Source organism: Trifolium pratense, linkage group LG7 (genome assembly GCF_020283565.1).
Source record: "Trifolium pratense cultivar HEN17-A07 linkage group LG7, ARS_RC_1.1, whole genome shotgun sequence".
Classification (NCBI taxonomy): domain Eukaryota; kingdom Viridiplantae; phylum Streptophyta; class Magnoliopsida; order Fabales; family Fabaceae; genus Trifolium; species Trifolium pratense.
The window spans coordinates 27,119,608-27,191,696 of NC_060065.1; the positions used below are offsets into that span (position 1 = coordinate 27,119,608).

At 34.1% G+C, this 72,089-nt stretch overlaps 1 protein-coding gene, 4 long non-coding RNA genes and 1 pseudogene across 7 annotated transcripts; 3 read left to right on the forward strand and 3 right to left on the reverse strand.

The window, feature by feature from the left end:
• The first annotated feature begins 11,909 nt into the window (after positions 1-11,909).
• LOC123895382 lies at positions 11,910-15,321 on the forward strand. Its single transcript, XR_006804331.1, has 4 exons — positions 11,910-13,083; positions 13,201-14,473; positions 14,745-14,907; positions 15,010-15,321. It is a non-coding gene; the product is annotated as an uncharacterized LOC123895382 (long non-coding RNA).
• A 4,862-nt stretch (positions 15,322-20,183) lies between these two features.
• LOC123895383 lies at positions 20,184-28,057 on the forward strand. 2 transcript variants are annotated; one of them, XR_006804333.1, is made up of 7 exons: positions 20,184-20,627; positions 21,359-21,426; positions 21,867-22,005; positions 22,145-22,212; positions 26,275-26,330; positions 27,394-27,468; positions 27,606-27,987. It is a non-coding gene; the product is annotated as an uncharacterized LOC123895383 (long non-coding RNA). The 2 variants fall into 2 exon arrangements; XR_006804332.1 differs by having other exon boundaries at positions 26,275-28,057.
• A 2,413-nt stretch (positions 28,058-30,470) lies between these two features.
• Positions 30,471-32,222, reverse strand: LOC123900123. The gene is made up of 2 exons (XR_006805805.1): positions 31,837-32,222; positions 30,471-30,845 (listed from the first exon to the last, which is right to left on the reverse strand). It is a non-coding gene; the product is annotated as an uncharacterized LOC123900123 (long non-coding RNA).
• Positions 32,223-34,420: 2,198 nt separating this feature from the next.
• On the reverse strand, positions 34,421-46,078 carry LOC123895812 (annotated as a pseudogene).
• LOC123895813 lies at positions 36,555-44,526 on the forward strand. 2 transcript variants are annotated; one of them, XR_006804553.1, is made up of 2 exons: positions 36,555-37,243; positions 38,780-44,526. It is a non-coding gene; the product is annotated as an uncharacterized LOC123895813 (long non-coding RNA). The 2 variants fall into 2 exon arrangements; XR_006804554.1 differs by having other exon boundaries at positions 36,555-37,059.
• Positions 46,079-46,980: 902 nt separating the features above from the next.
• Positions 46,981-50,480, reverse strand: LOC123895811 (pentatricopeptide repeat-containing protein At1g05670, mitochondrial). Its single transcript, XM_045946296.1, has 2 exons — positions 47,834-50,480; positions 46,981-47,370 (listed from the first exon to the last, which is right to left on the reverse strand). The coding sequence occupies exon 1, from the start codon at positions 50,296-50,298 to the stop codon at positions 48,094-48,096; it is 2,205 nt and encodes a 734-aa protein (XP_045802252.1). The 5' UTR covers positions 50,299-50,480; the 3' UTR covers positions 46,981-47,370; positions 47,834-48,093.
• Positions 50,481-72,089: the final 21,609 nt, after the last annotated feature.

A 72,089-nucleotide genomic window follows, 5' to 3' on the forward strand; every position in this document is an offset into this window, starting at 1 on the left:
ATAAGAACATAAGAACACACGATGCTTTTAAACGAAATTTTTATTAATGATCTAACAATGTTGAGTACATTGGTAAAAAGAAAAAGAAAAAGACAACCTAATCCTAATCAGATGGATAAAACTCAGAAGAAATCTCTGATTTCTCCTCAGCATCATCTGATGAAATTTCTATGGGATCTGGGTTTTGCTCTTCTTCTTCTTCTTCTTGTTCTTCTTCTGGAACATAGCCAGCCAAGAACTCAACATAGTCAGCATCATCTTCATTCTCTTCAGCTTCAGAATCTGATGAGATAATTATAATCTCAGCATCTTGTGGTTTCTTGTTGTCTTCTTTATTTTTCTCATCGTTTTCGCGTTTCTCTTCGTCTTTCTTTCTCTTAAACTCTGCGATGCGTAAACTAAATCTTTTCATTATTCCTAATCTCTCTTGTTTCACTTGTTTATTCTTGTTTTTACGTGAAGAAGGCATGTTAACTCGTTCACATTTTATAAACCTTTGAGCGCGTTGATTTTTGTTTTTGAAATTAATTCACCTTTGTAACAACCACTCTTCTTCTTTGACTGTCTTGGTTATATAAATTTTTTTTACTTTTTGATAATGACAAAAGGGGGAGTAGTTACACATTAATTGATAAGTGATAAGTTCAAAAACTGAAACCACACTTTTATCTCGCTTTTATCCGTTAAGTTAAAAGTTGTTACTTTTAAGTTGTTTTACGTATTTCAATGCGGAGACTAAGTTAGTTGAAACTAAAATAAATTTCATAAGTAAGGATAAGTTAAGAGTGCAATTTTAACTTAGCCTTATGAGACTTAGGGGGAGAGCTTGCAAACCTCTCACTCTGAAGAAAGATATGAAACTTGTTTTATTTCAAATTATCTTAATCTTATACTAAATTAAAATATCATGGATATAACCTAAAGTTTTGGCTTTAAGGAATATCAATCTTAGGGGGAGCTTGCAAACCTCACAAACCTAAGAGAAACATGATAAGTTAATTTAACAACAATTGTCAATTAATACTTATGTTTGTCATCATCAAAAAGGGGGAGATTGTTGGAACAAAATTGATTTAAAATGTTAGCCCCTAAATCTATAAAGGTTTTGATGATAACAAAGTATTAATAAACAATTGGAAGGACTAAAAATTTATTTTAAGTGTGCAGATATAAGCATCAAATAAGCTCTGAGTGAAGCTCAGAGGATGTGAATTCAGAAGTTCACAAGCGCTCAGAAGATGTTGGACTTCAGAAGTTACAACCTTCAGAGGATGAAGTCTTCAGAACTTCTTGAGTGACTAAAGCGTCATCAACCTCTGAAGATCTTTTTGATATCTGTGAAGATTCCCTTTGCAAGTCAACTCTTCTACCAATGAAGAAAAGGACCTTTCAAGCCTGATCAGTTCAGCTACCCTCTGTTTGTCTGTCCTCACTTGAGAACGTGGGTCTTCAGAATTGTTAGCTGAATAAGGAAAGTCCACTCTGCAGTAGTCAAAGTATCTGAAACTCTTACTCAGTTTAAATACAAACAAACTGCATCAAGACAGACTGCTTGAAGACAAAAGATTATCAACTCCAACGGATCTTTTTGCAACGACTCTTTTCTAGTGGTATATATACTAGAAGGATCAGCTACAACTAATATACAATTATCAAGGATTGAACGTGCGCTGAACAAAGTCTGAATTCTGTGTATACAAGCTCTGAACCTCTCATCAAGTGTTTTTGCACTTTAGTCAAATACTCTGTACTATTTGTATTTGCTCTCTTTAGGTTCATCTAAGAGCATTTGTATATTTTTATATACTTTACTATTACTTGAGGAAACTTAAGCTTGTGTGCTTAAGTGTGAAGTCTTAAGCTTGTGTGCTTGAGCATTGTTGAGAAGTCTCTTGCTTGTGTGCTTGAGCAGGTGTAATCTTGTGTGATTATAGTGAAATCCCTTGGAAGTGCAAGGGGACTGGACTACTCTCGTTTTGTGAGAGGAACCAGTATAAATTGCTTGTGTGATCTCTCTCTCTCTATCTTGCTTTTATTTGTGTTATTTATCCGCTGCTAACGTAGTTGAGTTCAGAACTTGAAAAAGTTTTAACTTGGCTAAAACACAATTCAACCCCCCCCCCCTTCTTGTGTTTTCACACCTTCAGACTTATCCTATTTTATAAAGCCCTTTAAACACTTTTGGGAAGTCTTGATATATCCTTAATGAAGATTGAAAAAGTATCAGATCATCCTTTATGATTCTCAAGGAGCGTCTGAGCATTTGTGAAGAAAGAGGAGCGTGCCTAATCATTATATATACGAAGACCAAGCTCAAGACTAAGTATCTCATTGAAAAATATTAGTTACACATATTGAGTCTTTGTTGAGTCTTTTATTGTTTGATTGTAATTCTTGCTTGTGGATTCTATAACACGAGTTAAGAAGTAAGTTTATTATTTTAAGGTGACTCCTAAGCTTTGAAGTACGGAGTTTACCGTGTGTGATTCACTTGAAGCTTTTAAGCAAAAGTGAAGTGTTGTATTGGCAAGTTGTCGCCACATCATTCCTAACATTGTTTAAACAACACAGGTTGTGTTGTGTGAGTGGAAGTGAGATGGGATCTCATGTCTAGGAGTTCCTAGGCAGAAGTTGCATGAGTAGTGTCGAGGTTATAAGGCGTAAACCAGGGGTTTGCTGGAGGTCTTAGTTTAAGGCGTAAATCCTAGGGTTTGCTGGAGGTCTTAGTAACTAGAGCTATTAGTGGATTTCCTTCCTGGATTGGTATCCCCCAGAGTAGGCAGTTGGCTGAACTGGGTTAACAATTACTTGTGTCATTTATTTATTCTCTGTCAGTTTTTATATGTTATATAAGATGTGCCAACAATAGAAAACAACATTATTCACAAAGTAGTTGTTGGGACATCTTAGGCAACATCTTTCTAGTGATACCAGAATTTCAATTGGCATCAGAGCAGGCACCCTGTTCTGTTATTTTGGGTGAGCTCCAGGGAGAGTACTTTCTGGTACAATGGATAAAGAAGGAGGGTCAGTGTCTAAACCCCCTTTACTGACAGGTCCTGAGAACTATGATTATTAGAAATCTCGTATGGAGGCTTTCATAAAATCAATTGACAGCAGGACATGGAAGGCTGTGTTACGTGGATGGGAACCACCAATGGTTCTTGACAAAGATGGCAATAAAACTGATGTTAAGAAGCCACATGATGAATGGACAAAAGATGAGGATGATCTGGCACTTGGCAACTCCAAAGCCTTGTATGCAATTTTCAATGGTGTGGATGCTAACATGTTCAGGCTTGTAAAGAGATGTATTACTGCTAAGCATGCCTGGGAAATTCTGAGAAAGGCTCATGAAGGAACATCAAAAGTGAAGCTATCTAAGCTTCAGATGCTCAAAACTAATTTTGAGAATCTCAGAATGAAGGAGGAAGAAACCATTCATGACTTTCAAATGAATGTGCTTGATTTCGCAAATTCATTTGATGCGCTGGGAAAACCTATCTCAGATGAGGAGTTAGTTGGAAAAATACTCAGATCTTTGCCTAAAAGATTTGATATGAAGGTGACAGCCATTGAGGAGGCTCATGATCTCTCCAGCCTAAACTTAGATGAACTCATAGGATCACTTCAGACCTATGAAATTGGCTTGAACAGGAGGAATGAAAAGAAAGATAAGAATCTAGCTTTTTCCTCAAAAAGCACTGCTAATGACTTACAAGTTGAATCTGAAGGAGAAGAAAGCTTAGCTGAGTCTATGGCTATGCTAGGGAGACAATTCAACAAGTTGATGAAGAAAGTAGATCAAAGGTCCAAGCCAAATGGTCGATTCAACAACAACAAACAGTCCAGTTCTCAGAAAAAGGCAAATGAAGATGAAAGAGGAGTTAGATGTCATGAATGTGAAGGTTTTGGCCATATCAGACCTGAATGTCCAACCTTTCTAAAAAGACAAAAGAAAAGTCTTGTGGTTTCATGGTCTGATACAGATTCAGAGGAGGAAGAATCTGCCAAATTTGTTAATGCTTTAACAGGGGTTTGTGTATCTGACTCAGAATCATGTGATGAAGAGGTAACTTATGAGGAACTAGCTGTTACTTATAAAGATCTTCATAATAGAAGTATAGAAGTTTGCAAAGCATTAGAGAAACAAAAGAAGATCAATGGTAAACTACAAGCTGAGAAAAATGACTTACTCATGAACATTGATAATCTCAACACTAAGGTTGAAGATCAGAGTAGTCAAATTCAACAGTTGGAAATGGAGAAGTCTAACCTCCTGTGTAAAGTTGCTGAACAGAATGAAGAAGTAACCAAATTAAATGTTGATTTGGATCAAGTCACAAAAGTGGCTAAAATGATGACCAAAGGTACTGATGCCTTTGAGGAAATGTTACAGAGACAAAACTATGGGAAACCTAAGCCCATTGGTTTTGAACATGAAAGAGTAAAGCAGCAGATGAAGTTCAACAATGCTACTATACATACTCCAATCAGCAGCACGTTTGTGTCAGGAGGATTGTCGCAACATCTGATGGGACATCCTATGCCCAGGTTCTTTAACTGGACATGTCATCATTGTGGCAGGAAAGGACACATTAGGCCTTTCTGTTATAGGTTGCACGGATATCCAAGGAGGGTTCATCAAGAAAGCTATACACCTGCTTTCCCTAATGTTACAACCAGAATGGAATGGAGAGAAAAGAAGAAAATCACAGGTCTAATAGCTCATACATCCTTGAGAGCTTCATCAAGGGAAACCTGGTACTTTGATAGTGGCTGTTCTAGACACATGACAGGTGTTGAACACTATCTTGAAGACTTGAAGTCATATGCTACCAGCTTTGTGACCTTTGGAGATGGAGCCAAAGGAGAGATCAAGGGAGTTGGTAAACTTGCAAACCATGGCTTACCAAAGCTAGATAATGTGCTGCTTGTAAAAGGGCTTAAAGCTAATCTAATCAGCATAAGCCAACTTTGTGATCAAGGCATGAAAGTTAACTTCACAAAAGCTGAATGCCTAGTTACAAATGAGCAAGGAGAGCTGTTGATGAAAGGAGTAAGGTCAAGAGACAACTGCTATCTCTGGATCCCTAAAGAAGAAGATGTACCAACATGTCTTATTAGCAAAGAAGATGAGGTAAAGTTGTGGCACCAAAAACTTGGCCACCTGCACCTCAAAGGCATGAAGAAGGCAATAGCTAAAGAGGCTATCAGAGGACTTCCAAAGCTCAAAATAGAGGAAGGAAGTATATGTGGAGAATGTCAAATAGGGAAGCAGACAAAGATGTCGCATCCAAAGTTGCAACATCTTACCACAACAAGGGTACTAGAATTGCTGCACATAGACCTGATGGGGCCAATGCAAGTGGAGAGCCTTGGAGGAAAAAGATACGTGTTCGTCATGGTAGATGATTTTTCAAGGTTCACATGGATTGAATTCCTAAAAGATAAATCTTAAAGTTTTGATGCATTCAAAGAACTTTGTCTTCAACTCCAAAGAGAAAAGAACTCTGCTATTGTAAGGATACGAAGTGATCATGGTAAAGAGTTTGAGAATGCAAGCTTTCTTGAATTCTGCATCTCTGAAGGAATCAAGCATGAATTCTCAGCTCCAATCACACCTCAACAAAATGGTGTTGTTGAGAGGAAGAACAGGACAATACAAGAGTCAGCCAGAGTGATGTTGCATGCAAAACATCTTCCATATCAATTCTGGGCTGAGGCCATGCATACTGCTTGTTATATTCACAATCGTGTCACACTCAGAACTGGAACTTCTACTACACTATATGAACTGTGGAAAGGCAGAAAACCAACTGTCAAACACTTTCATGTGTTTGGAAGTAAGTGTTATATCCTATCTGATAGAGAGCACAGAAGAAAAATGGATCCTAAAAGTGAAGAAGGATTGTTTCTTGGATACTCAACAAACAGCAGGGCCTATAGAGTTTACAACCAGAGAACCAAGGTAATAGTAGAATCCATCAATATTGTGATAGATGATTTGACATCTGCTAAAACATCTGATACTGAAGATGATGTTGCAACAACTTTGCCAACATCTTAAGAAGCTGTAGCAGAGAAAGAATCCGATTCAGATGATGAATCAATAATCCCTACACCTGGTCCTGTGAGAAAAGTTCCTTCAATAAGAATACAGAAGAACCATCCCAAGGATCTCATCATAGGAAATCCTGACCAGGGAATTGCTACAAGAAGGACAAATGAAGTGGTTACTAATTCATGTTTTGTCTCAAAGGTTGAGCCTAAAAATGTAAAAGAGGCTCTCACTGATGAGTTTTGGATAGAAGCCATGCAAGATGAACTAACTCAGTTTAGAAGAAGTGATGTGTGGGATCTTGTTCCTAGACCCAATGGTGTTAATGTCATAGGCACAAAATGGGTGTTCAAGAACAAGTTAGATGAAAATGGTGTTGTAACAAGAAACAAGGCAAGATTAGTGGCTCAAGGGTATACTCAGGTTGAAGGACTTGATTTTGATGAAACATTTGCGCCAGTAGCAAGACTGGAATCTATTAGGCTACTTCTTGGTATAGCATGCATCTTCAAATTTAAGCTGTACCAAATGGATGTCAAGAGTGCCTTTCTTAATGGGTACTTACATGAAGAAGTTTATATGGAGCAGCCAAAAGGTTTTGTAGATCCTGCTAACCCTGATCATGTGTACAAGCTAAAGAAAGCTCTTTATGGACTGAAACAGGCTCCAAGGGCCTGGTATGAAAGGCTGACAAATTTTCTTGTTAGTCAAGGATACAGAAAAGGAGGTCATGACAAAACCTTGTTTGTTAAAGAACAAGAAGAGAAGCTGATGATTGCCCAGATTTATGTTGATGACATAGTATTTGGTGGAATGTCTGAAAAGATGGTGCAACATTTTGTACAACAAATGCAATCAGAGTTTTAAATGAGTTTGGTAGGTGAGCTAACATATTTCCTTGGTCTGCAAGTCAAACAAATGGAAGACACCATATTTGTTTCTCAAAGCAAGTATGCGAAGAATATAATCAAGAAGTTTGGAATGGACACTGCAGCACACAAGAGAACTCCAGCTGCTACACATCTGAAGCTAACCAAAGATGAGAATGGCATTGATGTTGACCAAAGCCTATACAGGAGCATGATTGGCAGTCTCTTGTATCTTACAGCTAGTAGACCAGACATCACCTTTGCTGTGGGTGTTTGTGCAAGATATCAAGCCAAGCCAAAGATGAGCCATCTTGTACAAGTCAAAAGGATTCTGAAGTATATAAAGGGCACCAGTGATTATGGGATTCTGTACTCCCAGACAAAGAATTCTACTTTGGTAGGGTATTGTGATGCAGATTGGGCTGGAAGTGCTGATGATAGAAAGAGTACCTCAGGAGGATGCTTCTTTTTGGGTGACAACTTGATCTCATGGTTCAGCAAAAAGCATAATTGTGTGTCTCTATCCACTGCAGAGGCTGAATACATAGCTGCAGGTAGCAGTTGTTCACAGTTGATGTGGATGAAACAGATGCTGAAAGAATATAATGTTGACCAAGATGTCATGACATTATATTGCGACAACTTGAGTGCAATCAATATATCAAAGAATCTAGTTCAACACTCAAGAACCAAACACATAGACATCAGGCATCATTTCATCAGAGACCTTGTTGAAGAAAATTGTGTGGAACTTAAGCACATTGGTACAAGTGAACAGCTAGCTGACATTTTTACAAAGGCGTTTGATGCTAATCAGTTTGAATTTTTAAGGGGCAAATTGGGAATTTGCCTGCATGAAGAAGCATAGCAGTTACAGCAGTTGAGGCGTGCAAAAGGAAACCGTTTTCTCTCCCATCAATCAATGCACGCTAATTTAGGGAAATTATTACAAACTTCCCTTAAATGTGTCTGTACACGCAATCAATACACTTCCTCCCAAATCCTAATTTTTTATTGTGAATCCTATTCTTCCACTTCTCACTACAACGTTCATCCATTCAACTTCCAAAACCTCAAAAATCATCATCCAAACATGTCTGAATCTTCACAAACTACAAAGTCTGGCCGCTCTACTCGATCAAAGGCAAAGATCGAATCCTCGAAGATCATCAAGGACGCAGTGCCTGTTACTACGGTTCTTGCTTCCAAACCCAAAGCTCAATCAAATATCGCTGAGAAGAAAGGAAAAGGAAAAACTGTTGAAAAGAAGGAAACTACAAAAGTAAGTGATGATATCTCTCTTTCTACTGTTAAATCTAGTAAAGGAGGTTCTAAAAAGAAGAAAAGAGATTACAAGTCTAGGATTCCTCTGAATATGTCTGATTTGGTTTTTGAATCAAATGTTAACACATCGGAGAAAGCAACTGAAGTAGAATCTCAGAACCCTAAATCTGTGTCTGAAGTTGTTGAAACACTTATTTCAATTGCTGGTAACCCTAGTCAAGAAATTTTGGGATCTGATGCTGAAAAGAGATATCTGAGTGATATGCCTGTTAAAACTGAGATGGAAGACACCCCTACAGAGGTTGACCCTGATATTGCTAATAAATCACCATCAATTGCTGAGATGATGGCTGAAAAATCAACCCCTGTCGTTACTGAAGAAGTTGTCATGCAAGATGTTGGGACATCCTTGAATGAGAATGAAGAAGTTGAAACTGCTGAGGAAGAACCTGTGAAGGAAGTTGCTGCTGAAAAAGATGTTGAGACAACTGACACAACATCTGAGTCCTCAGAAGAAGGAACTGGAACTGCTGATGAGGGTACCTCTGATGATGAAAAGGACACTCAGTCTGAAGAAAGCAACCGGTCAATACCCACAGAAGAGCAAGAGGTTGAAGCTGACAAGCCTGCAGAAGCTGAGGAGGAAAAAGAAAAGGATGTAGTAGATGTTGATGATTATGTCACCACCAAGACTGCTGTAAAATCAATTGGTGGTATAACAAAAAGGTTGAGAAGCTGTACAGGGAAGACTGTGGCCACTGCAAGCAAGACTCCTGCACCAAGAGTGAAAACAAAAGGTGTTGGACCTGTAAAAGGTTGGAGTAAAGTTCTCTCACCTCCTGGCAAGAAAAAGGATACACTGAAGAGGAAGAATGAGTCATCCAGTGACTCAGATTATGATGCTGCTGCAGATGTCACCATGATCTCATCTCCCAACCCTAAGAAGTCTATTGCAAAGAAGGCTCCTCAAGGTGTTGAAGAAGCCCCCTGTGATAACATCTCCTTCCATCGTGCTGCCTTTGCACTAAGATGGGACTACATCTACCAAAGGAGATTGGCTGTTGAAAGAGAATTAACCAAAGATGCTCTCAAATGTCAAGACATCTTTGACTACATCAAGGAAGTTGGTCTGATGAAGACAGTTTGTGATTTCAGTCCCTGCTATGAGCTGCTGGTGAAAGAATTTCTTGTGAACATCTCTGAAGAATGTGATAACCCACTGAGCAAGGACTACCACAAAGTTTTTGTCAGAGGTAAATGTATCAATTTCTCTCCTGTTGTCATCAATGAATACTTAGGTAGGTCTGTAGAACCTAAGGGTGAATTAGAAGTTGCCAATGATGTTGTAAGTGCTGAAATAACTGCTGGTAAGGTTAAAGTCTGGCCCAAGAAGAAACTGATACCCACTAGTAAGTTAAATGTCAAGTATGCCATCCTCAATAGGATAGGGTCAACAAATTGGGTGCCAACCAAGCATGCAACCAATGTTGCTACAAACCTGGGTAGATTTATATATGCTGTAGGAACCAAGGTTGACTATGACTATGGAACCTTTATTTTTGATCAAACCATTAAGCATATTAGATCAACTGCTGTGAAGATGCCAATAGCATTTCCATCTTTGCTATGTGGAATTATCTTGGCCCAATATCCAGACATCAAGGTTGTGACTGACACACCCAAGAAGAGGGAATCTGGTTTTACTTTTCACCACAAGCTGTTTGGTAATCATAATGTCACTGATCATGTTGGAACATCTGCTGCTGGAGCCGGTGTTATGACCAAAAAGGAGATTATTGCTGGTTTGAAAATTCAATGTCAGGACATTGATAAACAGCAGGCTGAGCTTGAGGAGAGGAAGAAAGTGTTCTTGTAGATGATTGAAGGATTGGAAGCTGATGAAATACTTGTCAAAACTGGTGCAAATGTGGCTGCTACAGGTGATCACAACAATGCAGATGAGGATGAAGGATATGAAACTGCTACAGATGAGGATGAAGCCTCTGATAGCAGTGATGATGAATGATTTTGTAATCTGTTTAATGTTTTACTGTACTTTGTTATTTGGTTTGTGGGTGTTTGTGCCCTGGATTTTAGCACCTTCTGAGTGCATGGTCTGTACTTTGTTTAAATTCTGCACTTTGGATACTTTACTTTCCTATTTTGGCACATTTTGTGGCTAAAAAGGGGGAGTAGTACTTTGGTGGTTTGTTTGTTTCTGCTACATGTTGTTTGTGTCTTTTGTTATGACATGTTTTTAAGTAGCAGTAAGCAAGCAAGTATTCAGGGGGAGTAAAGATTTTACCTTGAGATGATGCACAAGCTGATGAAGTCAGGGGGAGTTTGCTACTGAATGGATGCTGCCCTGATTGGACGAACAGGCGCTAGAAGATGTGCTCCCATATGTCACAACACCTTTGATGACATATGATATGATTAATCATTTGCTCTGATACCACGTTTTATTTTGCTCGAGGCTATTTGTTGATAACTCCGCTGCTGCTGCCTCTGATGCATATATTTTTCACCTATGTGAAATTTTGTTTAAATGATGCTCTAACATTCCTTCTTTTGTGTGATCATGGTGATTTGAAGGATTGCGCTTTTTATATCTCTCAAAGGTAATGGCCTGAAATTGTTTTAGCCAAAAATTGCCAAAGGGGGAGATTGTTGGATATTTGAATTGGCTTAATTTTGCTAAAACAAATATACTAACAAGATGTTGGAAAACATGTTACAACATCATATTTATTCAAGGAAATCTCGCGCATTTATGAGAGCATCTGCTATTTATGGAAATCCACTTAAAGAGCACGCTCAATGGAGATTTGATCTGATCAGGAGCTTTAAGGATAAGACAAACTTAATGGAATAGCTGGATGACTTATCCTATTTTATAAAGCCCTTTAAACACTTTTGGGAAGTCTTGATATATCCTTAATGAAGATTGAAAAAGTATCAGATCATCCTTTATGATTCTCAAGGAGCGTCTGAGCATTTGTGAAGAAAGAGGAGCGTGCCTAATCATTATATATACGAAGACCAAGCTCAAGACTAAGTATCTCATTGAAAAATATTAGTTACACATATTGAGTCTTTGTTGAGTCTTTTATTGTTTGATTGTAATTCTTGCTTGTGGATTCTATAACACGAGTTAAGAAGTAAGTTTATTATTTTAAGGTGACTCCTAAGCTTTGAAGTACGGAGTTTACCGTGTGTGATTCACTTGAAGCTTTTAAGCAAAAGTGAAGTGTTGTATTGGCAAGTTGTCGCCACATCATTCCTAACATTGTTTAAACAACACAGGTTGTGTTGTGTGAGTGGAAGTGAGATGGGATCTCATGTTTAGGAGTTCCTAGGCAGAAGTTGCATGAGTAGTGTCGAGGTTATAAGGCGTAAACCAGGGGTTTGCTGGAGGTCTTAGTTTAAGGCGTAAATCCTAGGGTTTGCTGGAGGTCTTAGTAACTAGAGCTATTAGTGGATTTCCTTCCTGGATTGGTATCCCCCAGAGTAGGCAGTTGGCTGAACTGGGTTAACAATTACTTGTGTCATTTATTTATTCTCTGTCAGTTTTTATATGTTATATAAGATGTGCCAACAATAGAAAACAACATTATTCACAAAGTAGTTGTTGGGACATCTTAGGCAACATCTTTCTAGTGATACCAGAATTTCAATATTATTTTTCTATAGAAACAACATATAACCTTTTTTTGTTTATCTTTCCCCCACATTTCACAAACCCTCCTCCGCCGAATCGCAAATCCTCCGCCGAATCGCATATATGGAACCACAAACCCCTCCGTCAAATCCCTAATCGAAGAACCTCAAACCCCTTCGTTGTTCTCCTTCGTTCAATCCATCAATATCTCTGTCGTTCTTCTTCAATTCCTCCGCCGTTCTCCTTTAATCCCCCGCCTTTCTCCGTCGTTCTCCGTGGTTCCAAGGTATCGAGTAACTCCATCTCTCTGTTGTTTATCTTTAGCTTGTTGTTTTGTTGTTATGTATCGAGTCAATTCTTCTCTCTGTGAATCAAAGAAGCCCCTTTGTGAGTTGTTTTATGGTATCAAGTTATGCTTTGTTTTTTGTTTCTTTTACTGCATTTTTTTTTATTTCCCCTTAGAAGCCCCTTTCACTACAAGAAAAATTGAAGGCAGCGACAGTCCATTTGAGGCACTAGGAAGTCAACCGCCACCGCTCAGCTCAACAACGACGTTTACTGCGGCATTCATTCAACCGCCGTTGGTGTGTGTCAATCTCGGCAGTTCTAGTGGTAAAGCGGCGGCAGTCTAATTGGGTACAGCGGCGGCTAGATTAGGAATGTGAAATGAAAATTTCACTCCCCTCTCTCTTATTCTCTGGCACGAAAATTTCACATCGCACGACCCCTTGTTTTCAAAATAGAATGGTTTTCAAGCTTCAGCACTTCCTTCTCTGCTTGCTCGACCCCTTTGTTTTCAATTTCAGGTGGTTGTTTTCAATTTCAGGTGATGAAACTTGCTCAACCTCTTGTTTTCAATTGTTTTCAATTTCAGGTGATGAAATTTTTATATGAATTGAGACGAATTTCTATGTTTTAGGTTTTTGGAAAATTTTGATTTGTTTCTTTGATTGATTGAATAAATATAGACAATAGGGCTGAAAGTCAACAATTTCATGTTAAAGTTTGGTTTTTTATGATGCTTGATCTTTTAATTCTTCATAAAGAGTATGAAAATGAGTATTTTTAATTTGGGGGTTATTTAGTTTTGATTCAAATTGGAACTATGTGATGTTCTTTATTGTTTGTTATTTAGTTTTGATTCATAGGTATACAACACTCTAGCAGATAGTTGTGGAATACCTCATCTAGCAAAGAAGTTAAACCAGGTAGAGCCTTTATGTCATTTAAACCTCAATTTTTTCCTTATCCCTCAAACTCGGGCCTCTATCACTTTCTCTTCTATATTTGACACACTAATATCTAGGTTTTTCCTTTATTTGCAGATTCTAGCAAAACATATCAAAGATTTGCTACCTGGGCTGAGAGCGGATATACACACTAACCTAGTTACTCTTTCAAAGGAGCATCAAAGCTATGGAGTAATCTCAGAGTCCAAGGCATGTGTTACTACTAGAATCTGTTTTGCATATGTCTCTATGACTTGTTAACTAATTATTAGTTAAAGTTACTGATAGTCATTCTCCTTATCTGATTAAATATCAAATTTTATGCTTCTGCTGGATTTTTTGCCTCAATTTATCTATAACTTCTAATTGTTAATCCTCAATAGGTTGGTCAGGGTGCTCTTCTCCTGGATATTCTTTCAAAATATTGTGAAGGAAGTTCATCACTCTTATAAGAAAGGGATGTCATACACGCCAATGAAAGTTACGTGCTTTGTTTGTGCTGGAGGTTCAGGTATGAGCTTCAAATTAATCTTAATTCGGTATGTCATGTTCGATGATGATGCTATTTTGTGCCCCCGCCGTTTTGGTTTCGAAAGTTTAAAGATGTTGGTTTGATTGAGTTTATAAGATGGTGAATAAACATTTTGGAGGTTCAAATGTGGCCAACTAGTTTCTCTGCAGGAAAATTGAGAAAACCAATTCTGTTTTAATTAATAATGCATTTTTCTATGATGATTTCTAAAAACTTGTAAACAGGAATATTTTCATATGTATGCTAGGATGATCCCTATTAAGGTTTGTTCATGTGTTGGTTGATTGGTGTTTGAGATAATATGGTTGCTAGCTCTCTTATATTCCTGTGACTGATACTTTGTTTGCCTTGTTTCAAATTGATGATAGCAGCTAGAACTCATTTAGGATATACAATTATTACTAATTAGTCTATAAGATGTAGAGTTCGAACCTTTGATTATTTAGCTAAGTGGTGCTTAGGCATAATTGAAAATAGATGATAGATATTGAAGCTTGTCATCATATATTGGCTTCAAGAAGTTGGTCCTTGAGGTGCTTATATATGTTCTCTCATGGTATGAAAGGTAGTATATAAACCTTTGATCATATATTGGCTTCATGAATCATCGTTTATGCCTTTGTAAGAAGAATTGATTGTGTTTTGTTGCATTATTATTTATTTAACTGATGGGCGATTGTGAATTATAGCTGCTGATGTGTTCTTATGGAAGTGTAGGAACCGTGGTTTGGGTTTTTTGAGCTGCTTGAATATCACTTTCTTACTCATGCGTGTCATTTCAATTCTGGTTATTGTCCTATTGGTTTTGTGGTCCAATGCTCATACCTTTCTTCATAGGTAAGATTCTCTGATACTTGTTGATCTATCTATTGAATTTAGGCACAATTGTGCATGTTAGAATATAAGTTTAATTTTGATTGATACTACTTGTGTGATGAATGGTCTTTGGTACATTATTGTAAACTTTTTGTCTAGTGCTTGAACCTTATATCCCGATTAAATATTGGTATGTTTGTTAGTGCATAATAGGATTTATTGATTGATCTAAGTTAGACCAACATTTTTGCGAATTATATAAATAAATCATAACATATAAATCATTTTACAGGGACCTTTGAAAGGTTAAAGATGTGAGAACTTGTAGCCAAAGTTAGGGTAAAAATTGAATTGTGGAAAATGGTGGTGATTGAAGAAAGTGGAATGGATGTGAAGTAAATCAGTGGAATGAATGTGAAATAAAGTTTCCAACATGCTACTAGATGGCAGATCAGGTGTGGGGCATGAACTATGCAATTTTATGCCATGAACTAAGTCAATTTGTACATCTCAATTCGTTTTTTTAAGTATGCTAATATATACTTATGTTTTTTCAGGTAACCGAATAAGAAGAGTCAAGCGATGATAGGCGTTTCTGAGTCTAGTTAACACTAATTAAGGATTATGAAGCAACATCACATACTAGGGATATTTAGATATTTTTTGAACTTATTTTGACGTAATGTTATATTTAACCACTCTACTAACATTTATGTTATAGTTTTTGAATGTTTGAACTACATTAGTTTCTTTCCTTTGGAACTTCATGTACTTGAATTAAATTTTTGATTTATATGGATCTTGTCACTATTGAATGAATTATATAAATGAGATTAAGTTATTTATATTTATATATTTGTGCGTTTTAATTTCTTTACTCCTGTAAGGATATTGTGATTGTTCTTTAATAAGTCATCAAAATGAATAAAAAATGTTTTCTTTACAATGAATAAAAAATGTTTTAAATAAATATTTTTTTTAAAAAAAAAAAAAAAACAAGTTTGCGATGGTTTTGTAACTGTTGCAACATTAATTTAGTGTTATGTGGGGAAAAACATAGCGACAGTTTGAAACTGTTGTAACGACGGTTTTCAGAACTGTCGCAAAGTTATCTTGTGACACACAAATCAGCAACGGTTTGCCAACTGTCGCAAATGTACAATTACAACAGTTTCAACCGTTGCAAACTACAATTTTAACCGTCGCAAAATGCTTATTTTCTTGTAGTGATAGTCTTAGTTTATTCCATAAACAATAATTTGAATGTATTTAAAATACATTGTTAAAAGTAAGATTTTTCATTAATTTGACACAAATTAGGATTTGAAGTTCATAAATTTTATTTTTTGTTCAGAAAATTTGAACAAACATCGTTGAAAACATCTGATGCGACTTCCGATGCGGTTGTGATGCGGTTACGATGCGGTCGTACACGTGAATTAAGATCACACTGCAATTGCAGTACGATGTGGTTGTGGTGGCTATCGCATCAGCAATACTGCGGCCGCAATTGCGGATGCGAATAGCAATTTGAAACCTTGGTTCAAACCTTTCTTCAAAAACAATAAAAACTCATTTCACCCATTAAACTATACTTCACTAATCAGTAATCACTACTCAACTTCCCTTGAGTCAACTCGCTCATAATTGAAAAATATGTGTTTCCTTACTTTCTTCAACTTTCCATGAGACTGCAATTGCTAAGCAAGGAATTGAACAATACCCAATTAAATTTAATGAAATTATTAAAAGATTTTCTTCCTTTCGTATTTTAATCCTCGTTTTAAATTACTTATATTTTGTAGAGATTCTCTTCAATGAAGTCTTTTGCAAAAATGCTTATTTGTCTCTTGTTCAGATGATATCAATTAAGTGCTTATTGTTGATGTATAGCTTTGCACGTGAGAAAAAGTGCAGATTGAAGAATGTTTTCTGATCATTCTCATAAACTTGCAGTTTTCAATCAATTTAAGTGTGGTGATATATAATGAATGAGCTTTTATTCATGTCTATATTAATCACTCAATAGCACTTATTAGATCACAAAAAGATCATAATTCACTTAAAATATAATTAAGATGTTTGGTATCTTTAAAACATCAAATTAGAATTTTGCCTCAATATTTTCTATCTCAATATAATAACAAACTTATATATCAAATAAAAATCAATAGACCCGTGCGAATACACGGGTCTTCAAACTAGTAAACACTATAAAACCATAAACGCGGAACCCTATAATAGCACTTTTGAAAAGCGCCATTAAACCTGATACCCAATAATAGCGAATTTTGCATAAGCGCTATAGTAAGTAAAATTAATAAATTAATTTAGGTGTAGAAGCTTTTTAATAATAGCTTTAAAACAAAAAATGAAATTGTTTGGTAATTTTTTTTTTTTTTATAAAAAAAAAGTTTTAAAAGTTGTTTTTTATTTTATTATAATAAGATTAAAAGATATATTTAATAATATATTATAATTTTTCTTAAAATATAGAACCCATTTTTTTCTTATTAGACATTTTAAAAAGGCTTAAATGCAGTTTTATCCCCCCTGTTTTGATTAAATCGGAATTTTACCCCCCCTATTTTAAAACGCGGACTTTTACCCCCCCTATTTTATAATTTTTTGGATTTTGCCCCCCCTAAAATTCGAGTCACGACTTCAAAGCTTTGCACACAACTCAATTTGGATCAATAATTCCCCAAACGTATACCAAAATGACCGTAATCGAGTTATCTTTCCACAGAATCAAACCCCACTAAATTTGGAGTTACAAAGAGAAATTAATTACCGTTTTAGTGAAGGTATGACTCCCAAAATTCTGCACAAAATCTGCTTTCGAGTCACAACTTCAAAACTTCGCACATAATTCTATTTGGATCCATAATTCACCAAACTGGTACCGAAATTACCGCAATCGAGTTAGTTTTCCACAGAATCAAACTCCACTAAATTTGAAGTTACAAAGAGAGATTAATTATCATTTTAGTGAAGGTCTGTCCAATTAATAATTTTGCAGAAATCTACTTTTGACCTTCAAATTCAACGACGTCTACCAAACACATCGTAACTCCAAATTTGAGGAAATTTAAATGACAACAAGGGTAATTTCGTTAGCTTTCCGGACATGTAAATAATATTAAAAATTGAGCTACAGGGAGAGAGGCATGACGAAAATACCAGTAGAAGTTTCATACGATAATTAATTTAAACAGACCTTCACTAAAACGATAATTAATCTCTCTCTGTAACTCCAAATTTAGTGGAGTTTGATTCTGTGGAAAACTAACTCGATTGCGGTCATTTCGGTACCAATTTGGTGAATTATTGATCCAAATTGAGTTATGTGCAAAGCTTTGAACTTGAGGCTCAGAAGCAGATTTTGTGCAGAATTTTGGTGGGGGAGGCAAAATCCAACAAATTATAAAATAGGGGGTGTAAAATTCCGCATTTTAAAATATGAGGGGTAAAATTCCGCATTTTTCAAAACAGAGGGGGTAAAACTGCATTTAAGCCATTTAAAAATTGTTGTTTGGTCTAACTTCTTACTTTTAAAAAGAAAAAAAAATTAGGCCAAACAGTACCTAAAAGATGAATTCTAGGATGATGACTCTATTAAGTCACTCACCGGTGAGACATATAAGCATATAAGATTCACCATTAGATCTAATCAATGGTCCAAATTAATTATAAATTAAAACAGGAACATATATGAAGTTGGATCCTCTCATTCCCTCCTTCTCCCTCCTTCAACAATATGTATAATAGGAGCGAGAAAATCAATAAAATAATAATAAAAAAGAAGATGAGTGAGAAAATGAAAGAGAGAGATAGAGACAAATGAGTAAAGGAGAGAATGGGAGAAAAATAAGTGAAGTAAAGGATACAAACCCGAACATATATACGTTTTTGCACATAATAATCCTGCCACTCCTTCTTCATCCAATTCTCTCTATTCAATTGCATCTCCAACTGACGACTTGGTTTACTTGATTTCATACAAAAAAAAAACCCTTCATTTCTCCAATTTTCTTTATAGTTTCTTAAAACTTCCTTCAAACATTGTTGTGATAAAAATAATTTTATGCTCTTTGTTGTTTCCGATTAATGTTCCAGGGAAGAAATCATTGAAGTAACAAAAGACCTATGTATGCTTCCATGGTGTAAAGAGAATGAGTTTGAGTAGAATGACATTTAATTCCAACAAAGTCTCAACACTGCTAGTCATCAAAGGCCGAATGTTCCACTTTTCTTTTCATTTCTTCATTTCTCCATGTTTCTTTCATTGAATCTGTTTTGTTTAAATTGCAAGAGGGGAATGTTGAATCAAAGTCTCTTTCACGACGGATTTGAAAGAGTTTTGGTTCACTTCTGGTAATTAGGTTCACAAGAGTGAGTGATTACTTCTAGGTTGACACAATACATACACGCCCGTTGGATATTACTGGTGTACCACCCTTCATTCTACACTGTGCTCTGATCTTATAATTTCATCATCTGTATTAATGTACCCATTAGGTTTACTACAATTATCCGAGTATCATACTTCAATACTTGGCCTCGGTTCCACTCTGGTCAAATCTTACTTTGATACTGGGTTTTCCATTCTCAGAATTCTCCACATTCTTATACATGCTACCATCAGTTGAACGCGTTCAGTTCGTGCATCTCCTAACATGCCCCCTTACTACTGGTATTACGCCACATATTATTCTCAAACTCTTCACACCACTTGTTGGTGTTACGTTACTTACTCTCATGGCATCGACTGTTGCAGTTCCAACAACTGCTTCTAACGATCTTCACTCTTCTACTGCGTTCTTATTACTCGACTTACTTGGTCCACTTCGGTTCTCAACCGTAATACCCTGCCTACCATACACGATACTAAGTTGATCAGGCTCAGCACGCGATGATTTCAGCGTAAACAGTCTAGACTCCAAAGGGTCCGTACTACTTCGGATTAAATTTTAATGATCCACGGGAAGATCCGATACTGAATCGACCTGCTCTGATACCAATTATAACACCCCATATCAATTTATCTAGAATATCGACAAGAGTGTACATAACTGAATCGGGAAACATTAAATTTTCATTACATATCGTCCGAATACATAAATAGGATTACAAAATCCAAGAGATTAATACTAAACTGAGCTAACAACTAAAAACATAAAGAAACTAAATCTTATACAAAATATAAGATAACATGACGTCAGCTCAATTAGCATAATCCAAGTATCTGAACTCCATGCTTGCAAACCATTATATCTCGATCAACCTATTTATCTGAAATCAAATAAGTGGGGGATGAGAACAGTCACTTCGTCTCAGTGGATTCCTACTACCCAGTTACTATTGGTATCTACATCGAGGGCAACTGATGAACTAATAGTTATCTGATCCTGATAGTCAATCTCTAAACATGATTTACATAACAAGAGACTATAATTTTTTCTTAAGATGGTGATAAATAGAAAACTAATGGTTGAAGGCTGTAATAACATGACTCCTGCGATTACACAATCACAGAGAAGGAAGATGAGGGCAAAATTGTGTGCGAAAATATTCAGTTGTTCATGTTATAATTTTTAACAATTCTGGACCATTGATTAGATCTAATGATGAATCTTATATGCCTCACCGGTGAGGGCTCACCCTAGAATTCACCATAATAAATAACAGAGATCCAATTTATTTATTTTTTCAAAAAAAACAACTTATCTCCTACTACTCTCAAACCTGCAAATCGTTCCTTTTTTTTATGCACTGCATCGTTCCTCTACTCACAGTTTCTTTGTTCCAATTCTCCTCATCTCTCCATTATTCCTCTACTCTCACAACTCCATCTCGTCAATCCTCATCCTTATCAAGGTCCTTCGTCGAACCCTAGATCCTTACACCCTCGTTCTCCGTCGAATCCTAAATCTTGGATTTTCAGTATACCTGGAACGAAAATTCTCAGCGAACAACCCTTATATCTCCACATCTTTTAATTTGACTAGTATTTTACAAAAAATTGTAGGCCCAGTCATGAACTCCATAGATTATTTTAATGTTGGCGTAGTCGACAACCTGCTAAGAAGGAAACAATTGAAAACACTCCCTAAGCTTGATTCCATCGTAGGTAGGGGAACGTCTTTCAATTTGAAGCTTGAACATGAACAAGGTGAACAACCACCATTTTGATTGTGTTTATTTTTATCTTAATTTCGTTGATTCATATTATATGGGATTGTTAATTGTTGATTTAATTGATGGTGCCTGTTAATTTCAAGTTGTGTTTGTTTTTCTGTCATTCGAACTTTGTCTGATGTGTTTTGCTGTTGTTACTGCGGTGTGAGCGGAGGTGTTTGCTGTTTGAGGATATTGTTGGTTTGTGCGTTAGTTGGTTCGTATAGCTGTGTGTTTTTGTTAGGCTTGGCGGCGTTGGCAGAGGGATTGTGTCTTTTTCCCTTGCATCACAATGGAATATAGCTTATCAAAACTTTGCAGTTTGCTTTTAGTAGGTGCTGGTTCAGTTTGTTGGTTTGTGCTGGGTATTGCTCGGCTTTGTGTGTTTGGTGTGTTCCTGTCAGTCTGTCACTTAACGGGTCTAGTGCGGAGTGAGTGCTCCCTTTTGGTTTTCTTCCCTTTGGTTAGTTGGTTTATGTGTTTCTTTTTTTAAAAGTTTTTGTTTTAGTTCAAGGTGCTCCTGGTTTGCTTTGCCACCTAGTGTTGTGATGTGTAGTGGAGGGAGATTATTAGGTGTTGTTTGTTTTTGGGTGTAGCTCCTGTTGGAGTGTGTTACTTGGTGTTCTTGCTGTAATGCTTATTGGAAATGCTTGATTGCTTTTCCCTTTTCTTCATTTTTCTCTCTAAATGCTTACATCTCTTTGGTTTTCCCATTTTTTCATGCAGAGTTGTGTACATTGCAAGAAGATGTTTCCACACAAAGAGGTTGCTCGCGCCCTCGTGGACGACATCAAGTAAGTTCACATACTCAAAATCTGTACAATATTAAGTTTGTGAATTTCCTATTCGTAATATTCATATGATTTCATATAGAATGGCTATTGTCTCTTGACTAAGTAATAAAACACTTCATTGGAAATGTTCATTAAGTTCACTGGAAATGCTAAATTAGAGACAGAGAATTCAAGAGATGATAAGTGAGATAATTTGCATTAAGTTCATTGGAGAGACTATTTTGTAGCACAAGATACTACAACAAATGTTCAAGTGATGGATATTTGTTTTTGTTGAAAATGCTATTGTGGTGCATAATTGTATGCCTATGTGTAAGTTGTTTGAGTTCTGTTTAGTGTAGGTTCAAGTGTGTGTACTAGTGTACAAGAATTGTGAAACTAGTAGTGTATGCTTCATTCAGTCTGAACACTAAGTGATGAATTTTTTGGTTCTTTGGCAGAATTTTTTTGAAAAGAATTACAAGCTTGTCTTATAGCTTTCAAAGAATTGGCTTGATCTGGTGAAGGTCAAATGACATTTGGTGAAATTCTTTATGATATCCACTATTTGATAAAGCTTTCTATATCTAATTTTATTGGGTGAGTTACCATTTCTTTGATTTTCTATTTGATAAAGTATAGTACTTTGCCTTTTAATTTTGATATGATAAGCTTTAGTTTTAGGCTAAGATCATCGTTAGGTCCAAACTACTGAGAATTTTGAATTTCTGTCAATAAGTTTTTAGGTTTCAAGTGAAGAAAGTTGACACTGCTTATATAAAACACCTCGCTGACAGGCTTCCTGAGGTTAAACATCTATTATCTATATCTTTCATTGAACTTAATGATTTTATTTTAATTTACTGGCTATGCTCTATGATGAATCCATCAGATTGTGACCAATTTTTTTCTCACTAAACTTTAGTGCAATGAATTGGACAATATACCTATATTCATAACCTATCTTCAAGAAGTTGAGTTAATAATTTCTAATACTTTTTCAATGGGATATAATCATTGCGTTAATAATTACATCTCGGTGTTTTGATTATCTCCTAGTTTTCCTTTTATCGCTTCTTAGTCCTAATTGAAATTGAAGCACACTTTCATTACTTTCTAATCTTTTACAAGTAAAAGGAATGTTGAGTTGCTCACAATCAAGTATTTTGATGATGTGGCACTCTATAAGAAAAGTTTACAATCTCTATTAAAAAACATTTTCATCATTTCCTTTAATTAAATCATTTTAATTTTAATTATCTTTAATTAAATCATTTTAATTTTAATTATCAATATATCAAATTATCACTATATAACCTTTTCATCATCTCCTTTAATTAAATCATTTTAATTTTAATTATCTTTAATTAAATCATTTTTATTTTAATTATCAATATATCAAATTATCACTATATAACTTCTTACAAGGGACCAACTAACTAAAATGAAAAATTATTAAATTAAAATGGACCAACTAATATATAAGATTTATATAACCACAAAATATTCATGACTATTGGAATTCTTTCAATACTAATAAAAAAAGGAATCATTATATTTCAAGCAAGTGACTCACTTTGATATTCCAAACCTCTTTGATCAATCCCTTAAAGAATTGAATTTAATAATAAAAAAAATGTGTGTCTCTCTTGCTTGAAATATATTCTTTCAATACTAAATAAATTAAAAAGGGATCATTCTTCATTACTTATATTGTTTAGAAGGGATTGCTTGAAACCAAATGGATCATACTTCTACTTAGCCTAATGAATTAAAAGGGATCATACTTCTAATTTTATAACTCTACTTAGACATATAAGTTATTGTGATGATGTGACACTCTATAAGAAAAGTCTACAATCTTTATTAAAACCTTTTCATATTTCATATAATAGAGTTACTCTAATAATAAATAATAAACAATAATAATATATTAAAAAAAAACTAACACGATTTATTGTTGTTGAATTGAGACAAAAATGAATTGCAAGTAATGAAAGGTGGAATGATGCATCATGTTATTGTTTTAATTGCATTGCAATATCTTATTAAAATATATATTGTATGTTACAATTTCCTATTAATGCAATTGAAAACAAAGAATTCTTGGAGACACTAATATTGAATATGTAAATTTAGCTAATTATCAAACACAAGCTCTATATAAAGTTAACCCAAAAGCTAATTATCACCACCACCATACCAGGAAGTCTACCTTCTATGTTTTAACAAAATTTTAATTTATCTATCTCATGGCAAAAACTCTATGGTTTCTTTGTCTAACATCTCCATGAGAAAAAGTTATGCATCTTCACCTTCCATATCTTAAAGTTACACATTATAGTGTCTTGAATTGATTTAAAAGCTATTGTGTGCATATATATAGTTACATCATAAGTATATTGGTTTTTGTCCTTGGTATGTGATGGTGTCTAACCTCTTAGAATATCAAGTATTTCTACATGTGATTGATTAATAAATTGATATACATATATGTGATAGTTGCCTATTAATATGTTTGTAAATTGAAATTTTTCTATTACTCTGAGTTTAGAACATCTCTAATCATTTTTTTATTTCTTTTTTAGGTTGGATATTTTTTTAAATATCAACCGGTGTTTTGTTCGATGATTAATTAAACTTTGAGTTGAATCGATTAATATGAATATGACTATTTTTTCATGTGAAGGAGGAGAACAGGATAAAACATACTTATATTTTTGCTTACGTTGCATCTTTGCTCCTTATAAAGCCTATGAAATGACACCTCATGTAAGGATGTGTATTTAACTCTAATGGCAGTTTGTAAACCATCATTTTTTTTATTGATATAATGTTTGTAATTAGACAACTTTTCTTTTTCATTTATTATTTTATTAATCTAATGTTTTAGCTTATTTGTTTCTTATTTTCTTTTTCATTTATTATTTTATATAAGGTAAAAGATTTGTATAAAAAATTGTTGATTAATGGAAATATAATTAATTATTTTTATGTGAATAAGTTGAAGAGGATAAAAGAGACTTCTATTTATTGATTTTGAAGTGCCTTAAAATTTATATAGATCGAGGGTATATTGATGTTGGAGGAATTCAATTAAAAGAGGACAATCCAAATAATTTAGAAATATAAATATGTGTCTCATTTTTAAATACTATATTGTCTACAATGTGTATGTGATCTACTTGATCTCGATCAAGAGAAATATAGAAACAAAAACAAAGTAGAAATTAAATTTATTTATTTTTTTGTAGTTGACACTCAAGTCTTGCGGTTTTTATAATTGTAATACATGCAAGAAGTTATATTGATTCAAATTGACTTAGAGGTTGTCCAAATATATAATCTTCATGCATTTATCGTATAACACTTGCCTAAATCTGGATGGTTCAATATGAGTATATATGAATTTTAATGGACGGTCCTATTTTAATCTACGCATGCCATCTTATTCTTACAACCATAAAATGAATCGATGAAAAGAATTGTGCTAAAAACATGTTAGTTTAGAAATTGTGCTAAATACTTTTTCCTCCCACTTAGAATTGTACTAAAAACTTTCTAAATTAAATTAAAAAAAGACAAAAATTATTAAATAAAAATTGTTGATGCTCATTTGTCAAAATAAATTTTAGAAATTATTAAAACCGTAGATGTTAAAATATATTTACATATATTTAGAAAATATAATCACACATATATTTAAACATATTTACACACAACTAAAATTCACCAACAATTCAAAAATTATTAATTTAATTTACATAATAATATAACTTTTTGGATAAATTAAGTACATATTCTAAAAGAATGTTTACGTTACGGCTGAAAATAAAATAGTGGAATATTTATAAGAATAAGATGACGTTTTTTTAAGCAAATAAGAAGATGACAACAATATATAAAATCTTTCTTTACCTTAACCAAAATTCAAATATATAAAATCTTCGTCCAAACTTATATATTGACAACAATAAATATTCAAGTTTATATAATATAATAAGAAAATAAATGTTCAAGAAAATATTAAATAAGAGGGACAAAAACTAATAATAATTTTGAAGAGACACAAACCTCACCAAGAAAAAGAAAAACAAACCAAAAACAAAAGGACCAAGTAAAAAAAAAAAAGTGAACCAAACAATAGACTAAAAAATTGGGACTAATAAAGTTGGAATAAAATTTCACCAAGTGAATAAGTGAGAATAAACTCCAAGAAAACGAGAGATGAGTAAGTAGATAAGCTATTTGGAACCTTAAATTGCATAGAACGTAGTAAGCAAAATATGCTATTTGATACATAATTTTCAAAAAATGAGAACACGTGGAATAAATAGTCAAAGCCACCATATATGAATCATATTCTATAATCAAAACTTTTTTTAACATTTCTCATGAGCAATATTGTCTACAAGTATAATTAGGTATGCCTCCAACTCTTATTGAAAATAATAAAATAAGGGATACATCAAAAATAAAAAAACAAAGTGACATTTGACTATAAAATTGCAACTCATATAAAGAAAACTAAAATCTTATATTATTACACTAATAAAATAAAAAATGATACATCCTTTCAAACTTATTAAATATTATAAGAGATCTATTACATTAAAATATAAACAAACTACGATATAAATTAATAAAAAATCTAATATTTCTAAACAACTTTTTTTTTACTCATATACTAATATTAAATATAATCATATTTTAAAATAATATCTATTATTTAACTATATGTGATTATAGTTATCGCAATTATTATTTTTTATTTATAAAAATATTTTAATTTTATATTTTAATCAAACCCGTGCAACGCACGGGTTTATCCTAGTATCAAATAATTGATGTCTAAACTATTTGGTGCAGGTTGGACTCCGTTTACTCCTCTTTCCTCTTAGTTCGGATGTAATTCTAACCGCATGGTACCATTCAAAGTATTAATGTTTTTTTTATGGTTTAAATTGTTTTAAACCGTAGACGCTTCTTAACAAAGTTTTAGGATGTTTTCTCTCCCGACCCCCCACATTTCTTTTCTACCTCCTGAATTTCCGTTTTTGCCTTTGGGAGGTACTTCGGTTTGTACGAACCGATTTTTTTTGTCATGCTAACAAATTTCAGTTAATAAAAACCGAAATTTTGTGTTCCAAATTTTGCGTTTCGTCTGCGTTCCAGATTTCCTGCATAAATTCAGCATCAGACCCTCAACTTCCACAATTTATTTGAAATACTAAACGATGTCCGATTTGAGTAAACGAGCACTCGTTGGAAAGCTTATGGTGTCAAGATTACAAATATAATTTTTGTTGAGGTTTAACTATCCAATTGGTCAAGTTTAACCAAATAATGGGTACTGGTACAGAAATAGAGCAAAAACTTTTTTCAAACTTGTAGGTGGATTTTCTCATACTATACTTAATGAAATTTAACAATTCCGGTGTCAATCATTTAGTAAATTTTGTCTTCTTTACACTAGATTAAAAATCATTAGCATACGACTTATATTCAGAGAGATATGTTAAATTTACCACAGGTAGCTCTGCACGAATTTTACATAAATCTTTCTTCTTTTCTTAACACTTATGATATTTTGGTTTATATAAACCATTTTTTTCCATGCTAAATTTCGGTTTGTAAAAACCGAAATAAGTTGGCCAAAATTTTTCAAAATAGGAGGGGCAAAATGGAATTTTATGGGGTATAAAAAAAAAACTGAGGGTTGGGAGACGTCAAGTTTTAGTAGTTTGGTTTAGGGATGTCAAATGGCAATTTTGAAATATAGTGTATATCAATTTAAATTTTGATCATTTGACACATTTCTTTGTTTTATATTTCAAAATTTATATTTTGATCATTTGACATATTTCTTTTAAGGCGACGTTCTGTTTTTTCTTTTTTTTCATGTTGTGAGTTTTTATTTTTTATGGTAGTTCAATGGCAATTTTTTAGAGGTATGTCAACTTTGTTTTACATTTTGTGCTTTGGCAGATTATGAGCCAATGATTGTAACCCCTAGGGAGTCATTGAATTTAAATTCATTCTTCTATCCTTCTAATTGACTAGGTATCTCTTTCTCTCTTTCACTTGATTAGTTCCCTTCTTAACAAGATCTGGTTTTTAAAAAAATTAAACATTTTATTTGTAGTTTTTTCTATACATTTACACATTCCGCTATATACCGTGAATTGAATAACTTTCAGGTAAAGAAGCTCTAACACCCAAAAGGAAGATTAAATCAAATAGTATATAAAGATCTAAAGGGAAAGTGACATAGTTAAATTGGAAGAGATGATCTACGTTGCACTCATGTTTAGACATTTTAGGTGACCATTAATTTTCTGTGGAATTGAATTTGCCACTAAACATTAGTAGTAAGGCACCACATGAAATTATGAATCTTGTGACATAAGTATTAGGGTTTTTTTCTTGTACTAAAGATCAGTTATTTTGAAACCAGTGGTGTCATACATACATACTTATTAAGCAAAAAGGATTGATTAAGATTGTCATTTTCATACCTCTAGTTATATTTAAGTTGTATTTTGTTGGATTATTTTATAACCGATACTTAGTTATGTTGTATTGCACGTCACTTATTTCTAATGTATTGTTTGATTTTATGATTAATAAAAAATTGTTTACTTTTTTTTTATTTAAGTTTATAATAATTAAAAAAGATTTAGATAAAAAAAAGGATTATTTTTTTTATTTGGAAAAGGACCTATAATAGCGCTTTTGCAAAGACCGCTATTAAATATGACCTATAATAGCGTTTTTAGGGCACGGGCGCTATTAAACGTTGTATGCTTGAAGAACTATAATAACGCTTTCAAAATAAATACAGCGCTGCTGAACGTTGTTTCAAAAGGCCTCTCCGGTGGTGCTATTAAAAGTCAAAACAAGCACTATTAAAGGCGCTTAAGTAAGCCAATTTATGGAGCAACAATACAAAATATTAGATTGATATACAACCTTATAATCATTCGTGTCAAAATCTGGACCAAGAATTCCAGTCCATGCTCGTCGTTACCTTTTCCGTAGGCATATAGTGCTTCTGCAAGCTATGCTAAAATAGATAACCGATGGGATGAAGACAACTATACAAAATAATATCACAGCTCAACCACTTCATTTCTCAAAAGACAAAATATGTTAAAAGCTCTAGTACACACGCAAGATGCGTAAAGATTAAAGCAGGTTCTTACAAAGCCACGGCAAAAAAACGCAAGAAACACCAAGACTAATAACATTAAAATCAACAAAACACAATTTAAAACATCACCATTGCACCAAAACAAATGACCAATTGCTCAGCACCCGCATCAGACAGCAGCACACCAACAATGCTGTAGAAACACCCGAGCTTAAAGCCTCAAGATAGCCACAACAAATACTTGCAGCTACACACACAACAAAACTACATTGCTTCAGCACCGGAATTTGTGCTTCATTTCCACCTCATTTTTAAAATGCTCTTCGAAATGATTGAGAATGCCATTTTTCACTTCCTCTACCCTCGCTCACACTACCTCCCTCTAATTCTAAGCTTAAGACTCGTTCATGAAAGATTGTCAAATAAAAGACTAATTCATAAAAGAGATTTATCATAGTAAGATGAAAAGATGCATACTAGAACACGGAAACAGATATCCTGCAGTTTATTTTGACACAGTTTCCACGTAGTTTTGCATTACAGCCATCCGATCAAAAATCTGTGGTAGAGATTGTTTCATGTGATTTTTTAACTGTGTTGATCTGGACCGTCCGATCTATGATCAACGGTCCAAATTTAAAACTGTGTGAAAATTTTGTGAAAAACTACTGCAGGAAATCTGCATCCCTAGAACACCACCTAATATTGAGAGGGTGAGCCTTAGTGCAACGGTAAGGTTGTTGTCTTGTGACATGAAGGTCATAGGTTCGAATCCTAAAAATAGTCTATTTGTTTGCAAGAGTAAGGCTACATAGATATACCTTCCCCAGACCCCACTTAGTTGGGAGCCTCGACCACTCAACCGCCATTTTTAATTAAATGGTCAATGGACACAGTGGTGGAACCAGAAAAAATAGTTTAGGGGGGCCATAACTTTTTTTTAATATACAAATTAAATACAAAAAATATATTACATATAATAATATATGGTGTAAAAATATATGTTGGTAAAATTGTGTTCAAATAAGATTTTTTTTTAAAGCAAATAAGATGTTCGGTTTATATTTATTTATGTTAGTTCAGTTAATTTTACTCAATATTATAAATTCAATTATGCGTTATTTTTGGACGAACAAAGTCAAAGTTCATTATTATAAAATTAAACTATATAACTTAAAATAATACTCTACATACATATACAGAGTGAAATGAAATCATCAATAATATAATATAAACTAATATTTGCATTAATACTTGAACTAATATATATCTCGAGTTTCTTATAGTCGTTAAAAATAAACTCTAAACAAATATTTACATTAATATTTGTACAAATACATGTACAGAATTTCTTAAAATCATCAATAATATATTTGAATTAAAACTATACCTATAAAAAAATTATTTTTTTGGGGTGGGGAGGGTCGTGGCCACCCTCAGCCCCACCCTAGTACCGCCACTGAATGGACATTATATCTGTCAAAATTGGCTTTCATTTCACACATATGTTTTAAATACTCCTTCGGTATCATTTTATAAGAGCTATTTTGACTAAATGATACTATTCACTTATCTTGCTTTAACCATATTTTTTAATAATATATATATATATATATATATAAATATTAGCATATAAGATCTTGTTTGATTTGTTTTTATGAGTATTTTCAAAATATCAAGTTTTTATAATTTTTACTAATAGACAATTAAAAATATTAATGATCAAAATTGTGCGTTGGCATACGTACAATAGTCAAACTAGTTCTTATATTTTGGGACGGAGGGTGTAACAACCCGATTTTCAAAGCCTAAAAGTAGGCATTTTTCTTTAAAACGACAAAGACTTTGAAATAAAACATTCGCAATCGTCTTTAAATTAAATCAGAGTAAACCTTTTTCAAAATGGCGATCGGAATGCAATGCATCTTTTATAAATTGTTTTCTCGATAAAAGTTTACAAGCATAACAAAAAAGCTATGTCGAAAGAAACATAGTGACGACATTTATTCAAATCAATATAAATACAATTAATTCACATAATCAAATCAGAGAACAATAAAAAAGAGTAAACGAGACTCTTAAACTACTACCCCTAAGCTGATCTTTGAACTCTAACTAAAGATAATTGGGTGACAAAGACCCGCAGACAGCTTCAAGCCTCGCCGCTTCTCAACGCGGAACCAGTATCAATCTAAAAATGTTGTTGTAGAGGGTCACGATCTAAAAACCACATATAAGTATATAACCAAAAATACGCAGCGCAAGAAACGTGGAACCAGCTATCAATCTAAAAATGTTGTTGTAGAGGGTCACGATCTAAAAACCACATATAACCAAAAATACGCAGCGCAAGATACACAATACATGACAACAATTACACATTTAATCATATGAATCACACATCATAGAACTTAAGTGCACAATTAATCTATCAATCACATAGAGCAGTATTCCAATGCACAAATAGCTTACAATGCAGACTCTAAATGGTTCAAATCATTTTAAAACACAATTTTCGACAAAAGAATTTTCATTCCGATTTACAAATAGGTTTTCAACGGAGTCTCCTTTGTGTTTACGTCGTTTACCCGAACTTCATGTTCAGACAGTTTACACAATATCATCGACAAAACAAGTTCAAATTAAAACGGCCACAACTCATTCAATCTTTGTCCGATCACCGCAAACCATATGTCCATTTCATCGTTTCAAAAAGGAGGATCTAATGGTTTACTTGTTAGGAAAAGATATCAAGTTTAAAATGACGAAAATGCCCTTTATATTTTCGGCCAGTACCAAAAATAACCTCAAAACTATTTTTCAAAAATCTCACTCAACAAAAATATTTATCAACTTATCAATTTCACATAACCGAACTCAATTTAGTTTAAGTTTAATACTTTAGAAATATTTCTTCAAACCCTAGATTCAAAACTCAAAATTGGGGCTTTTGTTTTCCTATCTTTTCTTTCAAATATTGAACTCATAAAACAAGTAGTGCTAGCTTCAATTGCAAGAAAATCATAACATAAACTCATTTCAAACATTTCACAATTTTCTTCAAAGTCTCTAAAATTTTAAAGTGCTCAAAACAAATAAATTTCTTTTGGATATACAATCACATAAACTCACGTAACAATATTCTCAAAGGAAAAGAGCAAGAAAACCAAAACTTAAACTTAACAAAGGACAATAAGCTAGAAAAATGAAATAAACCATCATCAAACCTCCTAGGGGTTCGGCCAGCTAGAGAGAAAGAGGGAGGGAGATTTTCTTACCTCAAATTTAGTATCAAAAGAACCACAAGATAACAAGGATCAACTTTTCTTAAGGCCTCTTCTCCAAATTCTTCCTAGATTTCTCACAAAGCTAAAAGAAAGAAAAATTGGGAATGGAGCAAATGAGAGAAGAGAGAGTTCGGGAATTGGATTCAGAGCAGTCAGCTATGGTGCAGTCAGGATGCAGTCAGCTGCTCTGAACCGTTTGATGAAAATCGGACAGCTCAGATCTTAGTGCAGTTTTAATTTTATAAAATATAAATATTTTAACTTTAAACTCTGAACCGTCCGATTGTAATCGAATGGCTGTGATCTACCGACTGCATGCAGTCACAGTCATTGACTGCACCCAATCCATATCCGAGAGTTCGGTGATGAGGGAGGAAGAGAGAGGAAATTTTGTGATTCTTTTCCTATTCACTCACTTAAATAGATTGCTTGAATTAATCTAAGCCTTTGGATCAAATAGTGTAAAGTTCTAAGATCAAATCCTAGCCACTCATTTGCTCTCTCACATCAATATAATAAGAATAAACCAAATAAATATCTAGATATTTCATGACCATAGTAGTCCCACTAGCTTGCCCGGTCCCCGCGTTTGCTCTCAGACGAGTCGCAATTTACTCACAGAAAACTTTTACGAAAACAAAAAAATTATACCGTAAACCTCTAAATTAAAACAATTCGCAAAACTTCGAATAAATATTACTCCGAATAAATATTTGCTCCTTAGCTTGCAAAAATAGTTAGATCAAATTCTCATTACAATCGATATATAAAACTTCTATTTAAATTTTGACGCCAATCGGATTCCGTAAAAATTTAAACAGCGGTTATCTCTTGCTCGTTTTTCTCATAAAATCATTGTGCTAATATTTCAGATATTAAAATAACGCGCATGCACAATTTCAGCAAAAACTCTAATTTTACCGACGACAAATACACAAATATTAATATTAAAGACACAAAAAAGATATTGACTCTCGTTCTAGCTCTATCTAAGAATACAGGTCTTACAGAGGGAGTAACTCAAAACTAGTCAGTTGCCTAATGGCTAGGTGATCACTTGGATTCTTCCCTTCATTGCCTTGCCTAAGGCTGACAATTCTTTAACTGAAGTCTGACAGTCCAGCTACAAATAAATAAAAAATACTATAAACCCTCTATTCAAATACGATACTCCCTCCGATCCTTAATATAAGAAAAATTTTACTTTTTAGATTCATGGAATGATTGATGTATTTGGTCAATCATTCTATGAATCTAGAAAACAAAAGTTTTCTTATATGTGTGTGTTTGGTTTGACGGTAACTAGAATTGAGTTTGACAGAATTGATTTTGGTTAAAAGTGAGTTTAATTAACGTGATTTATGTTTGGATATGTTTATGGCGAAAGCAATTTACAACAAAAATGTTGTTTGGATAATTTAAACCAAAATTGATTTTAAAGGGTAAATTACCAAAAGGGTCTTATAGTTATGGAATTGTCAAACTCAATAGTTTTGTTTTTCTTATTTGCCATAAAAAAACACCCAACCCAATAGTAAAAAAAAAAAATCAATCCAAGAGTTGAAAATTCAATCGTTCACGTGTCCCCCTCTCTAAATGACACCCACACCACCACCACCACTAGCTCTTCATTTCTCTAAAAAATCCCATAAGCATCTCTGATTCTACCATTTTTCTTGACCATCTTTAATGTCTTCTCAATTTTTCATAAGCATTTTCTATCAATATCTCATCTCCCTTTTCCCTCGGATCATCATCGACGTTTGTACGTACAGATCTGTGTGGCTGTGAATTGATCAATGAGTCTAAAGATAAGGTTACTGTAATTGTATTGCAGGGAAAAAAACGCAGGAGAAATAAATGAAAAAAGAGAAGAAAAAAAATTGCTACAAGAAGAAGAGTACTGAAGCAGAAAGAAGAGTGATAAATATAGAGGTTATTGAAGGACAATAAAGGAATATTATATCTGTCATCAAATATTAAATGACTCACCACCAAGAATCAATTTTCCATCAACGCAGAAGCTAGGAAAATCAGCTTCACTTTGAATCGTGTCTCAGTCCTTGGAATTGATTTTACATCAACCACCCAAACACCATTCTAAAAGAAAAAACTCACGTTTTGTCTTTGAAACGCACGTTTACTGGTTTTCGACGCATAACCAAACATATACTATAAGGGAATCAAATGAGTATTTGATATCATCCTGCAATCATTATTTGACTGTAGAGAATTCATTCGCTCAATATTTGTAGTCACTGCAGTTAGTCATCTCGGTTGTCAGATACAAATTATATGATTCAGACATTTAAAACTCGGACATCTAAACTATGTGATCCTCATCAAACAACCAAGATCATTGATTACAGTGCCTGTTGATTACAGAGAATCCATTTTCACAATGTTAAAATATCAAACAAAACAGTAACTTAATGTGAAACCAAGGACAACCCATAAGGACTATAGAGAGAAGAAAATTAAAGAGAAACTTCAAGAAGAAACCAATTCCAAATATTTTATTTTACTTTTCAACAAGTTCATCAAACACCAAGATCATTTGGACAAGCATGTCCATTCTCCCACTCCCAAATTCTATGTCTTACCAATTGCAGCTCTCCATTTGATCTGAAGAGCTTTCGAAAGCTTAACAAGTCTCTCAGTCTCAGGTATAAGTCCCTTGACAGCTAGGGGTGTGCATGGTTTAAAAACCACACCACACCAAACCATATTTATGGTTTTGGTTTATATCCAAAACCATTTTAATGAAAAATTGGTTATTTTGCAAAACTAATTTGGATATGGTTTATAATTGGTTCGGAACCAATTTATAACCGGTTTATAATAAAAAATAGGTTACTTATTTATAACCGATTCATCTTAATTTTTTTTTTTTTTTAAAAAATGCATTATTATAACTTTTAATTCCTATATATTTAAACTTTTTTTTTTACAATAATTAAGCCAATATTTTTTTTTGTTTAATTGATTAAAAGAACATATTTAATAATTATTATTTATAGAAAAAACATAATTTTTCTTTAATTTTATGAATTATTGGTTTATAATGAATTCATAAGAGTTTTTTTTCTAAGCCCAACATATTTCAAACTAAGCCCAAAAAAACAGATTTTTTTAAGCCCAAAATAATTAAAATATAGATTTTTTTTAAAAAAAAAATCATCAAAAATCTGTTTTTTATAATTATTTTTAAAATAAATAAATTTTGTTAAATAAAAAATAATTAAATATTAAAGGGTGGTTGGCGGTGGCCGGCCGCCGGAGCGCCGCCGCCAACCACCGTACCGGCCGCCGGAGCGCCGCCGCCAACCACCGCGCCGGTCGCCGGAAAATCGCCGCCCGCCGCCGTCCGCCGCCGGAGCTCCGCCGTGCCGGCCGCCGGTGGTCCGGCGTTGACCGCCGCGTTGACCAATTCCTCCACCACCTTATTAATTATTTATTTATTAAATTATATAATTAATTGAATTTGGAATTTTTTTTTTTTTTTAAAAAAAACTATTGGGCTTTTTCGTTATTGGGCCTCAATTTAAAAACCAATTTTAAACCAATTTTAAAAAATTGGATAGGGTTTAGAATTGGTTTTTTTGTATTGGATTGGTTTGGTTTTTTTTTAAAATGGATTTGGTTATTAATTTTGGATATGGTTTGGTTAATGATTTGGTTAAGGTTACTTGGATTTTTTGCACACCCCTATTGACAGCAGGACCAACAACAAATCTCTCAGCCCATTTTACCAAATTAGGAGCTTTTTCTTCAACCAACACTTTCCTTTCATAATCATGCTCTATCACACTAAGTCATCCCAAAAACTTCCAAATGCAATATCAAGATAACCAATCTTATCTCCACCAAAATATGGCTTTCCTTTGCTGTATCGCAAATGCTAACATGTGTCCCAAGGGCACATTTTAAGTGCATTTAATTAACTAATATTTCATTTAATTTACTTTAAAAATAGTAATAATCAACTTTATTACTTAAAAGATATGGTCCACTATATTTATTACCTATTTAAAAGAATTGGAAAGACAAAAATATTATATGCTGCCAAATTTGATTTATGATGATGTGCCTGATTATACGACCATAATTATATGATTCCAATTTTTGTTTTTGTTTGTTAACAATCAGGCTTATATGTACTCCTGGAAATACTTGATTTATGCTAACTTGTGTTTTTTGTTTTTTCTCGGTGAACAAGACCGAATATTATAGTATTATGTTGTAATGGTAACGATTGTTAGTACAATTTTAGGTTTTAAATTGCTAATATGTTTTAGAATTTTATAATACTTACTAGTATAATTTAATTTTGTTTTCAACTTAAAAAAAAGTTTGAAAAAAAAAAAGCTTTGTAGCAAAAAAAATATAGTTAATTATCATATTTGGCAAGTATCATATTTTGCCTATGCAATTTTTTTAAATGGATAATAAATATAATGAACTATATCTTTTAATTATTAAAGTTGGTTATTGCTATTTTTGAAGTATATTAAATGAGATATTAGTTAATTTAATACACTTTAAAATATGCCCTTAGGACACATGTTAGCAGAACCCTTGCGGATTTAGACACCCACTTTCCTACTGAGTTTATTAGTTCTGGAAATTCCGCAGGTAACTTTTAAAATTTTTTATATATTTAAAAATTATTATTAAGATTTTTCAAACAAAAATATCACATCACATAATTAAAAAAAATAAAAAATTAAAACAAAATCAATGTCTGCAACTCTTTGAACACAAACACACCTAAACCCTAAAATCACTCTGCGACGAAATCACATCATCGCCGTTTCAATTTCTATCGAGATCCTTCACAAACCCTAAAATCACTCTCTATGGACGAAACCAGAGATTACAACAATTTCTTGCTTCGTTCATGTTGCAATTCTCGCCACCAATCGCAGAGCTGTGAACGTGTTCATTCTTCAGATCGCGTCACTTCCTTAACCGGAAACTCATCGATCTCACCGTGAAACCTATCTATCTCACTGTGAAAATCGATTTCATTACGAAACTCATCGATCTCATTCACGAACTTTTACGGATCAGAGAAGATCTGAAGGAAGCTCAAGGTAAAATCCTTCATCTGGTAAAGATGTCTTTCCTTCATTATTTCGTTTTTTGATTCTCAGGCAAAGCAAAGGAATCAAGAGATTTTACGGCTCAGAGAAGATCTGAAGGAAGCTCAAGGTTCATGTCGATCCTCTCTCTTTTAAATGCTTATTCACATGATTCTGAGTTTTGATTGTATAACTTAGATATTATTCAAGCTCAATTTGCTTAGTTTTGGTTAACTATAACCGATTTATGGCAATTGTTGCATACAAAAAATATCAGAAGAAATTGCGAGACTTCAATTTTGTATATTCTTCAGGTATATCCCTAATTTTGATGTTAGCACTTAGCATGTCAATTTCTTTTACTGGAAAATTGAAAATAATATGAAGATAGTGTCATAATACTTTGTCAAAAAGCTTACAATATATATGATTGAATAAATCTAGTTAGGGTTGAATAAATGTTGCTTAAATTGATGTCAATCTTTGATTCATAATGGTCAATTTGCAAGACCTCGCTTCTCAGATTGCTTATGTGTGAGTTTATGACTGCTCTGCTGATATATTTCATTTATCCCTTTCTTTTGATATATTTCCCCAATTTTTTGAGCTTGGTATATTGAAAAGTGTAGTGCAAATTATGTTTGATTCAATTCCCCATAACACTTGAATTATTTTTTGTAACATCTCAGAATTTTGGAAACCAATCAGTACCTAATTGAGAGAATCCTTAAAAATATTAAGGAGTAATGGTGGGTTAAAAATATAAATAAGTATATGTGTTATAGTGTATAGGTTATAGCAAGTGTATTAGGCTTGCACGGGCTGGATATATGATGAGTTACTGTTAGCCTGTGCGCCGGTCATGATCTGAGACTGGGTCGTGACAAAGTTGGTATCAGAGCCTGGTTTGTTCATCAAGCCTATGTGTTATGTATCTACTATGCTATTGATGTGTGCTTGTTAGTGAATTTTTGTTTTTTTCAATTTCATATCAATGACGTTTAGCCAACTCTAAATTCAGTTTTGGGATTGTAAATATTTTGGTATGGAAATTCCCAAGATATCTATAATCAACATGGGCATGTTTTTCTTCTATGAAAAAAATAAAAATAAAAATAAAAAAATAAATAAATGGTGATTCCTTCCTGTGCCTAACACTATTTTCTAGTCCATGTGAATTATTTTAGAGATTAGTTGTTATCTTATAGATGTTGATTTTCTAAGTGATGGTTGGTCCGAAACTTGATTTTTTTCTTACTGTACCCCCACTTTTTTTATTTATTTCCGTAATACCCCTATTTTCAAAAATAATTTCGTAATATCCCTGTTTTGGGACAAAAACTGACGCATGCAGGTCCCCATCAATGGCATAACCCACAACTGCGCCATCAAGGAGGCATGGCGGAACTGTCACTTCCGCCATTGGGCCCACCTGCTTTTTTCTTTTCTTTTCTTTCTTGTTTTCTGTTTATTTTGGGGGAAGGAAACTTTACTTTCCCTTTTCTCTCTCTTCCATCAATCCGCCATTTTTCTTTCACCACAAAACAACCACCCCCTATCACTACATAACCACCTCCACGTTCATCACCATCTCCCATCACAACCATCATCATCTCAAAAACCAAAAACAAAAAGAAACATAACCAAATAAAAGAACTGAGAAGAAGAGAAAATTGTTTTTCAAAATTGATTTTTTTTTAGATCTGAGATTGATGGTATTATTGAAAAGTGCTTAATTTGAAGTTTTGGGTTTGGTTTTTATTGAAAGTTGTGTTTTTTTTTTTGAAAACTTGGTATCCGGCCTTAGGACCGACTAACTTTTATTGTGATTTCTGGATTTTGTTTTTAAGATGAAGATTGAAGTGAGTTTAGGAGGAAGTGGGTTATGGAATGAAGATGAAAAAGCTATGGTGATTGAAGTTTTAGAGGAAATTAGCGATGGTTTCGGGGAAGAAAGATGGTCTTAAATCTATACTCAGTTCTGCAGGAACAACACAACTCATTGGATTGGATCTTGTTCTTTGTGGATCTGGATTGAAAACGGAAAAGAAAAAAAAAAGAAAAAAAAAGTCAATGGCACAACAGCAGTAAGTTGCTGCGTGTTTTTTTTTTTTTTTTTTTGTAGTAATATTTTAGAGATTTTAATTCAGGCACGCAAAACAATGCTGGTCAATGGCGGAAGTGACAGTTCCGCCATGCCTCCTTGATGGCACAGTTGTGGGTTCCGCCATTGATGGGGACCTGCATACGTCAGTTTTTGTCCCAAAACAGGGGTATTACGAAATTATTTTTGAAAATAGGGGTATTACGGAAATAAATAAAAAAAGTGGGGGTATAGTAAGAAAAAAATCCCGAAATTTTTAGGATGGGAAAGGTAATATTGATGAGTGAAAATCTATACATGGTTTTGAATTGGAAAAATTGTTGTACTAGACCTGATAAATATTTTGAAGGAAACAAGCTAAGAATGAATAGGTGAGTAGCTTAATGGAGGTAATATTTGATGTCCCTACAAAGAGATTGAATAGAATTTTGTTTTTTTTTTTTATAAAAAAAAATTGAATGAGTATCAACAAGAAAACCATTCAACAAAACTTACGTGCAGGCATTAATTATGCAAAGAAATATGCAAGACAAGGAATAAAGAGCTCCTTCTAATGCTAACCATTGTATCTGTATACTGATGCTCAATAGTTTCAAAGTATCAAGTCATAAAAAACAATTCTGAAATAAATATAGGAAAATGTTAAATAGTGACTACATTTTCAAGGATGCAAAAACCAATCAAAGTTACAACTCTTAATCATACCCACAAAATTATCATGTCTACAACTATAGTTTGGAATTTACCATCAATCGTAAAGTTTCCAATATTAACATTCATAAACAGAGATAATATTAATTCTCACCAGTCACCAATCTATTGCACATAGCAAGAACATAGCACAAGTGAAAACAATGCTTAAACCCAATTACAGGATCCTTTGGGTAGAAACAAGTTCTTTTCACATGGGATTCCCTATTTTATTGTAACACTAATATCTAATGGTTACATGTTTTGCTTTAATTTAGGGAATTAAGCATATAATTAATCGTGCTTTTATTTTGATAACGGTCGGAACAATCCTAATTAATAGGCTTGATTGTTTTACCTATAGAAAGGTTTTTACGGGACAATATATATATGGTCATGAGTTTTGGTAAAAGATGAAAATGGAAGAAACTTTATGTATACATAACATTCACTTCCATGATTGTTTCATAACAAGATAAAATATATTTTCTATACAATGTCTGAGTTACCTACCTTGTTAATATTCTCGTGTCTTGATAGCCTCGGTATGTTTATCACCGAGAAGAACCGGTTGTATTTTGGGGGAGTTGCGCAATATATGCGGATAATTCCTTAGTTCAGTGATTACACGCCTCCGGTTATTTGTTTTTTAGCCATCCGCAACAACAATCTAAGGAATTATGGCTGAAGATGGTTACGGCAATGGCAACAAGGTTGAGGTTGATGGCTTCGCTTCTCCCACAGTTATTTGGCACTCCAATTGATGGTCATCTACACTACCGATGTGATTCTGTATTTTTCTCCAATTATTTTATGGCGCAAAAATGTGGGGGTTAGTCTACTAAAGGGACCATCATGGTGATCAAATTCTTTGTAAGTTTACATTTCCCCTTGAAACCATCTACGAGGGAGTCAGGTGCATATTCTAACCTTTAATCTCCGCAAGTTCTGAATTTTATGTTGAGTTTGTGATTGTATTGAATTTGTCTAGCTAAAAATATTTGTTGTGAATAAAAAATTTGTGCTGAGGAACTAGGACTCTTTAGCTTAATTCCTAAAAGGTTTCATATATATCGTTTTGCATGTGCCGTGTTATTGAAAAATTATTATTGTTAATTTTAAAATTAAATGTGTGTTTGTTTCTTTAAGTATGTGCCTATAGCTATTTGGTAAATTTTATTATTTAGTTTGATCGGCTGAACTTGGATATATGAGCGATTGCTGATATAGAAGGATTGATCGTAATATAAAAACCTTTGCATTTCAATTGATAAAATTAGAATTTTCTCATAAAAGTGGACAGCTTAATTTGATAATTAATGGAATGTTTTTGGCAATATGTTGGTCTTTATATTAAAGAGAATACTTATGACTATTAGGAGAATTGTCATTTGTCAAACTTGAGTGTTTTTGAGAATCTGTTTGAAAAGTTTAATCCTTCCTCCGTAGACTTTCATGTGGATTTCTAGTCATGTGATAGTGTCATTGGTGCTTGCATATATGTGTTAATAGTTTGTGATATAATATAGTCATTTTCTAATAGTTTTTTGTGGTGTGCTATGTTAACTTGTCCTACCATATTTTTAAGTAATATGAGTAATTTGATAACGACATAAATCTTGTGGAGTTTATAACCTTGTATGATTTGAGTTCATAAGAATGTGTGATTAATTACTAAGTATCCCTTATGAGTCTAATATGTACTACCTGATCGAAAGAATAAATAAATTGAAGTAAATCCCAATTTATTGGAGGATTAATGTATTATTCATTTAATAATTTTATTGTAGAAATATTTTTGTGATGATCTTAACCTCGTAAAATATTTAAAGAGCTATCGCTCATAAATTGATGAAAATTATTGGTGATAGAATCATCAAATATTTGATAGATGATATGATATATTGTGAAGTACCCATTGTATCAAAGTTATACAATGATGTTTGATAATAAATCTATAATTGGATCTAATTTTCTTCTTTGTGAAGATGTTGTCGTTTATAATTTATCTAAGCAGATTTTATGAGGTATAGTGTGGATTAGCCATTGTATTAGAACAATACAATGATGTATCATGAGATTTGTTTATGTAAAATATATATTTAAGATTTATTTCTCTATTGTGAGAGTGTTATCACTTGAAAACTATTCAAGTAAGTTTGTGTGATAAATTCACAAATGAAGTCACATTTATCTAATGCGGGGTGTCGCTTAGAAAGTATTCTAAGTAGACTTGTATAATAAATTTATGATGATTGGATATGTGCCAATGAGATAAATCTATAAGTAGATTTATTTTATTGATGAATAAGTTGTCGCTTAGTAGCCATCTAAGTAGACTTGTTTAAACTTATTGTGAAAATCGAGTTTACTTTATAGACTCAAGAAATTGTGAGATAAATTGACTTTGAGACGTCTTAGTCAATATTAGTGAATTGATCGGATCCGTTGACTTAACTCCTGGGAAGAAAATTGATAGGAATGGACTATGCCACTGAAAACCGACAAGTAATGGGAACCCAACCTTTGTGTTTGGAGATCCCATGAAGAAGGTTCATATGGGTAAAAACAAGTTATTTGTTAGTTATCTTAGCACTAAAATTTTGTTCATTTCCTATGTGTTATGATAATGGCTATGAGAAGTGCTAAATTAAAATTAAATTTGAGGGGTAAGCTTTAAAGGCTTTTAATGATTACCATAAGCCCTTATGGGTGGTGTATGGTTGTAGCATACATTAGATGGAATCACCTATATGAGTGTCAAGTGGGGCCGCTTGCATGAGACCGTGGCGGGTCTCTAGAGCACTCATGAAAACCAGACACGCGCACGGCCTAAATGCGCAACACCGCGTAACACGAGAATTGTGGGGGTGTGATGTGGATGTTATACCGCTAACATACGCCAAGTGTCTTTGGTTCATATAGCTTGCTACACCAAATTCACTGTGTGTTAAGTATATCATTCTAGCACTGGTTCATATAGCTTGCTACACCAGTTTGATGCATCGCACTCAAAAGTGACTCAGACATTATTTTCAAAACAAGTTAATATTTTTATTTTGGTTGAAAACTTTTGAAATATGTGGGGGATTGTTGGAAATTTGAGAATATTTCAAAAGTTTAAATTAATATGTGTCTCATAATTTAAGTGAGAAATCGAGAAATATATTTTATTAAAAAATATTTATATTCTATTATATTTATTTAAATTTTTTATCTAAATTGACTTAGTCTTTTCACATAGGATTCCCTATTTTATTGTAACACTAATATCTAATGGTTACATGTTTTGCTTTAATTTAGGGAATTAAGCATATAATTAATCGTGCTTTTATTTTGATAACGGTTGGAACAATCCTAATTAATAGGCTTGATTGTTTTACCTATAGAAAGGTTTTTACGGGACAATATATATATGGTCATGAGTTTTGGTAAAAGATGAAAGTGGAAGAAACTTTATGTATACATAACATTCACTTCCATGATTGTTTCATAACAAGATAAAATATATTTTCTATACAATGTCTTTGTTACCTACCTTGTTAATATTCTCGTGTCTTGATAGCCTCGGTATGTTTATCACCGAGAAGAACCGGTTGTATTCTGGGGGAGTTGCGCAATATATGCGGATAATTCCTTAGTTCAGTGATTACACGCCTCTGGTTATATGTTTTTTCAGCCATCCGCGACAACATTAAGTTATTGGTTTGTGTTTGTGGTTGTTACTTGATTATTGTATATTTGGAGTAATGAACTGATTATGCCTATCAAAATTTCCATGTTACTTGATTAAGAGCCTTATTATTGGGCATGGGCACATTGGAGATGATTAAGAGCTTTAACATTGGTGTTTATTTCTGCTATCATGCAACAATCCTCACCTTACATAACTTGATTGCTTTTTTAACATTGGTGTTTATTTCTGCTATCATGCAACAATCCTCACCTTACATAACTTGATTGCTTTTTTGCAGCTTTGTTGGGATCGGAATTCTAGTTTGAGTAGTAAGTTATTGGATGTCTTAGATGATACGTTTAGGTGTGTTGAAAAGTTTTGCATATTTGTATAGCAAACTGAGATCACATTGAAACTATGTTTAGTTAAGAAATCATGGTCATGATGATGAGTTTTGTGTTAAATTTTTAATGCATGATGTTGTCTTGTCTTTTTCTACCGTTTGTTTCAGAAACTCATTGACTTTTTTTAATTTGCTCTAACAACATATCTTCTCGTGAGGGTATATAGATTATCCAAAAGCATTTAATTGAGTGTGAAAGGGTGAGTTATCTATGTGAGGATCTTATTGCTTATATGTTGAACTAGGAGTCTGAATGTGTTAGTTTGCTTATCTTTAATTCTGTTTTACAGAAAACATTTACATGGGCTCGAGAACACAAAGACAAAGTGTGACACAATTTTGAAAAGAGTAGCGTTATTTGGACAATAATTTTTTGGACAACTTTTGGGACAACATTTTTTCCCTTTATCTTTTGGGACAAAAACATTAAAAAAAGTGATTAGGAGAGAGGGTAAGATTCACAATGAGAGTGTGAGAGAGAAAGTTGTCTCAAATGTTGTCTAAAATTGAATGTACAAATATAATTTCTCTTTTGAAAAAAAGGGTGCAGTTAAGATGTGTCGGATATTGCAAGAAGTTTGGATGGGAGAGGGAGTGTGGAATGACTCGCCGAAATATTGGATGACTTGATGAAGAATTTTATTCCTAACTTAATGATTAGGACATTTTGGGATTTATGTTTTTTGACTTACATTTATGAAATTTATGAATATTGGTTTTGATATGATTTAATGTTATTATACTCATAGATTGTAGAGTAATTCAATTTCAATTAAGTGTTTTTAAATATTCATTATAAAAAAAATTATTTTAAAAATGAGTTTAATTATTGTGCACCGTCGGTGTAAAAATATTTTACACATACATTCAATGACACGTTGCCACATCATTTAACGAATGTGACACATCATGTGTTTTTAATTACCATACATAATGTGTCGGTATATTATTCGAGGTATGTGCAAAATAAATTTACACCAACGGTGCATATAAATTAAATTCTTTAAAAATATACAGAGGAAGTTCCTGCGGATTTTCCTGTGACTAAATGTTTTCGGCGGAAGTTCCTGCGGATTTATCTACGGAAGCATATTTCCTGAGGAATTTCCTGCGGAATGTTCGCAGGAAAGTTTCTGCGGATTTGTTCTCATTTTTGGCATAAAATTCAAATCGCAGGAAACAATTACCCACGAAGGTTTAGCTAGGAACATTCCGCAGGAAATTCTGCAGAAAACGTGTTTCCTGCGGATGTTTTGCCCAAATCCGCAGGAAAATAGAAAATTTCTAGTAGTGTTTCCTCCTCGCCTTCAACAGTAATTATGGATTGCATTGGAGGAAACCACTGTTCCATTTTCACACAAAATGATAAAATTAAATCAACTAAACTTCATATTAGTTCAAATTTGATCATAAGAAATGAAAAGCAATGGTTCTGTCCTCAAAAATCTCAAATGTTCGGTCATTTTTAAGAAAATTTTTAGAAACATTTGTGTGTGTATAAACTATTTCTATAATAAAAGAGAAAATAAAGTCAAATTGTTTTCACATGTATAAGCTATGATTGTTCACAAGTCATTCTAGAGGCTTTTGAACAAGTCATAATTTTTTTCCATAAGCTCTCTAAGTCTAATGAGTGTTTATGTCACTAGACAAACTCAAATAAATCAATCCAAGAAAAACCAATTTTGACTAACATTTGATATTTTTAATAATTTTTTTTGAACAAGAATATTTTTAATAATTAATCAAATTCATACTTTCAATTTCTCATGATCATTAACTCCCTATATGTTAAGGATCAGTTTAGGCCTTTACTTTTTTATATATAATAAGCTCTAAACATAAAATTTAACTGTAGAAGAGAAAATCAAAAAAAGAACTTCAAAAGTAAATCCAATGAATTAATAAGAAAAAGGAAAACAAAAAGAAGCTACCTTTTGATCTAAGCAGCCCAGAATCGAGCAACTGATCTATCATAAGAATCAGAGGAAAGTATAGAAGGAGAACTTGACCAAGTTTCATCTATGTATTCAACAATGATAAGAGACTCACAAATGGGTTTATTTTGATGAATGAGAACTGGTACTTTGCCATAAACAGGGTTGGATTGAACTAGAAGATCACTTTTGGGCCATTCTCTTCAAAATTTTCATATTCAAGTAATTTGATGTTAAGGGCTTATCTTCACCCTTGCCACATAAGGACTTGACCATTTGCCAATAAGCTTCACCTCACTCTTTGCCATGGAGATTATTGGATATCTATGAGGAATAGTGGTGCTGATCAAAGTTTAAGGAATGAAAATTATATTACATTGTTTATATTCCTTATTTTTTATTGGTTGACCCAAATATCCAACGGTTGGCAACTTTTTGCAGTGACGTTATACCAGCAGACAAGACAAAGAAAGAGAAACACTCGATGACAGTAACAATGCTTGAAAACTTTTTATTTCTTCACTCTCTCCCTTCTTTTGAAAAAATAGATTGATGTTTTTTTACACTCCCTTAGTCCTAAAAATTTGCAATAAATGTATATCAGAGTATAAAAATTGAGTTTAATATATACGAACCGTCCGTGTAAATTAATTTTACACTAAAGTTCAATAAAAATGATTTAATCTTTCATGTCATATAAAAAAAATGGGTTGACTTGACGGAATACCAAGTTGTTATTGGTTGGTAATGTAAAATTTATTTACACCGTCGGTGCATATTCCTTTTTCTTATAATAACATGAGTGATACATTATTGATTTTAAGGAAAATTAGAATAAAATAAGTAATGTTAGATTGATAAATAACAATTCTTTTAAACTTTTTTTATTTTTTGGTTAAGTAGCCTAGTGACTTGAAATTCCACCCTTAAAGTGGATAAGTGGAATAATCGGGTTTGAACCCCGACCCCTGCATATATAATGTAATGTCTCTGCCAACTGAAAAAGCTCACGAGACCTTTTAAAATATTTTTTATTTGATAAAAAAGTACTTATTTTGAAAGTAAAAAACGAAAATTAAAATGTAGTGTTTTGTGACCAGGATTGAGGGGTCAACTTGTCAGAAAGTCACAGCAATAATGCAGTGAGGCAACAGTGGCTGTCCGATCAAGATCAGATTTTCGTGATTTAAAAACTGTTTTTAGATGTGCATTAAATAAAAATAAGATGTGCATTTTTTTAGCTCAAAAACATTAAACTAGGCAGTGCCAATATCAGACCCAGAGTCTTTAGTTTCAAAAGTACTCAGTAGCCAAAATACAATCTATCGATCATATGAAAATACTGATAAACCAACATAGTCGCCAAGAAATACAATCTAACTGAAGGCATTCTATTAATGTTAATACTCAACAAGAGGAAGAAATTAGAAATCAGTGTTGTCGACAAAGATGCAAGGATAATCCAGACAAACACAACGTGAACAATACCAGAGGCATTTCAGCAATGTTTCACATACAGTATGACTTAAGAGACAATCCCAAACCAAATGCAACCAAACTTGCAATTAGAAATTTGGAATTTCATTACGAAAGCGGGAAATTTTGATCTTTGGCCAGATACACTAGTCTATCTGAAAAATAAAAACAATGAAGAGATAGGCAATAAAGTATTAGAACAATAATGAACCAGAAATGTAATGCAATACATGCAAGCAACTCGCAAAATCGTAGGGCAGGCAAGGAGAAATCACCAGGGTTTGTTATTTTGCTCAAGAAGCCGAATTTCATTTTTTGACTGATACGGACAGGTTCAGAATTTAAACAAATAGGCATAGGTTTTTTAAACATGGAGAGTAACTCTGAAAGTCTATCATCAGGTTTAGTTTTTGGTTCGATTTTGAGTAAAGTGTTTTTTTTCCAACAACCATACTTATAGAAAGTCTATCATCATTGATTACAGGTCTCTATAACAGGTTTTGAAAGATGGCAAAACTACACCACAAACATAGAATGTTGCAAGAAAGAATTGCTTTCATTCAAAATCTCTATGTACATCTTTCTATCCAAAAAAATTCTATTAAATTTGTTTCTTACACTGAGGGGCAGCAAAAGGGACAAAAGCAACCATGTCCTTCTTGCAAGATCTCAAAACAATAACCCCAACAAATCTCGAAGTGTCTTTAAATTTGAAGTTATTACTACCCACTTCGTGTTTGTGAAATAATTTACTCCAGTGTTTTGCAAAACACCTTGAAAAGTCAAGTATCACTACCTTTATCATGACAAAAATTGGTGTTAATGATGTCAAAGTTAATTTCAATTGAACCACCAACAAAGAATAAGACATAAGTCAACTAAGTTTCATTAACGAGACATTTCTCTATTGCTTCATCACAAAGCTCAAGAGTGATTTCCCAGTTTCCTTCTTCATAGTTCACATCAATGAAAATGTCATATATATCTTTCTCAGCAACCAAACCATGTGTTCTCATCTCCTCAAACAACTTCCTAGCTTCCACAAATTTCTTCCTCTTATAGAAACCTCTTATAAGAGCATTATATGTAGTGGTGGTGACATTAAATCCTTTTTCAACCATTTGTTTATGCAGAAACCACGCCTCTTTCATATTTCTAGCTTTACAATGCCCTTTAATCAAAATATTGTACGTGTTACTGTCAGGCATCACTCCTCGGGCATGCATAACCTTGTAAATCTCGGTAGTTGCACGCATGTTATTTCTAATGCAGTACTGCTTCATAAGAGAATTGAATGTCGTGGCATTTGGCATTATACTGTTCTCAAACATCCATTTGATTAACCTTTCACCTTCTTCCAACATCCCTGACATGCAAAACCCATTCATTAGCACGTTGAATGTAACAATTGTAGGTTGAAGTCCTTTATCAAGCATAATGCGCAGCAACTCATGAGCCTTGGCCATTTCCCCCATCTTACAATATGCATCAATGAGTGTAGTGTATGTAATAGTGTTGGGATAAAACCCTGCCAGGTCCATTTCTTCCATAATTTTAACTGCTTGTGCTATATTTCCTATCTTACAAAGACCATTTACGATCGTGTTATACATGCAGACATTCGGTTGAAGTCCCTTTCTAGACATTTCATCAAGAAGCTCATTCGCTACATCGATCTCTCCATTCTTACAAAGGCCGTCAACCAACGCAGTATAAGTGACAACATTTGGAATCAGACCCTTCTGAACCATCTGGTTGTGAACGGCAAAAGCCCCTTTCATTTCACCAACCTTGCAATACCCGTCAATAAGCGCTGTATAAGTCACCTCATCTGGTTCCAACCCTTTCATACACATTTCACTAAACAGTTCACGCGCTTCAACCATCTTTCCACTCTTACAAATCCCGTGAATCACAGAAGTATACATCACAAAATCGGGAACTATTTTCTTATGCTTCATTTCATCGAACAGTTTGCACGTGGCCTTAAAATCTCCAGACTTGCAGAAACCGCTAATGAGAGTCGTATACACTACATTATCAGGAAAAACACCACATTTTCTCATCTCCCTCAACACTCGCTCCGCTTCAACTACTTCTCCACTCTCACAAAGAAGCACAATAATGTTATTGTAAATGTATTCATTAGGTTTCAACCCTTTTCTCTTCAACTCACCCACAAGCTTCAAAACCTTATCTAGCTCACCATTTCTACAATATCCACTAACAACAACACCATAACTCACAACATCAGGAAAATCTCCTCTATGCTCCATTTGCACAAGCAGGTTGTGTGCTTCTTTCACCTTACCCAATCGACAAAGACAATGAAGAACAATATTATAAGAAACAGTATTCCAACAAACACCCAATTCAGGAAATTCCTCAAACACCTTAACTGCGACCTTAATCCCCTCAAAATTGCGAGACAACTTACACAGAAACAAATTACAAGAATCTACAGAAACAACAACACCGTACCCTAATAACTTATGAAAAAGTTTCTCAGCTTCTAAAACAAACCCAGTTTCAACAAGCACTTGAAAGTACACATCAAAAACAAGAGGATGTGAACCCCAATCTTTATAAGTATAAACTAACCTCTCAGTAAAAAGCTCAAAAGATTTCAAAACATCCAAACGCGGCTTAGCCCAAAACTCAAAAACAAGTCTTTTAGCAGTTTCAACGTCGTTTGAAGCAACAGCTATATGAACAACAATGCAAAGCGATTCCAAAGTAGGGTGAAGTTGTTGTTCTTCTTCTGAACGTGATTTTGCCCAGTTGAAAAAATTTAATACAAGTTTGTAATCGTTTTTTATGTTGATGAGAACCCAAATGAGATGGCTTGGTTTGAAGCGAGATTCGTAAGGTTTGAGAACACGACGAAGAGGTTCAAGACGGCGTCGTTTGATGGTTGTGGTGACGTGGCGGATGAGGTCAGTGTCTGTGACGGAAGGGTTTCGTGGGGAGTGGTCAGGAAAAGGGCGGGGAGTTGTTGAGAAATTGGCGGCGGTGGTGAGTGGAAATTGATGGAAACGACGGTGGAGATTGGAGAAGATGATTGATGTTGTTCTTCTCTTCATGTGTTGTTGTGTAGAAAATGAAAACCCATCACCATGTTAATGATAGTGCTTTGTTGTTGAAAACTGAGGTAGTTTTTTAATCTTCATTTTGATTTTGATAGCCTGCGTGTAGTGGGTGGTGGCGCGGGTGTGGTGGAGAAGAATTGAACCATTTTGGGGGAAAGGGGGGAACTGCGAAGAATGAAGGGTAAATATGTGAGTTTTCATTTAAGCTAAAAGTTTTTTTTTTGATCCAAACAAATTTACTGCATTTCATTAATTATCAAAAGTTCAATACATGAAGAAATAAATCTCAAATCTATGGAAACTAGTTCAGGAATTGGCCGCCATAGCTAAAGTGTGAGCAACCGAATTCAATTGTCTCCTAATAAACTTAACTTCAAAGTTCACACATGATAACATAACGAGAACAATTTCATTAACGATTGAAAGAAACTCTGAATTGCCTCGCCGTCTGGTACGAATAGCATCAACCAACACTTGAGAGTCACTTTCAAACTGGACGCTTTCAAAACCTCTACTCTTAGCTTCATTCATAGCTTGCAATAGTGTCCATGTTTCACCCTCCTCTGTTGATAAAGTCAGTTGCTGCCACTGCGTAATTCCAGCCATAAACTCACCAGAATTATTACGAAAACAAGCACCCATCGCCGTCCTACCTGCACCGACAAAAAATGCTGCATCTACATTGCACTTTAACCATCCTATACGAGGCTTTTCCCACCGAATGGTGCTGACAAGCGGAACATCATGATCATCGTTACATCGCAATTTATGGACGGCAATCCACTCGTTCCACTGATCAAACGCAGCCCGGCCAATTTGGTTTGGGCTTCTAACATTATCGTTCCAAATTTTATCATTCCGGTTATGCCATATACTCCATAACAGCATAGCCACTCTACCTATAGTAGCGTAATCTAGGGGTGCTCGCGGTTCGGTTTGGATCGGTTTTGAGGCAAAAACTCATCCGATCCAAAAATAAATTCATTTGCGGTTTGGTTCGGTTTTGGATGACAAATAAAAAAAATCCGATCCAATCCGATCCAATATTATGCGGTTTAATTTGGATCGGTTTTTGGATATCCAAATTATAAATTGTAATTTTTTTTAATAAATATAAATATTATAAAAAACGCTACAAAATAATAGTTTGACATTTTTGACAAAATAAATATTAAGTTTGATGTAAAATATAACATATAATATATTGAAAATTAATATTTTGGAATGACAATTACCAATTATATTCAAAACATATAAAAAGTAAAAAAATTAAATTAAATTAAACTAACATATAGTATTAACAAAATTTAAAATAGATTAAATTAATTAACAAAATTTAAAATGAAAAAAAAGGTTAATGCAATATATATATTTATACTAATAAAAAGATAAATAAATATTAAAATATATGTATGCGGTTTGGTTCGGTTTGGATTAGTTTTAAGAAATCAATCCGAAATCCGATCCGATCCAGCGGTTTTCACAAAAGAACATCCAAACACATCCAAAAAACTTCGGTTTTTTGCGGTTTTCAGTTTTTTTGGATCGGTTTTCAGTTTTTATTTGGATTGATTTGGATTTGAGCACCCCTAGCGTAATCCTCATTCCGACACAAGGCAAACACTCTATCTGCCGCACTACCTTGCTGACAAGCTGCGGAACCCAAGACAGATGACAGTCCAGCTGCTTGCCAACTGGATTGAGCAGAAGCGCAGGTGAAAAAAGCGTGTACATCATCTTCTACCTCATCTTCACATAATGGACAATGAACATCACAATCAACATGACGTTCTAATAACCGACGCCTCGTTGGAATACATCCCCTACATAATCGCCAAAGAAGATGACGCGCTTTATGTGGAGCATGCGCTTTCCATATTTCTTTCCAATTACCTTTCACATGGTATTTATCATTACGGAAAATACACTTCATAGCAAGCTTGTACCCGGATTTGACAGAGTAACACCCATTTCGTTCCTCCTCCCAAACCATTTTATCCACATAAACCGACCCAATGAGAGGTGTCGCAATAATCCTCTCCGCCACCTGGATTGGGAATAACATGCGAATTTTAGTCACATTCCAAGCTTTATAATTATCTATCATCAGGTCCCTAACAAATAAGTTATACATTCCTTCAGGTTGAGGCGAAGGAATTCAGCGTTCTCCATTCCCACGTAACCAAGGATCCGACATGACGTGTATCTTGTCACCACCACCACCAATCCTCCACCTACACCCAAGTAAAAGAACCTGTCTAGCTTTCCAGATACTACGTCATGCAAAACTAGGATTATAGCCCAAGGACGCCTCCAACAAAGTAGATTGTGGAAAATACCTAGCTTTAATAAGTCTAGCCACCAATGTATCTGGATTTTGTAAAAGTTATAATCTAGTTTATTGGTATTCCCTAACAGAGCATTAGTTTTTGCAAGAAGATTCACTCATTTTATCTCCCGATGGCATTAAATTATTTTTTACTATTTATTTTTAAAAAACATGTCATTAATTAGTGTGTAATTATTATTTTCTTAAAAAAAAAACTATAAGAATCCAAAAAAAACATCTTCCATCATCATCTTCAATCGATCCACGCCACTATGGCTAAGTCTATGTGTATGATTAAGGTTAGATTTAGAACAACCTTTTCTGTTATTTTTAAGAAAAATTTACTTAAAGAAATGTGATAAATAAGTTTTTTTTACTCAAAATGTGCCGATAAAGAAGACATCCAGTATATTTGGTGTCCGTCATGTTTCAGGAACAAGTATATATCTTGGTCTTCCGTCTATGATAGGAAGGAGTAAGAAAACAATATTCTCTTACATCAAGGATCGTATCTGAAAGAAAATAAATTCTTGGAGGGGAAGAACATTGTTTAAGGATGGTAAGGAGGTTATGATAAAATCTGTGCTTCAAGCCATCCCATCATATGTTATGAGTATGTTTATCTTTCCTTCCTCATTCATTGATGATATCGAGAAAATGTTGAATGCTTTTTGGTGGGGAGGCGGAGATAACAACAATAAAGGGATCCACTGGTTAGCTTGGGACAGACTTGCATGCCCTAAGGCGAAGGGTGGTTTAGGCTTTCGTAACTTTGAAGCGTTCAATATGGCTATGGTGGCTAAACAAGCATGAAACTGTTGGTGTAAGCCCTAGAGGCCAATTATTTATAATTGCATGATACTTGTATTGGATAATTTACTTATTAAATAAAGGCTTTTCTTTATTATGTTTATGTGTTAAATAATAATATAGTCCCTAGAATAGTAAGTTCATTGAATGGAACGTTAAGTGTGACTTAATCGTGAGAGTCCATTACACATAAGAATACTATTCTTAAAACATCCGTAGTCAAGCTTTAATGTGAATTGGGATAACATCAAAACATAGAGACTATTATGTTGGTAGACTGATGATCACATCTCACGGATCATAGATAAAGAGTTATCAAGTCTTCACATAGATATAAATATTAAGAGTAATATTTATATCGGATTGACCCACCATGAGAATACTACATAGTATGTTATGAAATGTCATAGGATATTCTCATAGTGATAAGTGGTGTATTCCACCCTTCGACCTGAAACCACTATGTTCCCTAGATGTAGGAGTGTAGTACTTTGTCGCCATTCAAAGTTATCCGTAACAGGATGACTATAAAGTTGGTTGATGGGTATTCCACGAATCATGCTAAGGGACATGAGTGACCTAGATGGAATTTACCCCTCCTACATAACAGGAGATATGTCTATGGGCCCAATATTGAACTTAACAAGGGTGACGTACTATGCCTTGTGTTCAATATAGACATAAGGGTAAAAGGGTAATTATACACATGAGTTTTATCACGGAAAGGTTTGTCAGATCACGTGACATTCTTGTGACTTGGGTAGCAGTGATGTGTTGCTAGATACCGCTCACTGTTTATAATATTAAGAATAATATTATTGCCAACGTTATAAGAACCTACAGGGTCACACACATAAGGACAGTCGATATGGAAGAAATAAGTAAGACTTATTTTGAGGGTGCGATTAGTGAAAAACAGTTTTGGGCTTAAGAAGACCAAACACCGTTTGGCCCAACTGACCACACAAGAAACTCTATAAATAAGAAGCTTGTGTAGTTCAGTGAGTGCTTGCTTTGTTGGAGTAAGCCCTAAGAGCCAATCTATTTTCATAGTATTTGCTTTAGGAGTTTGAATATAAATATGGCATTTCTTTATTATATTTGTAAGGTTGCAAAATAATGAAGTCCCTAGAATAGAAAGTCCGTTTAATAATTAAGTGTGACTTAATCATGAGATAATATTAAACATAAGGACACTATTCTTAAAGTATCCGTAGTCGAGCTTTAAGGTAAAGGGGATAACCTTAAAGCATAAAGACTATTATGAAGATAGACTGATGATCACATCTCATGGATCATGGGATAAAGTGTTATCAAGTCTTGACGTAGGTATAAATATTAGGAGTAATATTTATACTGGATTGACCCGCTATGAGAGTACTACATGCAAAGTTATGCAAAGTGTCATAAGTTACTCTCATGGTGATAATGGTGTAAACCGCCCTTAGACCTGAAACCACTTTGTACCCTAGATGTGGAGTCAAGTACTTTGTTGCTGATCTAACGTTGTCCGTAATAGGATAACCATAAAGGCAGTTGATGGGTACTTCACAAAGCATGCTGAGGGACAGTAGTGACCTAGATGGAATTTGCCAATCCTGCATAACAGGATAAATGTCATGGGCCCAATATTGAACTGGACAAAGATGACACCAAGTATGTTTTGTGTTCAATATAGACATAAAGGGCAAAGGGGTAATTATACACACTGATATTATCACAAGAGGTTATGTTTAGATCACATGTTAATTTCTCGTAACTTGAGTAGCAGTGATGTGTTGCTAGATACCGCTCACTGTTTATTGTAATAAATAGTGATTTATTATAATTGTCAATGTTACGGAAACCTACAGGGTCACACACATAAGAACAATCTAGTGAGATTGGAACACCGTAAGGTACGGTGCACCTTGGAGAAATAAGGAAATATGATAAGGGTATTATGGTAATTAAAATGAGCATTACATCATATGGTATGATGTAGCAAGAAGGGGGTGCAAATATGTACTAGACATATTTACATGAGAATGGCGCCCACTATAGCCCATTTAGTTAAAAGGGCTTTAGTGTAATTTTGCCATGGCAAGTGGTTCTATAAATAGAACCCTTGTGGTAAGGAGAAATAGTTACACACTTTTGTTACTCATTCTCATGAGCCTTTGTTCTCTCCTCTCTTGAGAAACCCTAATCACCTTTCTAGAGTTTTTGTGAAAAACCCTAATCCTTATTTTGTGCCTCCTTTCTCCTAACCCTTCAAACCATTGGAGCTAGCACTCCATTGAAGGTTGTTGTTCGTGTGGACTGGCTAGAGGCGTTATACCTTTAACGCTTGTGATCAAATTCGTTGGTGACTTGGTGGTGACCTTGTTCGTGACGGTTCGAGGTTCTTGTTCGTGACCTTGTTCGTGATTCGAAGTGTTCGATAGCCGTTCGTGATTTAAAGGGAGTTTTCGAACCAAAAGGTAAAACTCTAAACACAATTCATGACCATTCGTAAGGATCACAAAAGGAAAATTTTAAAATTCCGCTGCTTTTATCGTATCAATTTTCCTTCATGCTTTTCACAATTCGTTTTTCAGAGAAACCTTAAAGCTCTGAAACCCTAATCGCACTTCCTAAGCCTTCATCTTGTAGCAGCTAGCACTGAAAGTTGAAGACCTGTTCGTGTGGACTAGCTAGAGGTGCTGCCGTCGTGTGGTGCTTGTGATCAACGAATAGAAGCAAAGAGTTTGCTGTTTCAGTTCATCAAAAGGTATAACGTTTAACCCTGATCATGACCATTCGCAAGGATCCATTGAAGGAAAAATTTAAAATTCCGCTGCGTTTTTACACTCTGTTATAATACGATTTTCCTTCAGGAACATCATTCAAAATCCGGAATCGTTGGTGGCTAAACTAGTTAAAGCAAGGTATTTCCCACGCTCATCGTTACTCGAAGCATCTTTGGGTTATAATCCTAGCTTTGCGTGGCGTAGTATTTGGAAGGCTAGACAAATTCTTTTACGTGGGTGTAGGTGGCGGATTGGTAGTGGCGACAGAATCCGTGTTATGTATGATCCATGGCTGCGTGGAAAAGACGATCGCTGGGTGTCCTCACCTCAAGTGGAAGATGTGTATCATATAGTTGTTAAAGATTTGTTACTTGAGAATTATAAAGCGTGAGATATAGCTAAGATTCGTAACTTGTTTACTGGTCGGGTAGTGGACGAGATTATTGCAACCCCTCTTATTAGTTCAGTTAAAGAGGATAACGTGGTTTGAGAGGAGGAAAGGAATGGGTGCTATTCAGTTAAATCTGGTTACAATCTAGCCATGAGATGTATTATTCGAAGCGATAGGCACCATGTAGAGGGCAATTGGAATGATATTTGGAAAGCTCAATCTCCTCACAAAACGCGTCACTTACTATGGAGGTTATGTAGGGGGTGCCTGCCGACGCGAGTTCGCTTGAGACAACGTTATGTAGAATGTGAACTAAGCTGTCTTGTGTGCAATGTTGAGGTCGAAGATGATAGTCATGTGTTTTTTGGATGCGTAGCAACTCACGAATGTTGGTCGGTCGCAGGCCTGTCACAGTTGCTGCATAATGCAGCTTACCAACATGGGACTGTCGCATACAGGGTATTTCGAATGTGCAGAAACGAGGACAGTGCAATGATAGGACGGGTTGCATCGTTATTTTGGTGCATTTGGCATAGTCAAAACGACAAGATCTGAAATGACAATATTCAGTCCCCGAGCCGAAGTTGGAAGCATGACGTTCGTCGTCTGGAATGAGTGGTTTACTGTCCACCAACTGCAGCGTCATAACATTGTTCCTGTTGAGGGTCCTAGGCCGGTTCAATGGGAGAAACCAGAAGTGGGATAAATAAAATGTAATGTTGATGTTGCGTTTGTAGTTGGGTCCGGTGTTACTTCCATGGGTCTTTGCTTTCGTGATACCAATGGGCATTTTGTGGCTGACTTGACTCAATGGCAGCAACCTTTTTATTCCATAGTGGAAGGCGAAGCATTGACACTATTACATGCTATGAAAGAGGCTATCAATCGTGGATTTGAGCGAGTTCAATTTGAAAGTGACTCAAAGTTGTCGGTTGACGCTATCCATTCGAGAAGACGGGGCAATTCGGAATTTAGTTTAATTGTTAACGACATTATTCTTCTTATGTCATCCTCTTATGTAAACTTTGAGGTTAAGTTTGTTTGGAGACAAGCAAATTTGGATGCTCATACTCTTGCTAGGGCAGCCAATATTTGAGCTAGTTTCCATAGATTTGAGATTATTCCATTATGTATTGAACATTTATTAGTTAATGATATGAATTAAGTTTGTTTGGTTAAAAAAAAAGGTTAGTTTGTGATTCATTTACACCGAGGGAGATCATTATGACTTACTATATGAGCAAATGGAAGGGCTCCATTCACACAATGTATAGGACTGAAGAATGTATGTTCGGAATAGGAAATGTAGAAAGATATCGAGGTTTTGTCCTTGTGGACGACTGCGTTTGTGTAATTGATGCAAACGGTAAGCTCGTTTGTCTCAATACTGATTATTGTTACTGATATAGGATGAATATTTTTATACTATATACATGCGTCATTTCACCTCTTAGAATTTCCCTATGCCAAGTAAATCACCCTTTGATGATTTGTCAATTTATGATTTAGTGAGTGTTTAATTTAAAAAGTTTTACGGGGACTGAATCAAAACTAATATTACACATCATGCTCTCAGAATACAAGGGAGGTTATTGTTCACTTAATAAATAGAGGGGGTGTAAGTGATATTTAAGAATTCTGAGGGGAGGTTATTGTATTTTCCCCTAATTAATATGCTCTAATTATTCGAATTTTTATTTAAAATTTAACAATAATTGATAAATTTAATTTATTGATTTGTGATAAACACGTCCCGTTGATTTTTTTAATATATCCGTTGATTTTTTTTTAATATTTAAGTTTGATATTATTTTTTTTAATTTTTTTGGTCAAGTTTAAGTCTGATATTATATTAAAATAGAAAATTTATTTAGAATAAAGTATTTATAAATATGTTATAAAATATTTTAAGTGAAACTATTGTGTAGTTTCGTGCAAAATTTATTAAATGATGAGGGTAAATTAGTAAATTTGATAGCAATTTATAAAAAATAGTTTACAAAAATAGATTTTTTGTTAGTAAAAACCTATAAATTGACATAAGTAAAAAAAAATCTATAAATTGACATAAAAAATTATTTATTTGTATAAATTATTTCCATAAGCTTAAATATAAGCTAGAATAACCGTAAAAAAAAAAAAAAGAGCTAGAATATTTTGTCCTGAGTTCCATCCCTGTCAAGGGGAGTGGTTATTGTGTATAAGACATGTTTATGCACAATATATAAATCCCAGCCTATTTAGTGGTAGCCCAACATAATTGCTTCGTACATCCCAGCCCATTTCGTCATACACCACCCCCCAAAAATAATTGCTTCGTTCACCTCAGCTCATTTATTCGTACAACCCCAACATAATTGATTCGTACACCCAGTCTATTTCGTCATACACCCCCAACATAATTGCTTTGTACACCCCAGCCCATTTCGTCATACACCCCCCAACATAATTGCTTCGTACATCCCAGCTCATTTCGTCATACACCCCCAAGCCCATTTCCAAACTAATTGCAACTAACGATTATCATTTCTAATTCACTTTGAAATTCCTGGTACGCAGTGGACAAGTGCTGTGACAGATGTGACAACAGTTGTCTATATAACACAACAGACGAACAGAATAATAATATAGTGCAGAATTATAAAAGGAACACAGTAGGTTTGTTAACCTAGTTCAGTGTAAACATACCTACTCTGGGGGATACCAATCCAGGAAGGAAATCCACTATCAGTAGTATTAATTCAGAGCTAAACTCCCCCGTTTACAACTCCTCATTATTTAATCACTACCCGTGCTAACTTCTACCTAGGAATTCCTAGATATGAGACCCCTCTCACTTCCTCTCAATCACACAACATGTGATTTAAACTCAGTAACAAACCAATTTGTGAAGATACTTTTCAAAAACAAACCCTAACTCTATACTTCAAAGCTTAAGAGTAGGTTCACATAAACTAATAACAACCCGTACTTAAAAGCTTAAGGTTACGATCACACACGATCACACACTACCTAACCTCCTTACTTAAAAGCTTTGGAGTTAGTACACAAGTTACAACTCAAACACAGTCCTATTAGTTATAAAAATTTCAAAAAACTTATTTTATACGGATAAGTTCTAACTTATATAAATTTCAAATTAACTATCTGTACAAGACAAATTCTGATCGATAAAAATTTCAAAATAATTATCAAATGTGAGGCAAGTTCTAACTAATAACAATTTTATTTTAAAAAAGATCATATACGGGATAAGTTTTAACTTATATAATTTTTTTTTTATAAAAAACTATCTTATACGGAATAAATTTGTATTATTTTTTTTCACTTTTTTAATTAATACAATTGTTTTTTTTTTTTTACATATTTAAACATACTATTATTTTTTAGGCTTAAATGCAGTTTTGCCCCCCCTGTTTTGATTAAATCGGAATTTTACCCCCCCTATTTTAAAACGCGAACTTTTACCCCCCCTGTTTTATAATTTTTTGGATTTTGCCCCCCCTAAAATTCTGCTTTCGAGTCACAACTTCAAAGCTTCGCACACAACTCAATTTGAATCAATAATTCACCAAACGGATATCGAAATGACCGTAATCGAGTTATCTTTCCCCAAAATGAAACCCCACTAAATTTGGAGTTACAAAGAGAGATTAATTACCGTTTTAGTGAAGGTATGTCCCCCAAATATTCTGCACAAAATCTACTTTCGAGTCACAACTTCAAAACTTCGCACAGAATTCCATTTGGATCCATAATTCACCAAACTAGTACCGAAATGACCGCAATCGAGTTAGTTTTCCACAGAATCAAACTCCACTAAATCTGGAGTTACAGAGAGAGATTAATGATCATTTTAGTGAAGGTCTGTCCAAATCAACTAATGTATGGAACTACTACTGGTATTTTTCTCATGTCTCTCACCCTGTAGCTCATTTTTCAATATTATTTACATTTCCGGAAAGCTAACGAAATTACCCTTGTTGTCATTTAAATTTCGTCAAATTTGGATTTACGATGTGTTTGGTAGACGATGTTGAATTTGAAGGTCATAAGTAGATTTCTGCAATATTAGTAATTGGACAGACATTCACTAAAACTGTAATTAATCTCTCTTTGTAACTCCAAATTTAGTGGGGTTTGATCATGTGGAAAGCTAACTCGATTATGGTCATATCGGTATCCGTTTGGTGAATGATTGATCCAAATTGAGCTGTGTGCGAAGCTTTGAAGTTGTGACTCGAAAGCAGATTTTGGGGGACATACCTTCACTAAAACGGTAATTAATCTCTCTTCGTAACTCCAAATTTAGTGGGGTTTGATTCTGTGGAAAGATAACTCGATTACGGTCATTTCGATATCCGTTTGGTGAATTATTGATCCAAATTGAGTTGTGTGCAAAGCTTTGAAGTTGTGACTCGAAAGCAGAATTTTAGGGGGGGGGGGGGGGGGGGCAAAATCCAAAAAATTGTAAAACAAGGGGGTAAAAGTCCGCGTTTTAAAACAGCGGGGGTAAAATTCCGATTTAATCAAAACAGGAGGGGCAAAACTGCATTTAAGCCTATTTTTTAATTTATTAAAAACTTCTTTAATAAATTAAAAACCAAAATAATACATTTAATTATTTGCGTGGCAAATAATACACTTTCAAAAACCAAAATATTTGCAAAAAAAATCTCATGGATTGAAAGCAAGATTATTGGGTGATTGAAAGCAAGAGTGTCTGAAGAGAGAGGGCGTGGCCCCTATAAGGATGGGACAAAGGGCATATCAGATTTTATTGAGTGTTTGAAGTGTATCATAATCATATGCATTTTTTTCATCCAATGGTTAAAATAGATAAATACATTTTCAAAAATAGTGGTCCATCATGGACCATTTGCTTAACATGTCCATGGTAGCATTAGCCATGATTTATATGATATGATGTTTCTGGGTTGTGGTTTTTATGTTAAAATTGGTATGAAACGTGCGAGTTTGAATCTACTACATGTAAGGGTTAGAATCTGGGTTCGGAGGTTGAAGATGACTCTTCAGTTTTTAAACGATGGCAAAATTATTTTAAACGATGACTCTTCGGAGGTTAGAATCTGGGTCTTTAATTGATATGACATGGCAAAATGATGATTATTTATTAAACGATGGTGTAAAATTATTTTCCGTCGTCGGTGCATATCAATTAAACTTAAAATATTACTAATAAGTTTCACATAAAAAAAGGCCTTGCAAGGAGTTAACCCATGATCTCCTTGTTTTGAAAGCAATTGGTGACCTCTGGGCGAAAGGAAGTGTTTTGTGTGGTATAAAATAGTTTTATACGGTCGTCCAATAAATAATCATCATTTTGTCATGTCATGTCAAAGAAGTGGGGTGATGGACGGAAAACATGATTAATATTGGTTGACAGTGTAAAATTATTTTACACCGTCGGTGCATATCAATTAAATCCATATTTTTTTGACTTAATTCAAACTTTATTAATTATTCGTCAAACGTTGACATGTATTGTTTCTTTTGAAAGTGACATATACTGTTTCTTTGATACAACAAAATAATTAAGTTTGGTAGGGAGGATCATGGAATGCACGAGTCTATTGAATTTTATTGGATATTTAAGTTTGTCACTATATTAAGGTATAAAATTTATTTAGAATATTCTTTTAAAAAATAAAATTATTTGGAATAAAATGTTTAAAAATTTGTTATATAATATTGTTAAAACTATTGTGTTATTTATTATTTTATTTTTTGAAAAATTTGTGTTATTTATAATAAAACTTATTAAATGAATAAATTTGATTATGATTATCCATGATAAATATATATCCCATTTTTTTATGTATCAGTCACAAATAATAGTCTCATGTATATTTTTGATGTCGCTCGCCTAGCTAGCCATTAGTTGTTACTCATAGGGCTTCAGACGTCATTCTGATAATGTTGGCAAGCCTCATCCCAATTTACTAGAATAACTCCAACTTTTTTCGTGATTCGGATGTCACTCGCCCGACTAGCTAGCCATTAGTTGTTGTTGTGTCGTACTCAACCAATGCTTATCAAGTTAGGCCGAGTGTGGTTTAATGGGCTCGCTTGCATGTTGGGCCTTGCCTTATATGACCCAAATAATATCTGATTGAGGCTGAAAATATTATGACAGTAAATATATAATTAATTATTGTAAAATGGAAAAAAAATGATTTTTTTTGTTTACAAAAGGAATATGAAAGTTTGATTTTTATTATTTTTTTAAAAAAAGAAGGTAAAGGGTTTGAGAAGATCCACACACCGCAACACATGAAATAACGAGTCAATTATTGAGTTGTTTATCTATTTTTAGTCCCCTATTTTTGTTAATTTGATTGTTCCATCCCCTAAATAGATTTCCATGACATGAAAATGGGCTAAACAAATTTAATTTTTAGTTTTTGTCCCTTAAATTGAATTTAATTGTAGGATTTTGCCAAAAATTTGAAGGTTGTTATAATTAGAGACGGATGCATAACATAACAAACTATGACTCAATAATTAATCGTACATAATCATACGATATCTATCAAGGGAAGTGAGCATCAACATAAAAGTCATAATATGTGATATTATATTTCTAACATTTTTTTTCTCAAAATAATACTATTTAATTTGTTTTTAATTAATTAATGTATTTGTTATATTTTATAAAAATAATGTAATGCATTAAAAAAATATCAGAAAAATAAAGCTCATTAAATAAAATGCAACGCAAAAAACGGCATGCAAAACAGACGCCCGTAGCTAACACACTCTCTCTCACTCTCCCTAACCCGCGAGTGGGCTTTACACGAACGTGAACAGTGTCACCTTCAACCTCTGGTGGGTCGACCCAGACCAGAAACCGGGTCAAAACGCGGTTTGTTGCTCCAACATCATTATCTTTGATTTTTCATCTCTGTTTCGTCCGATTTCAACCAGAATTCAATCTCTAACGATTTTAATACAAAATTATCAAGTGTTAAACATCAAAACATGAGATTTAAAGCAAAATTTGTGAACTTTGTGAACCCCATAAAAAGGAATGATTTTTCTTAGATTACTCCCTCTATGGTTGTTGAAAAAACACAAAATTTGTGACATTCATTAGATTCGGAAAATCAAGATCTACAAAAGCTTTGTAATATTTCACTGCAATTTGTTCCATAACAAGTTTCGAAATTTTGAAAAAAAAAAAAATGAAAATTATCTGGAAATTATGAAAAGAAGACTTTAGAGATGAAAAAATAAAAAGGTTCATTTGCAAACCTGAAGCAGATGAAACGAAGATGAAAGAAAATTATCAGTGTTCCTGTTAATTTTTGGTGGGTGGTTTTGCAATTACATTATTTTAACTTGCTAATTTTACAAAGTTTTAATTTTCATTACATAGAAATAATAGAAGATAGATGGATGGTTTAGATTTTGCCAACTCTAATGGGCTGAGTTGCCCATTTTAATGAAATGGGTAGATAAGAATTTGCCTAATGTGGTTGCTTAATGTTTGGAATTGGAATGTTGTTCCATTTCCTTCACGTAAGATTCTTTTAACCAAAATGACCGTTGACAAATACTTTCCATAATACACTCAACAAGCGCCATTAAACTAAATATACAGTATAATATATTTTTTTTTTTGTTCACCACCAGGTTAATCTGGTTCGGGAGTCAGTTCTGGCATCAGGTGGTTCTAGCCCCCTCCCGATCGCAGTTGCGGGGGATCAAACCATGATCCTCCCTACCAAATTCAGCGTCAATCACCACTGAACCAACTAACGATTGATAAATATACAGTATAATATTTTGTTAATTAAGTAATGATTATTTAGAATTAGGAAGGATTAATTTAGTTAATTAATTAATGATGAAAAGCTAAAGTAAGTTGCTTGAGAAAGTATATATAAACAAGTTAGCACCGACCCAAGGTGGAGCTGTAGGCTGGAGAGTATGAGGTGTGCCATTCATGACTATCTGTCTTACGATGATCTTGAGGTGTGCCACCAGCTTAAAAGACAACATCTCCATATAGTACTTTATTAGATTATTATAGGCAAAATTACATCACAAGTCCTTTATTTTTTTTGGTTACACATCACAAGTCCTTTATCATATTTATTTGTAATATTTTGGTCTTTTACCTTTTATTTGTAACATATAAGTCTTTTATCTAATATATTTGTAACACTTCGATTTTTTTTTTCATACTTTATTAAAAAAATACTGATGTGGCAGATAATTTTATTTCTTAAATATATTTTTATTAGAAAAATTAATAAAAAAAAATTTCATAAAGAGACGAAGATCTTCATCTTCTCCTTTGAATTTTCTTCTTATTCCTTTGAATCTTCGTCATCTTTCTTGAATCAAAAAATGCTTATTCAAAGACACCTCCAAATATTATGAATCTATGTTATGTTCATCTCAATCTTTTTTTAAGACAAAAATCAAAACCCCCAAATTAACTATAAACCCTAAACCCCACATTTAAATTAAAAAGTTCTTCAATTTATTCATCTTCTCCATCATAAAATTGAATCAACAACAACAGCAACAAAGATCATCGAGAAATTCTTCTTAACTGCGGGGCTTAATTATGTAATTGCAATTTTCTTGGCAATTTTTTTTAATGTTTTTTTTTAACTAATGGGTTTGAAAAATCAACCCTTTTTAAAAGATACCATGGAACCTACTCTACCATATAATGTAACCAGGACCTGGATTGGGTGCAGTCAATACCCTTGACTGCATGTGTAGTCACTGAATTTAAAACCGTTGAATTCAGATCAGACGACTTATATTTAATGATCAGAATTGTTATATTTAAACTGCATTTAAATCTGAACCGTTTGATTTCAATCAGACGACTGTGATGCACTGACTGCATCACAGTGACTGCACTGTATCCAAGTCCGATGTAACCATGTGCCATATATGCAGATTGGGCTGGGTGTTTGAGCGGTAACAAATTTCTTCTAAGCTATTGTGACAAATCTTGTGAAGATTCAAATCAAGAAGATGAAGATCTTGATAGTTCATCCTATTTCTGATTTTTTTTTTTTAAAATAAAAAATAAAAATAGATTTTAAAAAATCAAATTATTTGATGTGGCAAGTCACATCAGTATTTTCTTAATAAAATATGAAAAAAGGACCGAAGTGTTACAAATATACAAGATAAAGGACTTATATGTTACAAATAAAATATAAAGGACCAAATTATTACAAATAAATAAGATAAAGACTCTTGATATAATTTTGCCTAGATTATATTATATGTTGGAATATTTTATATTATTCAATTATTATATTCCAATAATTATTATGTGGGCATATATATTTATATTAATTATATTAGCTATTTATCAATTAAGAGCCTAAATTGATTAAGTGATCAAATAAAGTTAAAAGGCTATTAGATTTCTATTTAGAATTAATTAATTAATTATTTAATTAGTTAGATATGGACTCAAATGGGTGGATGTCAGGATGGCCCATTTCGGGATAATGGGAACCCTAATGGGCCATCACCCTATATAAGGCTATGGTCCCCAATACACCGTACAAAAAGCAAACACTCTCTTCTCCCCATCTGAAGAGAATCAAGGCATCAGGGTACCGGTTGAGGAAGAGCCAATCTAGCCACCATTTATTTGTATTTCAGGATCACTGCTGAAAAGACTCATCTCCATGGATCCAGGTATTCCTAAAGATCAACTTGTCGATCCTATGATTTTATACATGCTTCCATGACTATTTTGTTTCCGCACTAAAGTATATGTCATAATATTGTTAAGCATGTATATGTGTTTAATCTTAATTTAGTGATTTAATGCTTACAATTGGTATCAGAGCAGGACATGTTTGATCTTATGAATATCTACTTTTTCGATCATGTTTGGTTTCCTGTCAATTTTGGCTGATATTGTTTTGTGTATACGATATGATTGCCTTCGTGTATAGTTTCTTTGAATCTACAGAATAGAATATGATTGAGGTTTTATTTGTTCATATTATATTTTATTTTGCCGTTTCTGATTTGGCTGTCGTATATGCATGCTATGATTCAATGTTTTGAAAGTGTGTATATATGTCCTTTTTCGGTTGCAATTTTCCTTGTGGTCTTGACAGTCTTTAAATTCTGGTATATATATGATATGATACTTATCTATGTGTATATATACATTTACATATTCTTGTTTGGTTCTCTGGATAAAGCCTTTCTAGCTACGGTACACGTATCTTGTTTAAATTTAAATTATTTTATTGTTTTACAAATCAAGTTGATCCAGTATTGTTGTTAAATACTGTGTTATGTGTGTTACTGCTTTAACTTGTTTTTCAATCGATACTGTGGAAAAGTGACAATTTTGAATATTTTGGTGAATCGGTGCCAAAGTTTCTTTTATTTTTTTTCCAACCAGTGGTCTTCTGCAGTTGATTTATTTTCAGAAAATAAATGATAAATTGATATAAGTCTAATTTGTTTCGCTTGGTTATAATTTTTTAGAAACAAATTAACATATTTGATTTGGTTTCCAAATATGAGGATCAGTTACTATTTTGTTATCAATTTCTTTCCATAAAGATACAAATTAATTTTGTCAATATTATTGTGAATTATTTTCAATTATGGTCTTTAATTACGGTATCAAATCGGATAATCCTTATTTGACTTTTGAAATATGAATGACTATTTATTTTAATTCCATAACTGTCGGATCAAATTACTATTGTTTGGATTCAGCATATTTCACTATGAAACCGATTATGATTCTCTAATTTAGTTTAATTAGATACAGTATTCATTTTATTTTATTTTTGGAAAAATTATATCGGTAGTTAATTTTGGACTTATTCAGTTTCTTATAAACTAAAATCAATTGGACGTGTATGTTACTGTTCTTTTCCACCACGTATACTTATGTGCACTTGACTGTAATTAGTGTACTTGGCTCATTCTAATATTAACAAGCAGTAATTCCTACTTTTTATAGTATATACTTGTTTCATACCCCATGAGTACAACCAGCATGCTGGCATGTACTTGATATAAACACAACTTTGTGTTTAGGTTCTTAGTTTAATAGTCATTTGATTATTAAGCGATCAGATAACATACAATTTTGACATTACATTTGTAGGTAATGTTTATGTGAATTTTAAGACCTTCCCATTTAATTTATTAAATTAAAATGTCTAATAATTTTAGTTGAGTTGGTTGAAACAACATGTTGCAAAAGTAATCTCTGTTGTGTAAATTTGATTCAATTGAAATTATAAAAGATGTAGTGTGTAATTGTTCATGCGAGCTGTTTTAGTCGGCCAAAAGGAAGACACAGTTTGGCCGAACAATTGCATACCTGTGATGATAAATATGTGGTAATTATTAAGTTTTTTTTTTCCATGTGGGTAATGGTTGGTGTCAAAGACGCACATTATCTGACAGGACTTATTACCAATATTTGATCGTTGCGTGAGAGTACCGTTTACAGTTAATTCTTGCAATCAAAGATTGGGAATTAATGGTGTGCTTGGTATCTTGTTTGGGTCTTATTTAATTTGCATATAAAGAATATTGTGCATGTCCATATGGTTATTTGATGACATGCCTACTAATGTTGTTGTATGTCTATTGTCCTCTTTTCTTTTCCAGTTGCTGCCGTTACTGCTCCTAACTTTTATGCTCAAATTAACTCTATCCCTATGCTGAATGGGATGAACTTCAAGTCATGGAAAGAATCTGTGGAGATCGTCCTCGGATGTATGGACTTAGACTTGTCCCTAAGGGAAGAGCGTCCTGTCGCCACTGCTGAGAATGTGAATGCTACCAAAATAGAGAAATGGGACCGATCAAACCGCATGTGCTTGATGATGATTAAGAAATCCATTCCTGAAATGATGAGGGGCTCAATTGCTGAGAGCGAAAATGCCAAGAAGTTCCTTGAAGCTGTGGAAAAATTCTTTGCTAAAAATGATAAAGTTGAGACAAGTAGTATCTTGTCCAAACTCATTTCAATGAGCTATAAAGGCAAGGGGAACATAAGGGAGTACATCATGGAGATGTCTAATCTCGCTTCAAAACTAAAGGCACTGAAGTTAGAACTTCCTGATGATTTAATTGTGCACCTGGTTTTGATCTCTCTCCCGGCGCACTTTGGGCAATTCAAAGTGAGTTACAACACTCAGAAGGACAAGTGGTCCCTCAATGAGCTTATATCTCACTGTGTGCAGGAGGAAGAGAGGCTGAAGAGAGAAAAGACTGAAAGTGCTCACTTGGTTACTGGCTCTCAGAATAAAAGGAAGAAAGCTGCGGGAAACTTTTCCAAAAATAAGAAAGCAAAGGAACAACATAAGGAGTCCACCTGCTTCTTCTGCAAGAAGGCTGGACACATGAAGAAAGATTGTTCCAAGTACGCCGCATGGCGTGAAAAGAAGGGTAATTTTCTTACTTTTGTTTGTTCTGAAATTAATTTAGTTTCTGTACCTAAGGATACTTGGTGGGTAGATTCTGGTGCTACTACTCACATTAGTATGTCCATGCAGGGCTGCCTGTGGAGCCGTCCGCCAAGTGATGCTGAAAGATTCATCTATGTGGGCGATGGCAATAAAGTTGCAGTCGAGGCTATAGGGACTTTTAGATTATTGTTAAAGACTGGTTTTCATTTGGATTTACTTGAGACTTTTGTTGCTCCGTCTATTAGACGGAATTTAATTTCTATTTCTATGTTGGACAAATTTGGTTATGCTTGTTCGTTTAGAAATAATAAATTTAGCCTCTCATATGATTCAAATGTTGTCGGTTACGGTTCTTTGAATGATAATCTTTATATGCTTGATATTGAATGTCCTTATAACGAAATAATGCAAATAGAGTCGCATGGTACAAAACGAAAATTAAATGAGAATTCTGCCACTTTATGGCATAAGCGATTAGGTCATATCTCTAAACAGAGAATTCAGCGGCTTATGTCAGACGGTATTCTTGGATGTCGGACTTTGAAGTCTGCATTCAGTGTATCAAGGGTAAGCAAACAAACAAAAGGAATTTTCATGCCGAAAGAGCTAAGGATGTCTTAGAACTAATTCACACCGATATATGTGGTCCTTTCCCTTCAGGTTCTTGGAATGGACAACGGTATTTTATTACGTTCATAGACGATTACTCGAGGTACGGCTACCTTTATTTGATTCATGAGAAATCTCAATCTCTGGACGTGTTCAAATCATTCAAAGCTGAAGTCGAACTTCAACTTGGAAAGAAAATTAAGGCTATCAGGTCTGACCGTGGTGGTGAATACTATGGTCGGTATGATGGATCAGGGGAACAACGTCCAGGGCCCTTCGCGCTTTTCCTCGATGAGTGTGGAATTGTTCCGCAATACACAATGCCGGGAAAACCCAGCATGAATGGAGTTGCAGAACGACGAAACCGGACTCTTAAGGATATGGTAAGGAGTATGATTAGTCATTCTTCTCTACCAGAGTCATTTTGGGGAGAGGCATTAAAGACCGCAGTTTATATCCTTAATAGAGTACCTAGTAAGGCAGTAGCTAAGACCCCTTATGAGCTGTGGACTGGGAAAAAGCCCAGCATTAGGCACCTGCACATTTGGGGATGTCCAGCTGAAGCGAGACCCTATAGGCCTCATGAAGGTAAGTTGGACGCAAAGACAATTAGCTGTTATTTTATAGGGTACGCCGAACGCTCTTACGGGTATAAGTTTTATAACCCCATCACTAGAACAATTTTTGAAACGGGAAATGCAAGATTCCTTGAGGATGTAGAGTTTGGAGGGGAAGGAAACATAAGGAGTGTTGTCTTTGATGAAGAAACTGTTACTGACAATGATCAAGTCTTTGTACCTATTGTTGTTCCAGAAACAGATCCAGAGATTAACAATGATGTTATTCCTAACATCCCTCAAGAACAAGACAACGCTGAGTTTCTTCCTCAAGCACCACCTATAGTTCAAACTCAACAACCTCAAGGGCTGCCATTAAGAAGATCCACTAGAGAGAGGAAGTGTCCAATTTCGGATGATTATGTTATATTTCTTCAAGAACATGAGGATGGCATTGGTTTGACTGAGGATGATCCCATTAACTTTAGTCAAGCTATGTGAAGTTCAAACTCTCTTAAGTGGATTGATGCCATGAAGGATGAGATGAAATCGATGACTGACAATGATGTTTGGGATCTCGTTAAATTACCCGAAGGAAAGAAACCCATTGGTTGTAAATGGATATTTAAAACCAAAAGGGATTCAAAGGGTAACATTGAGAGATATAAAGCTCGTCTTGTCGCCAAAGGTTTTACTCAAAAGGAAGGCATTGATTATAAAGAGACTTTCTCTCCGGTTTCTTCGAAAGACTCTCTTAGGATCATAATGGCATTAGTAGCTCATTTTGATTTAGAGCTGCATCAGATGGATGTAAAGACTGCGTTTCTAAATGGAAACATTGAAGAAACGATATATATGGTGCAACCAGAAAATTTTGTGTCAGGAGACCCAAAGTCTGTGGTTTGCAAACTTAAGAAATCCATCTATGGCCTTAAACAGGCTTCCCGTCAATGGTATTACAAATTTCATCAAGTTATATCCTCATTTGGTTTTGAGGCTAATCCAGTTGATAATTGCATATACCAAAAGTTCAGTGGGAGTAAATTTGTTTTCTTGGTATTATATGTAGATGATATCCTTTTGGCAAGCAACAATATAGGCTTTATTGCACGAAACCAAGAGATTTCTCACAAAGAATTTCGAGATGAAAGATCTTGGGGACGCCTCCTTTGTCTTAGGAATTCAAATACTTAGAGATCGCTCTCAAGATATTTTGGGATTGTCACAAAGGAGCTATATTGATACAGTTTTGGATAGATTCTCCATGAAAGACAGTAAACCAGGAGACACACCCGTTGCTAGAGGAGACAAATTTAGTCTTAATCAGTGCCCCACTACGGATCTTGAAAAGAAAGAGATGCATAAAATTCCTTACGCTTCGGCTGTGGGGAGTCTTATGTATGCTCAAGTTTGTACTCGTCCCGACTTAGCATTCATTGTAGGAGTTCTTGGCAGATATCTGAGCAACCCTGGTATGCAGCACTGGATAGCAGTAAAGCGTGTAATGCGCTACCTGAAGAGAACTAGAGACTTCGTACTCACTTATCGGAAGTCAGATAACTTGGAGATCATTGGGTATTCTGACTCTGATTATGCGGGATGCCCGGATAGCAAACGTTCCACATCTGGTTACATCTTCCTCTTGGCTGGAGGAGCCGTTTCTTGGAAGTCTGCCAAACAGTCTTTAGTGGCTTCCTCTACCATGGCGGCAGAGTTTGTGGCTTGCTTTGAGGCATCAAATCATGCGAATTGGCTGCGGAACTTTGTCACAGGCCTACGCATCATTGAGAGCATCGAGAGGCCATTGAAGATTTATTGTGACAATAGTGCAGCTGTGCTCTACTCCAACAACAATAT

Excerpts from the sequence above, each read along its gene's own strand:
- LOC123895811 (XM_045946296.1), bottom strand. The coding sequence starts at position 50,298 with ATGAAGAGAAGAACAACATCAATCATCTTCTCCAATCTCCACCGTCGT.